The following is a 72,089-nucleotide window of genomic DNA, read 5'->3' on the forward strand; positions in this document are numbered from 1 at the left end:
AGACTTTTGGTTTTCCTAGGATGAATGGTTGTTTCATGCCTATAAATTCATCTTCATTTTAATGAGAAAGGATCCAGATTTTGATAAATGAAAAAATGAGAGTCTTCTCTTGAGTTCTATACGAACTTTTATCGAACTAATCAAGACGAGTCTTGTGGCGTTCAAACTGAGTTATCAATCGGTCTTTCGCATCCGATCGTGGCGTCATTCAATCCCCGACTTATCACACGATCTTTCACCATTGTTTGTGGCGTCTTCATTATTCCAAGGTTCGCGTCTCTATAGGCGTTGGGTCGCGGAGTCACCAAAGTTGTTGAGAAAATGATCCTTCCGCTGGAAATCGTGTTCCTCGTAACGAGCATAGCGTCATTTGGTACCAGAGCGCAGAACTCTCCCGGGTTTTTATGAGTGATTGTTATTAGTTTTATTAAAAGAATATGGATTTTGATAAGGTTTTGAATGAAATGAAGGATATGGTTTCAAAAGAAACGAGAAAGCCTGTGAAGAGATTAGATCAAGTTGAAGAAAAATTACAACCAAGAAGTCTGATTCAAAAGTAAAGGAGGTCAGAGTGGATTTTTTTTATGGAAAACATCTACGCCATGTTGGAACAACCGACTGAACAAGAGGACAAGGAAGAACTTGTTCAGCGTGTTGAAGTTGTAAAAGAAATGAAAAAGCCCACGGAGAAAGATTATGTGACTACGCTGAACGAAGATCCTATTAAAGTAAACTTAGAAGTTCCAGACTCTGAAGGTAATGATTTTGAAGAGAACAGGAGCCTGGAGGATGAAGTAATTTCCTCTCAATCAAAGGAGTTCAAGATATCCCCAATCGCTGCAAACAACATGCAAGATTTGAGGACAAATCTTTTCCAAGAGAGAGAGTATGATATGATAAGGGCAGCGTCTAAACCAAGACATGTCAATCAGCCAATTCCAAATACAAGAGTTCAAGACTTCAATGAAGACTTTCATGGTTTAAGCCAAGATGAATGGAAAAAGTATAAATCTTGGCATGGGCTGATCTACGCTTCCAGAAGCAAAATGGTTAATTCATCATCCAAGAAATTGAAGAGATGGTTACGAAGCCAAAAACGTTTTATTCTTCATCAGATTATAAATGGGCATGACTTTTGGGATTCTTATGAAGTTTTACCTTAAATTGGTATCTTTTAGTTGGCTGAAACAAATTGTAATTGTTTATTTTCGTTTTATTAGTAGGCTGAATTCAAAATGTTGTATTTATTGGGTTTAAGAGGTGTCAGTATGTGGTCTGATTACTTAGGGGGTTATAATTTCGTTTTTCATTGTGTTTATGGGTTTAAATGAAGCTTTTGGTTTTCCTAGGATCAAGGGTTGTTTCATGCCCATAAATTCATCTTCATTTTAATGAGAAAGGATCCAGATTTTGATAAATAAAAAAATGAGAGTCTTCTCTTGAGTTTTATACGAACTTTTATCGAACTAATCAAGACGAGTCTTGTGGCGTTCAAACTGAGTTATCAATCGGTCTTTCGCATCCGATCGTGGCGTCATTCAATCCCCGACTTATCACACGATCTTTCACCATTGTTTGTGGCGTCTTCATTATTCCAAGGTTCGCGTCTCTATAGGCGTTGGGTCGCGGAGTCACCAAAGTTGTTGAGAAAATGATCCTTCCGCTGGAAATCGTGTTCCTCGTAACGAGCATAGCGTCATTTGGTACCAGAGCGCAGAACTCTCCCAGGTTTTTATGAGTGATTGTTATTAGTTTTATTCAAAGAAAATGGATTTTGATAAGGTTTTGAGTGAAATGAAGGATATGGTTTCAAAAGAAACGAGAAAGCCTGTGAAGAGATTAGATCAAGTTGAAGAAAAATTACAACCAAGAAGTCTGATTCAAAAGTAAAGGAGGTCAGAGTGGATTTTTTTGATGGAAAACATCTACGCCATGTTGGAACAACCGACTGAACAAGAAGACAAGGAAGAACTTGTTCAGCGTGTTGAAGTTGTTAAAGAAATGAAAAAGCCCACGGAGAAGGATTATGTGACTACGCTGAACGAAGATCCTATTAAAGTAAACTTAGAAGTTCCAGACTCTGAAGGTAATGATTTTGAAGAGAACATGAGCCTGGAGGATGAAGTAATTTCCTCTCAATCAAAGGAGTTCAAGATATCCCCAATCGCTGCAAACACCATGCAAGATTTGAGGACAAATCTTTTCCAAGAGAGAGAGTATGATATGATAAGGGCAGCGTCTAAACCAAGACATGTCAACCAGCCAATTCCAAATACAAGAGTTCAAGACTTCAATGAAGACTTTCATGGTTTAAGCCAAGATGAATGGAAAAAGTATAAATCTTGACATGGGCTGATCTACTCTTCCAGAAGCAAAATGGTTAATTCATCATCCAAGAAATTGAAGAGATGGTTAAGAAGCCAAAAACGTTTTATCTTCATCAGATTATAAATGGGCATGACTTTTGGGATTCTTATGAAGTTTTACCTTAAATTGGTATCTTTTAGTTGGCTGAAACAAATTGTAATTGTTTATTCTCGTTTTATTAGTAGGCTGAATTCAAAATGTTGTATTTATTGGGTTTAAGAGGTGTCATTATGTGGTCTGATTACTTAGTGATACGAACCTCGGCCGACTAAGCTCCGAGACCCGATACCCCAATAGCACAGCGACGGATCGTCTACGTTTTAGGAACGAAGGTGGATCGAATGACGCCACGGACGGATGCGAATGGCCGTCTGATGAGTCGGGCTCGAACTCCTACACGCACCGCTTTGTAAGAGACTCGAATAGTTCTAAACGAACCAAAGAGATAATGAAATCCTCACAGGAAGTGTTTAACTCGAAATTCAAATTGTGTGTCTTTCCATTCAGCCTAAAGGCTTAATTTATAGAGTTTACATAGGTCAAATTCGTAGCTCCATGGGCCCCATAACCTAATCAGCCCATTTAGCCTTATTTAAGCAATAATAAACATAAAAACAAAGGACCAGCCCAATACAAACCATACGGGCTTTTAAATAACATGTCTTGGCCCAAATATCATAAACTGAAAATAGAAAAATAGTAATAGTCCGACTAATTCAATTCAGCCCAAATAACGTTCTTCATTGGTGTTTCTTGGCTTCCTTGAATTCTCTCCTTTGCGAGCTCGTCCCCTTCCTCATCTTGGAGCTTGATGATCAGATTGTTAAGCTCCTCCTTGAATCTCCTCGCTCGAGCTCTCGTCACGGGTCCTTCCGGCACTTGGTATTTTGCTTGCGGCTCCTTTTGGGGCATGTCCTCATCACTTAGGGGGTTATAATTTCGTTTTTCATTGTGTTTATGGGTTTAAATGAGGCTTTTCGTTTTCCTAGGATGAAGGGTTGTTTCATGCCTATAAATTCATCTTCATTTTAATGAGAAACGATCCAGATTTTGATAAATAAAAAAAATGAGAGTCTTCTCTTGAGTTCTGTACGAACTTTTATCGAACTAATCAAGACGAGTCTTGTGGCGTTCAAACTAAGTTATCAATCGGTCTTTCGCATCCGATCGTGGCGTCATTCAATCCCCGACTTATCACACGATCTTTCACCATTGTTTGTGGCGTCTTCATTATTCCAAGGTTCGCGTCTCTATAGGCGTTGGGTCGCGGAGTCACCAAAGTTGTTGAGAAAATGATCCTTCCGCTGGAAATCGTGTTCCTCGTAACGAGCATAGCGTCATTTGGTACCAGAGCGCAGAACTCTCCCAGGTTTTTATGAGTGATTGTTATTAGTTTTATTAAAAGAAAATGGATTTTGATAAGGTTTTGAGTGAAATGAAGGATATGGTTTCAAAAGAAACGAGAAAGCCTGTGAAGAGATTAGATCAAGTTGAAGAAAAATTACAACCAAGAAGTCTGATTCAAAATTAAAGGAGGTCAGAGTGGATTTTTTTTATGGAAAACTCTACGCCATGTTGGAACAACCGACGGAACAAGAAGACAAGGAAGAACTTGTTCAGCGTGTTAAAGTTGTTAAAGAAATGAAAAAGCCCACGAAGAAGGATTATGTGACTACGCTGAACGAAGATCCTATTAAAGTAAACTTAGAAGTTCCAGACTCTGAAGGTAATGATTTTGAAGAGAACAGGAGCCTGGAGGATGAAGTAATTTCCTCTCAATCAAAGGAGTTCAAGATATCTCCAATCGCTGCAAACAACATGCAAGATTTGAGAAGAAATCTTTTCCAAGAGAGAGAGTACGATATGATAAGGGCAGCGTCTAAACCAAGACACGTCAACCAGCCGATTCCAAATACAAGAGCTCAAGACTTCAATGAAGACTTTCATGGTTTAAGCCAAGATGAATGGAAAAAGTATAAATCTTGGCATGGTCTGGTCTACGCTTCCAGAAGCAAAATGGTTAATTCATCATCCAAGAAATTGAAGAGATGGTTAAGAAGCCAAAAACATTTTATTCTTCATCAGATTATAAATGGGCATGACTTTTGGGATTCTTATGAAGTTTTACCCTAAATTGGTATCTTTTAGTTGGTTGAAACAAATGGTAATTGTTTATTTTCGTTTTGTTAGTAGGCTGAATTCAAAATGTTGTATTTATTGGGTTTAAGAGTTGTCATTATGTGGTCAGATTACTTAGGGGGTTATAATTTCGCATTTAATTATGTTTATGAGTTTAAATGAGGCTTTTGGTTTTTCTAGCATGAAGGGTTGTTTCATGCCTATAAATTCATCTTCATTTTAATGAGAAAGGATCCAGATTTTGATAAATAAAAAAATGAGAGTCTTCTCTTGAGTTCTATACGAACTTTTATCGAACTAATCAAGACGAGTCTTGTGGCGTTCAAACTGACTTATCAATCGGTCTTTCGCATCCGATCGTGGCGTCATTCAATCCCCGACTTATCAAACGATCTTTCACCATTGTTTGTGGCGTCTTCATTATTCCAAGGTTCGCGTCTCTATAGGCGTTGGGTCGCGGAGTCACCAAACTTGTGGAGAAAATGATCCTTCCGCTGGAAATCGTGTTCCTCGTAACGAGCATCGCGTCATTTGGTACCAGAGCGCAGAACTCTCCCCGGTTTTGATGAGTGATTGTTATTAGTTTTATTAAAAGAAAATGGATTTTGATAAGGTTTTGAGTGAAATGAAGGATATGGTTTCAAAAGAAACGAGAAAGCTTGTGAAAAGATTAGATCAAGTTGAAGAAAAATTACAACCAAGAAGTCTGATTCAAAAGTAAAGGAGGTCAGAGTGGATTTTTTTTATGGAAAACATCTACGCCATATTGGAACAACCGACTAAACAAGAAGACAAGGAAGAACTTGTTCAGCGTGTTAAAGTTGTTAAAGAAATGAAAAAGCCCATGAAGAAGGATTATGTGACTACGCTGAACGAAGATCCTATTAAAGTAAACTTAGAAGTTCCAGACTCTGAATGTAATGATTTTGAAAAGAACAGGAGCCTGGAGGATGAAGTAATTTCCTCTCAATCAAATGAGTTCAAGATATCTCCAATCACTGCAAACAACATGCAAGATTTGAGGACAAATCTTTTCCAAGAGAGAGAGTAGGATATGATAAGGGCAGCGTCTAAACCAAGACACGTCAACCAGCCGATTCCAAATACAAGAGTTCAAGACTTCAATGAAGACTTTCATGGTTTAAGCCAAGATGAATGGAAAAAGTATAAATCTTGGCATGGTCTGGTCTACGCTTCCAGAAGCAAAATGGTTAATTCATCATCCAAGAAATTGAAGAGATGGTTAAGAAGCCAAAAACATTTTATTCTTCATCAGATTATAAAGGGGCATGACTTTTGGGATTCTTATGAAGTTTTACCCTAAATTGGTATCTTTTAGTTGGCTGAAACAAATGGTAATTGTTTATTTTCGTTTTGTTAGTAGGCTGAATTCAAAATGTTGTATTTATTGGGTTTAAGAGTTGTCATTATGTGGTCAGATTACTTAGGGGGTTATAATTTCGCTTTTAATTGTGTTTATGAGTTTAAATGAGGCTTTTGGTTTTTCTAGCATGAAGGGTTGTTTCATGCCTATAAATTCATCTTCATTTTAATGAGAAACGATCCAGATTTTGATAAAAAAAAAAATGAGAGTCTTCTCTTGAGTTCTATACGAACTTTTATCGAACTAATCAAGACGAGTCTTGTGGCGTTTAAACTGACTTATCAATCCGTCTTTCGCACCCGATCATGGCGTCATTCAATCCCCGACTTATCAAACGATCTTTCACCATTATTTGTGGCGTCTTCATTATTCCAAGGTTCGCGTCTCTATAGGCGTTAGGTCGCGGAGTCCCCAAACTTGTGGAGAAAACGATCCTTCCGCTGGAAATCGTGTTCCTCGTAACGAGCATCGCGTCATTTTGTACCAGAGCGCAGAACTCTCCCCGGTTTTGATGAGTGATTGTTATTATTTTATTAAAAGAAAATGGATTTTAATAAGGTTTTGAGTGAAATAAAGGATATGGTTTCAAAAAGAAACGAGAAAGCTTGTGATGAGATTAGATCAAGTTGAAGAAAAATTACAACCAAGAAGTCTGATTCAAAATTAAAGTAGGTCAGAGTGGATTTTTTTGATGGAAAACTCTACGCCATGTTGGAACAACCGACTGAACAAGAAGACAAGGAAGAACTTGTTCAGCGTGTTAAAGTTGTTAAAGAAATGAAAAAGCCCACGAAGAAGGATTATGTGACTACGCTGAACGAAGATCCTATTAAAGTAAACTTAGAAGTTCCAGACTCTGAAGGTAATGATTTTGAAGAGAACAGGAGCCTGGAGGATGAAGTAATTTCCTCTCAATCAAAGGAGTTCAAGATATCCCCAATCGCTGCAAACAACATGTATGATTAGAGGACAAATCTTTTCCAAGCGAGAGAGTATGATATGATAAGGGCAGCGTCTAAACCAAGACATGTCACCCAGCCGATTCCAAATACAAGAGTTCAAGACTTCAATGAAGACTTTCATGGTTTAATCCAAGATGAATGGAAAAAGGATAAATCTTGGCATGGGCTGATCTACGCTTCCAGAAGCAAAATGGTTAATTCATCATCCAAGAAATTGAAGAGATGATTAAGAAGCGAAAAACGTTTTATTCTTCATCAGATTATAAATCGGCATGACTTTTGGGATTCTTATGAAGTTTTACCTTAAATTGGTATCTTTTAGTTGGCTGAAACAAATGGTAATTGTTTATTTTCGTTTTGTTAGTAGGCTGAATTCAAAATGTTGTATTTATTGGGTTTAAGAGGTGTCATTATGTGGTCTGATTACTTAGGGGGTTATAATTTCGTTTTTCATTGTGTTTATGAGTTTAAATGAGTCTTTTGGTTTTCCTAGCATGAAGGGTTGTTTCATGCCTATAAATTCATCTTCATTTTAATGAGAAAGGATCCAGATTTTGATAAAAAAAAATGAGAGTCTTCTCTTGAGTTCTCTACGAACTTTTATCCAACTAATCAAGACGAGTCTTGTGGAGTTCAAACTGACTTATCAATCGGTCTTTCGCATCCGATCGTGGCGTCATTCAATCCCCGACTTATCAAACGATCTTTTACCATTGTTTGTGGCGTCTTCATTATTCCAAGGTTCGCGTCTCTATAGGCGTTGGGTCGTGGAGTCCCCAAACTTGTGGAAAAAACGATCCTTCCGCTGGAAATCGTGTTCCTCGTAACGAGCATCGCGTCATTTGGTACCAGAGCGCAGAACTCTCCCCGGTTTTGATGAGTGATTGTTATTAGTTTTATTAAAAGAAAATGGATTTTGATAAGGTTTTGAGTGAAATGAAGGATATGGTTTCAAAAGAAATGAGAAAGCTTGTGAAGAGATTAGATCAAGTTGAAGAAAAATTACAACCAAGAAGTCTGATTCAAAAGTAAAGGAGGTCAGAGTGGATTTTTTTGATGGAAAACATCTACGCCATGTTGGAACAACCGACTGAACAAGAAGACAAGGAAGAACTTGTTCAGCGTGTTAAAGTTGTTAAAGAAATGAAAAAGCCCATGAAGAAGGATTATGTGACTACGCTGAACGAAGATCCTATTAAAGTAAACTTAGAAGTTCCAGACTCTGAAGGTAATGATTTTGAAGAGAACATGAGCGTGGAGGATGAAGTAATTTCCTCTCAATGAAAGGAGTTCAAGATATCCCCAATCGCTGCAAACACCATGCAAGATTTGAGGACAAATCTTTTCCAAGAGAGAGAGTATGATATGATAAGGGCAGCGTCCAAACCAAGACATGTCAACGAGCCGATTCCAAATACAAGAGTTCAAGACTTCAATGAAGACTTTCATGGTTTAAGCCAAGGAAAGAAGAGAGACGTGCTGCGAGGGGAGACGAACGTTGCAACTTTCCAAAAGCTTCTCAACGTTCAAGCTTCTAAAAAGGTTAGTAAATTATAATGCTCATAATAGTTTTATTTACGTGTACTTGCTCTTTGTCTAGGTTAGTAAAATTGTTTTACTTGTCAAAAGAAAACTTTTAAAATTCCGCCGCTTTCCCGAAGCGTTACACTTTTTTTTAAACCCAATATCAATTCCAACAAATGGTATCAGAGCTATTGTCAAAGATATGCATGTACATGTAATTAAAATTATGAGCTTGAAAATCGTTTTCGAAAGTTTACTAATTTTCTGACAAGTTAGAATTGTTTTCTTGGATTTTTTTTTTAATTTATTGCTCTTGCCTTTAAATTAGAAATCATGTTGATCTTCTATGAGTTTGGGATGTCATTAAAACACATTAGAATCAGTTCTAAAAGTTTTTAATTTTTTATATTAAAAAACATGTTTTTAAGTTTGACTAGTTTTCTTGTCTTACTAGTTTCTTTTATTTGCTTGAATCGTTTTATGCTTGTTGTTATTTCTTTTATATCATGTTATTACCATGTTATTAAAACACAAATAAAAGCATTAACAACTTCCTAAAACGTTCTGTTACACTCGATTCTTTTTACGAGATTCAGAGAAAAAAAAAAGATTCTTTTTACGAGATCGAACTTTAATTATTTCTGTTATTTTCGAGCTGGAGTAAAACCCGCAATAAAAGTGGCATAACTCTCTACTCAGAATTCTAAATTTAACTATTTTTGAATCAATTTAAAGGTTTTTCTATCCTCTTTCCAATGCCACCAGTTTTGGGTCAAAAGGACATCGGAGCCGCCAGTTATGGCGATTTTACTCCGAGCTGCGCGGCTGTTCCGAAAGTCCAGTTTTTTTAAAAATCCGTATTTTCAGCCCCACTACCATGAGTAATAGAACTCTAATGAGAAAATTTTCTTGAGCAAGATGTTTTTTATAAGATTATAAACATAATGTGAAAGATTGAAATGTTTTGATTTTTGAAAGATTAATTGAAATTGAATTTTTACAAAACTAGTTTGAATTTTGAAAAACCGTTTTCGTTTTCAAACTTGAAAATATTTTGTCATCCAAATCAAATAAGTTTTCAAAATGTTTTCAAAACTATATCTATATCACACATGTTCAAAATCTATATGCTCTTGAAAATTTGAGTGGGAGGTCTCTTCGTAGACAAGCCAAAAAATAAAAAGATGTGTAATCTCAAACTTTCAAGTGTTCGAGTGAGTTGAAGTTCACACTTCCGTTATGCATTTTCCCCGAATAGAAAATATGAAAAGATCCGAGTATGTACCTTGTGCCTTTATGCACTAACACTACTCTGAACATGAACCTCTAGAATTATTTTCTTGTTGTCCGCTCTATCGCTCTATAACTAGGAAATCCGTTTCCGAACTTATAAGAGTCAATGTACCAACTCCAAAAACTAAGTGGGAGGGTTATACTCATGGTTTGTAACCCACAATCCCCAACACTAATGAAAGAAGTAATTAACGTGAGACTAAGAGTCACTCTTGTGGCCCTCTCTTAAATGAGAGTACTCTATGGCGTTTTTACTTCGATTATTGCTCAATGAGATACGTCCGAGAGTGAGACGATGAAGACAAGGCCTCCTCTTGGGGGATTGTTTTTTCAAAGTTGATCTTTTGGACTAAGTGGTTGGTTGCACACTTAGACTCAATCCCTAGTAATCCTCCCTTTAGGCTCTGCGAAAAGATGTGAGTGATCAAACCAATTTAAAAGGTGGCTAGTCAAAATTGGTGTATTGACATCTTGACTAAGCATTAATGATGTGTCATTTACTTATAAATGGAGATTTTTTTGCGGCCTTCTCTTGAGGGAGTAAATTATCGTTTGGTTTATAACACCTTTGGATTTGATCAAATGTTTAAAAACTTAAATTCTAAACTAAAGACTAATCATAAACTTGTTTCAACTCTTATAGGCAAAATGTCTCTCAACCATTCTTTCCTCGAATAAACTCGAAGGCGACATTTACGTCGACTGGAAACGTAACCTCGACATAGTCCTAACTGCCGACAAGCACAAATGGGTTCTCAGCACCCCCTGTCCTCAAACGAATGAAGATTCGACGCAAGAGGAAAAAGACGCCCTGGCGGTCTGGCTTCGATTCGATGAGATTGCGAGGTGCTATATTTTGGCATCTATGAACATTGTCTCGCAACAACATCATCGTGATATCGATACTGCCGCCGATATGCTCTACAATCTCCATGAGATGTTTGGAGAGCAAGGACGTCAAGCTAGGCAACAAGCGGTCCGACAATTTATGAACTGTCGTATGAAGGCTGGAACTCTCGTTAGAGATCATATGATGCTGATCATTAGCTATCTAAACGAAATGGAGATTCTTGGATCTGAAATTAATGGGGAGACTAAAATAGATATGATCTTGGAGACTCTCCAACGAATCTTTCGATACCTTCAAGCTGAACTACTCCATGAACAAGCTAGAGTACACTGTTACCGAGCTTATGAAGGAGCTTCACACCGCTGAGGGGCTCACTAAGAAAAAGAGGGCTCAAGGATAGGTACATGCTACTGCCTCCACCTCTAGATCTAAGAAGAGACCTCGCAAGACCGAGAAGAAGAACCAACCGAAGCTTCAAAAGAAGAAGAAGGCGCCAAAGGCTCCAAAGTTGGACAAGTCTAACGACAAGTGCCACCACTGCAACGAGCCTGGTCACTGACATAGGAATTGTCCTGCCTACCTCAAGACTAAGGAAAAAGGTATTGTACTTATAACCAAAGCTTTTTTAGTAGCTGATAATGTATCATCGTGGATTATTGACTCCGCTGCTACTAACCATATTTGTTGCTCCTTAACTGGTTTTAGGAAAAGCAAAATCTTAGAGATGGCGACTTCTGCTTCATGTGGCGTGATGGGAGCGTGGTTGATATGATCCTTACCAACAAATGTGATAAGACCCAATAACAATGATTGGAAAAAGACCCCAAGATCTGCAAAGGACTAGAATGTTGAGACTTGACCCAATATCTAGAGAGATAAGAACCAAGCCTACAATATATATGACGCCACACCAAGATACTCAAGATGATCACTTAAGAATCAAGATGATAAGTCAAGTTGCTGAACGCCACAAGAAAACTTGATAAGTTCAAAAAGTCTTTTCAAGAACAAGAAAGACACAAACTCACATATATTTCATTCAAAGGGGAATTGTCCCTGATTACATTCTCCTAAACACTTATTTATAGCCTTGGAGAGGCTTTACAATCAGCCAAAAACGTTTTGCTCCAACAGCTCTAAAAACAACATTTAAGACACTAGTAATAAAAGCTGAAATCTGAATGCAAATAACTCTCAGCCCTTATAACATTGAAACTGAAAGTTTTTTGACATAAAAACACACAAAACAACACACTAAATGGGTATAAACACCCCAAATTCGTCCAACTATTCTGAGTGGTTACAAAAGTAACTCCCAAAAGAGTGAACAGCCTTATTTATTGTTAGAAATGTGGATCCAATGCCTAAAAACGACCTAGACATTCTGATTACTCTTGTAGAACCTTAATCATTGTAATTAGGCTCTCTTGCTTTAGATTTGCCTCAACTTTGGGCCCAAATGAACTAACTTGTTGAATCAGCCCATTTAGAGCCTCTATGAATTGTTTGGCCTTAAACCTTGTGAGAGGCCCACTAGGCAAACTTAATGGACCACTTGAAAGTTTTCTTTTAGTCATCTCAGGTCTACTTGTATCCATTTGAGCTCCTTGATCACTTGCATCCACTTTAGCTCCTCGATTCTCATCATTCTCCCCCTCTTGAAAGCGATATGTCCTCAAATCATCACCTACATCAAAATATGATAGATCAGAAACATTAAAGCTTGCACTAACACCATACTCACCAGGTAAGTCAAGCTTGTAGGCATTGTCATTGATGCGCTCCAGAACCTGGAATGGTCCGTCACCCCTTGGAAATAATTTGGAACGCCTTTGCTCAAGGAATCGCTCCTTTCTCATGTGCAACCAAACCCAATCCCCTGGCTCAAAAATCACTTTCTTGCGGCTCTTGTTGGCATTCTTTGCGTATTGCTCAGTCCGTCGCTCTATGTTTTGCCTTGTCTTCTCATGAATCTGTTTCACAAGATCTGCCTTCTTTTTCCCATCCAAGTTAACTTGCTCACCAATAGGTAAAGGAATCAAATCCAAAGGTGTTATTGGATTAAAACCATAAACAATTTCAAAAGGAGAGAACTTAGTTGCAGAGTGAACACTACGATTATATGCAAATTCAACATGTGGCAAACAATCTTCCCAAGCTTTCAGGTTCTTTTGAATGATAGCACGCAACAAAGTGGATAATGATCTATTTACCACTTCAGTTTGCCCATCGGTTTGTGGATGACAAGTAGTAGAAAACAATAGTTTTGTTCCCAGCTTTCCCCACAACGTTTTCCAAAAATAGCTCAAGAATTTCGCATCTCTATCTGAAACAATTGTGCGAGGCATGCCATGCAACCTAACAATCTCTTTGAAAAACAGGTCAGCAATGTTTGATGCGTTATCAGTTTTGTGACATGCAATAAAATGTGCCATTTTAGAAAATCGATCAACGACCACAAAAACAGAATCTCTCCCCCTCTTAGTCCTTGGTAATCCCAAAACGAAGTCCATTGAAATATCAACCCAAGGTGCACTAGGAATCGGAAGTGGTGTATACAAACCATGTGGTTGTTGTTTAGACTTGGCATGTTTACAAGTTATGCATCGCTCACAAATCTTTTCAACATCTCGTTTCATATGGGGCCAATAGAAATGTTCATGCCACACACCCAATGTCTTAGCTACCCCAAAATGACCCATCAAACCACCAGAATGTACTTCTCTAACAAGTAGTTCACGTAATGAAGAATGAGGAATGCATAATTTATTTTCACGAAATAGAAAACCATCATGAATAAAAAATTTGCCATTCGCCCCATTAGAACAACATTCAAAAGCTGCCCCAAAATCAGAATCAGAAGCATACAATTCCTTAATGTACTCAAATCCAAGCAACTTAGAATCTAGAGTAGAGAGTAGAACGTACCTGCGAGATAATGCATCTGCCACAACATTCTCCTTACCCTGCTTATATTTGATCACATATGGAAATGTTTCAATGAACTCCACCCATTTCGCATGTCGTCTATTCAATTTGTGTTGGCCCTTCAAATGCTTCAACGACTCATGATCCGTATGTATCACAAATTCTTTAGGCCAAAGATAGTGCTGCCAATTTTCCAAAGTCCTCACCAATGCATATAATTCCTTATCATAAGTAGGATAGTTCAGGGCTGCCCCACTCAACTTTTCACTAAAATACGCAATTGGTCTTCCTTCTTGCATCAAAACTCCACCAATTCCTAAACCTGAAGCATCACACTCAATTTCAAACGTTTTAGTGAAGTTAGGCAAAATAAGCAAAGGAGCATTAGTTAATTTTTTCTTGATCAGTCTGAATGCCTTTTCTTGCTCAGCTCCCCATTTAAATGGGATGTTCTTCTTGATGACTTCGGTTAGCGGCGCTGCAAGGCTACTAAAGTCTCGAACAAATCGTCGATAAAAACTAGCCAAACCATGAAAACTTCTTACCTGACTTACCGAAGTAGGCGTTGGCCAATCGTGAATTGCCTTCACCTTTTCCTCATCAACTTCAATCCCTTTAGCACTTACAACAAAACCAAGAAACACAAGCTTATCCGTGCAAAATGTACATTTCTTAAGATTTCCAAATAAGCTTTCTTTCCTCAAAACTTCTAAAACCAATTTTAGATGTGCAACATGATCCTCAAGGTTTTTGCTATAAATCAGAATATCATCAAAGTAGACAACAACAAAATGTCCAAGGAAAGCACGTAAAACATGGTTCATAAGTCTCATGAATGTACTCGGGGCATTGGTTAACCCAAAAGGCATAACTAACCATTCATGCAATCCATATTTTGTCTTAAATGCAGTTTTCCACTCATCTCCTTCTTTCATTCTAATCTGATGATATCCACTCTTAAGATCAATTTTAGAAAACACACACGATCCATGCAATTCATCCAGCATATCATCTAAACGAGGAATAGGATGTCGATACTTTACCGTGATGTTGTTGATGGCTCGACAATCAACACACATTCTCCATGTCCCATCCTTCTTCGGCACTAGAATCACTGGAACAGCACACGGACTCATGCTTTCTCTCACATGTCCCTTCTCCATTAGCTCACTGACTTGCCGCTCAAGTTCCTTAGTCTCCTCCGGATTACTTCTATAGGCTGGTCGATTTGGAATTGTGGAGCCAGGAACAAAGTCGATTTGATGTTCGATCCCTCGAATAGGAGGTAAACCAGGAGGTACCTCTTCCGGAAACACATCTACAAATTCCTGCAAAAGAGAGAAAACGTTGCTCGGCAAAGATCCGGCAAGATCATCAGTACATAAAAAGGCCTCCTTGTACATGAGTACTATAAGGGGCTGATGGGTGAATAATGCCCTCTTGATCTCACTTTTTTTTGCCATGAGACTAACTTTTTCACTCATGTTTCTCTCTTTCTTTTCAAATTCCTTTTTTTCATCTTTTTCTCTTTCCTTTTCTTTTTCTCTTTCTTTTTCTTTTTCTTTTTCTCTTTTTGTTTGTAATTTCAATTGATCAGCAAGAACTTGATTGGGACTTAATGGTACAAGTGTAACAGGTTGCTCTTTAAGAGTAAAAGAGTATCGATTGGTGAAACCATCATGTGAGACCCTCCTATCAAATTGCCATGGCCTCCCCAAAAGCATGTGACAAGCTTCCATCGGTACCACATCACAAAGCACCTGATCTTCATACTTGCCAATCGAAAATGCCACAAGAACTTGTTTTGTCACCTTGATGTTTCCACTATCATTAAGCCATTGAAGACGGTAGGGTCGTGGATGCTTCAAGGTAGGCAGCGCCAATTTCTCGACAAGTTCATTGCTCGCGACATTCGTGCAACTTCCTCCATCAATAATCACACTACACACTTTCCGGTTCACGAAGCATCGAGTATGAAACAAATTCTCGCGCTGATTATTTTCTTCTTTCTTCACTTGTGCACTAAGAGCTCTCCTCGCCACTAATAGTTCTCCATCGACTGGGTATTGACCATCGCTGCAATCCTCAAGCGGTGGCATGTCCTCATCTACTTCATCTTCCTCATCCTCCGACTCAAGCTGACCTTGTGCGTTTATCACCATAACCCTCTTGTTTGGGCACTCGCTGGCTATATGTCCTGAACCTCTACATTTGAAACACTTTATATCACGTGTTTTAGTAGAATTAGCCTCTTTGTTACCTTGTGTAGCCCCTGGTTGTTGTTTGACGTTTTTCGAAGTGTCAAATTTAGGCTTGTTTGCTTGAAATTCATCTCGTCTAGAGGCTGCCCTCCACGAATTTGTTGACGACATACTTGGTCCTCTCCTAGCCATGTTCCTTCGCTTTAGTTGCTGCTCCGCTTTGACGGCTTGGTGCACCATATCGGTCAACTCCACGTGATGTTGCATCTCCACGACATCCGCTATCTCACGATTTAGTCCATGCAAGAATCTGGCCATCGTTGCTTCTCTGTCCTCCACCACGTTTGCTCTTATCATTGCCACCTCCATCTCCTTAAAATACTCATCTACACTCTTTATTCCTTGAGTTAGACACTGCAATTTGTTGTACAACTCCCGATGGTAATAACTTGGAATGAATCGCCTCCTCATGATGGCTTTCATCTCCTCCCATGTCTCCACCGTGCGCTCTCCATTCCTCCTCCTTTCTTTCAACAACTGATCCCACCATATTATGGCATAATCGGTGAACTCAATCGCGGCGAGCTTCACCTTCTTCATCTCCGAGTAGTTATGACACTCGAACACCATCTCTATCTTTTGCTCCCACTCCAAATAGACTTCTGGTTCATTTCTCCCTTGAAAAGATGGAATTGTCACCTTTATACTCCCCAAATCGTCATCCCTTCCAGGCCTTCCCATCCTAGCTTCTCTATTCCCATTACCACGCCCAAACCTGCCCCGGTTATGTTGACGCCCTTCTCCACCATCTTCACCAGCCTCGTCTTCAACACCTTCCGATACATCACCCTCTTCTTCAGCTCTTTGTGCTCGTCTATTGGGAACATTTGGTGCATGATTTGCTGCCATCCCTTCTATTCCATCAATCCTCGTGTTTAGTTGCTCAAACTTCTCCGTCATCAACGCCACGAATGCCTCCATTTGAAGATTTCGATTAAGTGGTGGTTGTACGTATCTCCCACGATCAGATTCGTCTCCTGACATTTAAATATATATATTTTAATTAAAAAAAACGTATCCGTTAGAGGACCTCACAAACACTCGCTCACGTGTTTCTCTCAATAATGTATCCGCTCAACACTCGTGTTTAGAATAAAATGGCTTTTACCCTCAAATAATCTCACACTCTTGCCTTTTTCCACTCTAGTGTTTTCTTTTGTTCTTAATCAGACTAAGTAAACAACAAGTGTTTCGAGTAGCAATTCAATGTGTGAAACAACTCAACAAACCACGAGACTCAAAAGCAAAGGATAAGATATGAGATAAACAACCCAAACTACGTAAACTAAAATGCTCAATTACCAATTCTAGAATCAGACCATAAAACAAAACAAACAAAAATACTACAACGATAGACTGAATTCTTTCTTCATTTGGCTTTTCTTTTCTCTTTTTTTTTGTCTTTTTTTTTTCCTTCTTTTTTTGCCTTTTTTTTAATATAATAATAAGAATACAAAAACAAAGAAAACTGAAGCTGGTAAAAAAATGGAGAAAACCTACTTTTTTGTGTTTTTTTGTACTTTAAATAAAACAAAACGAAATTAAAAACAAGGATAGACAAACTTTTCCTTAGAACCCAAGCTCTGATACCAAATGATATGATCCTTACCAACAAATGTGATAAGACCCAATAACAATGATTGGAAAAAGACCCCAAGATCTGCAAAGGACTAGAATGTTGAGACTTGACCCAATATCTAGAGAGATAAGAACCAAGCCTACAATATATATGACGCCACACCAAGATACTCAAGATGATCACTTAAGAATCAAGATGATAAGTCAAGTTGCTGAACGCCACAAGAAAACTTGATAAGTTCAAAAAGTCTTTTCAAGAACAAGAAAGACACAAACTCACATATATTTCATTCAAAGGGGAATTGTCCCTGATTACATTCTCCTAAACACTTATTTATAGCCTTGGAGAGGCTTTACAATCAGCCAAAAACGTTTTGCTCCAACAGCTCTAAAAACAACATTTAAGACACTAGTAATAAAAGCTGAAATCTGAATGCAAATAACTCTCAGCCCTTATAACATTGAAACTGAAAGTTTTTTGACATAAAAACACACAAAACAACACACTAAATGGGTATAAACACCCCAAATTCGTCCAACTATTCTGAGTGGTTACAAAAGTAACTCCCAAAAGAGTGAACAGCCTTATTTATTGTTAGAAATGTGGATCCAATGCCTAAAAACGACCTAGACATTCTGATTACTCTTGTAGAACCTTAATCATTGTAATTAGGCTCTCTTGCTTTAGATTTGCCTCAACTTTGGGCCCAAATGAACTAACTTGTTGAATCAGCCCATTTAGAGCCTCTTTGAATTGTTTGGCCTTAAACCTTGTGAGAGGCCCACTAGGCAAACTTAATGGACCACTTGAAAGTTTTCTTTTAGTCATCTCAGGTCCACTTGTATCCATTTGAGCTCCTTGATCACTTGCATCCACTTTAGCTCCTCGATTCTCATCAGTGGTGTCTACGTAGGTTGTGGGATTCGTGACGCTGTCTTTTGAAGATCGCACTTTAAATTTGAATAATGTTTATTATGTTCTTTCCTTTGGGAAAAACCTAATATCTGTTCCTCAATTTTTCGAGCAAGATTATTATTTAAAGTTTATAAAGAATGGAATTCGTATTTCTTTTTCAAATTCTTTTGTCACTGATGCAATGTATGAAGAATGGTCTTTTTTACATCTATCCCACTCAACCTTCTCTTTTAGACACCGAAATAGATAACGATCTAATTAGGGAGCCAGAGAGGATCAAACTTTCTGATTCCTCCGATCTAACAAAATCAACATACCTATGGCACTTAAGACTTGGTCATATCAGTCTAGATAGGATTAAGAGACTTGTGAGAGACGGTCCACTCCAAGCCTCTGCAATAGGTTCACTACCTGCTTGTGAATTCTGTATAGAAGGAAAAATGACTAAGCGAACTTTCTCCGATAAGGGATAAAGAGCCACTGAGTTGCTGGAACTAGTACATTGTGATGTATGTGATCCGCTCAGTGAACAAGCACGTGGTGGAGACGAATACTTCGTTACCTTCACAGATGATTACTCAAGATATGGTTTTGTCTATTTGCTCAAACACAAATCCGAGACCTTTAACGTATTTAAGGTCAGGGCTTTAGTGGAAAAGAAAACTGTAAAACTGATCAAAACCCTTCGATCTGATCGAGGTGGTGAGTATATGTCTGGAAAATTCGATGACTTTCTTAAAGAAGAAGGTATCGCTTCTCAGCTTACTGCACCTGGCACACCTCAACAAAACGGAGTGTCAGACAGAAGAAACCGAACTCTTATGGAGATGGTTAGATCAATGATGAGTTACTCATCACTCCCTCTTTCCTTTTGGGGATATGCCCTCGAAACAGCCGCTTACATTCTGAACCAAGTTCCATCCAAAACGGTTCTTGGTACTCCTTATGAACGATGGACTGGCCGTAAAGTAAATCTTGGCCGCATCAAAATTTGGGGTTGCTCTGCACACGTGCTAAGACAAAAGACTAGCAAGTTGGCTAGTAGGTCAGAATTGCGTCTGTTCGTTGGATATCCAAAGGAAACCAAAGGTTTTACTTTCTATAGTCCCGAGCACGATAAGACTTTCGTTAGCATGAATGCTCAGATCCTTGAGGAGGACTTTATGAAAGATGCAAAACCTAGAAACAAAATTGTGCTTGAAGAAAAGTTGGGTGAGGAAGCTTCTACCTCATCTGTAAGAACTGTTCTTACCCCAACTGAAACACAACCTAACTCATCAGAATCTCGTCAAGTAGTACTTTGACGTAGTGGGAGGGCTACTCAAAAGACTGACAGGTACATGTCCTATGGAGACTCTCTCGTAGTCGTGTCTGACATGGATGACCCTGTTTCCTATAGCCAAGCAATGGCTTGTTCTGAATCAAACCTTTGGCTTGACGCCATGAATGTTGAAATGCACTCGATGTATGTCAACAAAGTCTGGAAACTTGTAGACCTTCCTGAAGGGATTAAACCCGTAGGGTGTAAGTGGATATACAAGAAGAAAAGGGGTCCGGATGGGAACGTCGAGATGTTCAAAGCACGACTTGTGGCTAAGGGTTATACCCAACAAGAAGGGATTGACTATGAAGAAACGTTCTCGCCAGTCGCAATGCTTAAATCCTTCCGCATACTTCTATCCATAGCTGCAACTCTCGACTATGAGATATGGCAAATGGATGTCAAGACGGCCTTCCTGAATGGCAATCTTGATGAGCGTATTTACATGTCTCAACCAGACGGTTTCGTCAAGAAGTTCAAGAGACCAAGGTTTGTGAGTTGCTTAAGTCCATTTATGGATTAAAGCAAGCATCTAGGTCATGGAATATTAGATTCGATGAAACTGTGAAGATCTTTGGCTTTGAGCAGTCAATAGATGAGCCCATGACCCTTTATTGTGATGATAGTGGGGATGTTGCTAACTCAAAGGAACCTTGAAGCCATAAGCGCTTTACACATATTGAGAGGAAATACCATTTGATTCGAAAGATCGTGCAGTGCGGAGAGTTGGAAATGAAGAAGATCTCAACGGTGGACAACCTGGCAGATCCATTCACCAAGGCCTAGCGAACAAGGTCTTCGACCAACATCGAGAGGGATTAGGCATGAAGGACTACACACATCTGCTTTGAGTCAAGTGGGAGCTTGTTGTCAATGGTGCCCACAAGAAGAGTTGTAGTCTTTATTTTGTACATTTGATGTAATAAAGCCTCACGAAGACTCTTGCTTGTAATTGCTTATTCATTAATAAAAAGTTGAAACGTTCATTCCTTCTTCCTTGTCTGTTTGAAGCTTTATGAGAAAACATTAGTCTTTACTTCATAAACAAACTTAACAACTTACGAAGAGACAAATGTAGATTTGCATGAACAAAGTCTTCGTAGTTTACTTAAAACGATCTATTCGCAATCTAAGGGTCAAAGGACTATTGACCTCAGTACGATTGTTAGGAGAATCTATGATGTCTGGTTATGGGGCATTGAGAGTTGGAGACTCTATAGTTCTTCTAGGTATCTTCCGAAGGTATTGAATTGACCAGTGCACTTCTAGAGACAATATAAGAACAAACCATTTAACCTCTTATGTCTCGAAGTCACTACGTATGAATTGCATCGTGCTTACCTTAATCATGAAATGAGACATGCCATTTCACAGCTTACGTATTCTAATTTGAGAAAGTCAGAGTTCGGACTCACTATGTGATTCTGAACATGACCTATTGGCGAAGTACTAAGTTGTGAAGCTGTCATGAGTAACTTTGTGAAGTTCTCATAGATATGGAATTCATGTACAAGATTGCTGAAATGCAATGTATATTACATCATGCGTTGTTCCTTGGAATGTGAATAAATGAACCGGCCAGTGTCCAAATTGAGTCTTGACTCTTTTGGATGAAACAATGTCACTTGTTAGCTCCTCGTCAATACATTGTTTCTAACTTAATCACAAGCGAAAAAGGAGTTGAGGAAATAACAGCTCGAAGGGTAAAATGGTAATTTTGTAAATCCCGACTAGCTGATGATATTCATGAAGGGTAAACATAGATAATATTCAGTGGATCCACTCATTATAATTAGGTTGAATTCTTGAGTAGAAAATAAATTCATTTGAACCGAGAGATTTTCAATGTGAACTTTTGAGTCCAAGTATTTAGCTCAAGCTTTGTTCATTTGGATCCATGAGGTCACTATCACAAATCATATCGAGTAGGAATAGTTAAACTAGAAGCTAAGTCAAAACAAGAACGAGACAAGTTTTACGAAAATTGTCGATAGGGTAATTTTGTCTTTTTGGACATGGCGTGAAATGAATGTCAATAATTTTTTTGACATAGTCATATGATGACACAAATCACTCAGCCATGATGTATTCATTCGGCCTTGTGAATTAATTTCATTTCATAGAATTTTACTTGGAAATTCTTAATGGTCTTTTCTTATGTTGTCATGAACAAGTAAAGAAAAATCTAGAAAGGCTTTCTAGAAGCCTTTATGCCGTCCAACCCAAGGAAATGCGAGGCTAAATTTCGTGCAGCCCATAGTGTGAAAGAGAGTTTATTTTGTGCATTAATGTATGAAGATACTTGCCAAAAGAAAAAGAGGAAACAAATTTCCTCTACGAGGAAAGGACATGGGCGGCCAAGGAAAGCAAAATAGGAAACAAATTTGCTTCTAGAAGCCTAGGCTTACACGCCCAAAATGAGAAAGGGAAATAAGGATTTGGCTCATAAATACGTGATATTTTATAGAAGAGAAAACTACCTTATTGAAGGGAAAGCCTCTCCTGGGCCTTATTCTTCTTATTTCATTCATCCCAAGTTTTAGAGATTGAGAGCTTCTCTCTCTACCTTGGCCGCCCATCCTCTCTCTCTCTCTCTAAGTTCTTTTCGTTTTTGTTTTGGCACCTAGGTCCTCATTTGACCTAGCGTTTTTAGCTCTTCGACTTTGAGACTTGTTCTCGAGCTGACGTGTTTAAAAGTACCCACTCACAAATTCCTTTTCTCTCGAGTGATTCTTGTGATTGAAACTGTCGGGATTGCTCGTGTTGCCGAGGAAAGAAGAGAGACGTGCTGCTAGGGGAGACGAACTTTGCAACTTTCCAAAAGCTTCTCAACGTTCAAGCTTCTAAAAAGGTTAGTAAATTTATAATGCTCATATTAGTTTTATTTACGTGTACTTGTTCTTTGTCTAGGTTAGTAAAAGTGTTTTACTTGTCAAAAGAAATTTTTTATAATTACGCCGCTTACCCGAAGCATTAAACTTTTTCATAAACCCTAGATCAATTACAATAGATCAGTAATCGCCATAAGTTCTTGTGGCATCAATCGTGTAACTTCCCCATATATTTGCTTGCACTTGAAAATTTTGGGCTCCGACGGGGGGCTGGTCATTGTCTCCCGCTTCTGAGATAGTTGAAATCCTACAAAACAATACAGTCGTGAAGTAATAAAGAGAAGGCCTCACAACTCTCGGTCACGTGTTTCTCTCAAGTATGATGATCACTCAATTTCGCTCGTGTTTACACTCGGCAGTAACCCTCTGATAAAATCACACTCTCTTGCCTCTTTCCACTCGAATCTTCTTTTATTTCTTTCAAAACTAAAGAACGGTGATGAAAAAGGTGAACTAGTGACGTCCAAACGCAACCAAGAAATAAAAAACACAAACAATTGCGACACAACGCACCATACCAAAAAGATAGACACCACACTTTTTTTTATCTTTTTTTTTTTTAAATCGACTCTTTTCTTTTTAATCCTTTTTTTTTCTGGAAAAAGAACTTCAATAAAGAGGAACTAAGAAAAGGAACTAAGAAGATGGAAATAATCAACGAAAACTAGGAAATTCGGATGAAACTCTCAGAAACTTTTAGTCAACTCAAAATTGATAGCAAACTGTCTTTTTTCGGAATAGCACAAAAAGATCTTCGATTCGATATATTAAACACCTAAATTCGATATCAGAATAAAAAGTTATGAATGTTTCAGTTATGACCTTAAATTTTAATAAATAAAAAAGAATACATAAAACCTTGATGAACTCGACCGGCTCTGATACCAAATGATACGAACCATGCCAACAATGTGACGGTGACGAGAAACCAATGTTGGTGCCTTTGCAAACCAGGATCTCAAGTTTGATGACTCTGCGACCCAACGCTTAGAGAGACGCGAACCTTGGAATAATGAGGACGCCACAAACGAATGTGTAAGTTCGCTTGATAAGTCGGGGATGAACGCCACAAGGAATACCTTGATAAGTTCAAACATTTCTGCAAGAAACAAAGAATTCTCTCACTTTTTTATTTATTTATAAAAAACGTAGTCTCCTTTCTCATTCATGAAAGCTCCTTAAATAAGTAAAATACAAAGCAAATTCGGAGTTCCTGGTTGCCCTAACTTAAATAGGCCTAGAAGATATTATTTATGCCTCATAACATTATAATTAAAAGGCTAACTTAATACTTAACACATATGGGCTTCATTTAAGATAAATAAAGCCATAAGCACTTTAAAATGACTCCAACTTAACGCATTGTTTTTTTGCTACGAAAATAACAAATAAATAACTCAAACAATAATAACTAAAATGAGTCTTCTTCAATAACAACTTGAATGACGTGAATAAATACTCCTCTTTTTCGATTCCCATTTTCCTAGCTCTCGTCTTTTTATTTTTCCATTACTCTTTGCTTAAGCCATGAAACTCTTCTTTGAAGTCTTCAACTCTTAAATTCGGATTTGGCTCATTGAAACGCCTTTGTTTCTTTGCATGTGGGATCACATCATTCTCTCTCTCTTGAAGAAGATTTGTCCTCAAATCTTGGACGTAGTTGAAATCACCGATGGTTGGAAACCTGTCGAACTCCTATGCATTATGACTCGACTTTGTCTTCGTTTTCTCTTGGAAGTCCATACGTATCAATTGTTGGCTGGGTTTTTTTAGGTGAAGTTTCCTCAATCAGTGTACTAACCAAGTAATCTTTTATCGGTAGCACTTCCTCTTCTACAACAACTTTCTCATCAACGACCACTTTCAACTGAGCTTGTTCATTCTTCTGTTGTTCAGCCTTGCCAAAATATTTTTCCATCGTTGTATCCCATGCTTTGTCAAAGGCATCTAGTCCTTTTGTTTGTTGAAGTCGTTGATGTTCCAGAAGCTCTTCATTCAAAGTTGTGATTGGTCGATTTCTTGTCGGAGGAGGAATCTCTTTCTTCCTTGGGAACATTGACTTCCACGAGACTTCGCTTGAACTTTGGTGACGCAAAACATTCCACCTTTTGATGAGAACATGCCCCAAAAGGAGCCGCAAGTAAAATACCGAGTGCCGGAAGGACCCGTGACGAGGGGTCGAGCGAGGAGATTCAAGGACGAGCTTAAGAATCTGATCATCAAGGCTCCAGGATGACGAAGGGGACAAGCTCGCAAAGGAGAGAATTCAAGGAAGCCAAGAAACACCAATGAAGAATATTATTTGGGCTGAATTGAATTAGTCGGACTATTCCTACTTTTCTATTTCCGTTTGTGTTATTTGGGCCAAGACATGTTATTTCAAACGCCCATATGTGTTTGTATTGGGCTGGTCCTTTGTTTTATGCTTATTAGTACTTAAATAAGGATAAATGAGCTTACTAGGTTATGGGGCCCATGGAGCTACGAATTTAACCTTTGTAAACTCTATAAATTAAGCCTTTAGGCTGAATGGAAGAGACACAATTGGATTTCGAGTTAAACACTTTTCTGTGAGGATTTCCATTCTCTCTTTGGTTCGTTTAGAACTATTCGAGTCTCTTACAAAGCGGTGCGTGTAGGAGTTCGAGACCGACTCATCATACGGCCATTCGCATCCGTCCGTGCCGTCATTCGATCCACCTTCGTTCCTAAATTGTAGACGATCCGTCGCTGTGCCATTGTTGTATCGGGTCTCGGAGCTTAGTCGGCTGAGGTTCGTATCAAGTGGTATCAGAGCTAGTCTCTACTTTTAGGTCTGCTTATCCTTTGTTTCGTTTACTTCGTTTTTTCCTCCGTTCATCTTTGTGTTGTGTTCATTCCGTACGTACGTAATTATTGTGTTGAGTCTGTGTTTGTTATCTTCGTGTTAGGTGTGTGTCATTTGTGGGTTAGGTCTGTGTTCTTGAGCGTCAAAAAAAAAAAAAAAAAAAAAAAGAGATCCGAACAAAAAAAAAATCCGTGGTGATCATAATTTTCGTTTTAATTGTCAAAGTCTATTTTCAGAAGTCAATTCTTATTCAGTTTCCAGATTTTTAGCATTTGATTTCTGAAATCTCCTTATTTCCTGGTTTCTTGAATTCGGTCTTTCATTTAATTCCGAATTTCATTTAGTTTCCTTTATTCCCTGAATCATTTTCCATTTACCCATTCATTCGTTTCCTGTTTTTGTGTGTTCACAATCAATTTCAGCATTTTTACATTAATTATGAATTAGCTTTTATCTCCCGGATATAAAAAAAAAAAAGAAAAAAGAAAGAGGATCCAAATTTTGACCTCAAGAAATTTTATTTTGCTGATAGATTCCTTGTGTGTTTAGGAGCGTTTTAAGGTACCCTACATCCTATCGAATTTTTTTGTTATTTTTTTCGCCCATTTGTCAAATTTTGGGCTGATTGTCGCACCTTGGGAGAATTGTTTTTGGGACTCATTTAAGACCCTGGTCATAACTTTCCGTGGTGTCGTTTTTCTTGTTCGTGTCGTTCGTGTCGTGTTGGTGTATCGTTTTCGAATTTCCTTTCATCACCTTCCTGGTCTCTGAGTAGTTCGGTACGAGCCTATAGAGAGTTTGAGTGAGTGGTAAAAGGCAAAGAGAATAACTATCGCCATTATCAAACACGAGTGCAGAGTGATACTTTGAGTGTAAACACGTGAGGGAGTGATTTTTGTGAGGTTTCTCTTTTGTTACTAACAATATCTTTCAGCAACCATGTCCAACAACGGCGACGAAAGTGAAGGAATTCCAGACCGGAGGCTGATGACGTAAGCCATGATAGGAGAGATGCGGAGGATGATGAGGGAAGAGTTGGAACCACTACGAGAACGTGTCGAGAGAGTAGAGGAAGGCCAACAAGCTCCCAACAGAGGAAGACGAAGACAGCCTAGGGAGGACACAGAAGATGAGATGGATAATGATTTGGAAGAGGAGGATTATAGAAGAGGAGGACGAAACGAAAGAATGTTCAAAAGAAGGCAATGAAGAAGGGCCAGAGAAGACGGAGGAATTGGTGGCATCAAGCAGAAGATTCCAATATTCCAAGGAAAAAGTGACCCGTACGCCTACTTTGAATGGGAGACGAAAGCCTAGTTTGTGTTCAATTGCTACAACTACACCGAACGCAAGAAGGTAATACTTGCTGCCGCTGAATTCACTGATTATGCTATTGTTTGGTGGGATCAGCTGGTGACGAGTAGGCAACGGGCTGGAGAGGAGCCGATAGAGACTTGGGATGAGATAAGGGCCATCATGAGGAAGAGATTCGTGCCTCGCCACTATTACCGAGAGCTCTATCAGAAGCTTCAGCGCCTACGGCAAGGCACTCGCAGTGTTGAGGAGTACTACCGGGAAATGGAGGTTGCCATGATCCGAGCAAACATAGAGGAAGATCGCGATTCTACCATGGCCAGATTTATCAACAGCCTGAACCCTGACAGAGCGGACAAAGTGGAGTTGCAGCATTATGTCGAGATGGAGGATTTGGTTCACTTGGCCGTCAAGATTGAGAAGCTGCTCAAGATGAGGGGTAGCTTGCGGGGAAGTCGATTCCCAGAACAACCTGCAGGGAATAAGACCTTGAACCGAGACGAGAAGAGCAGTTTCAAATCACGAGGAGACGTAGCCAAGCCAAGCATGTCCACGGCCCCAACCACATCTAGTTCTGGTCCCAGTGCTCAAAAGAAACCGGAGACGACATTTCAGAGAAATCGTGATATCAAGTGCTTCAAGTGCCAGGGAGTTGGTCACTTCGCAAATCAATGCCCGAATAAGAGGAGCATGGCGATTCTTTCGACCGGAGAGATGGTTACCGACGATGAAGAGGAAGATCAAGAGTGTACCGGAGAAGAGTCAGACGAGGAAATTGAGGCACCAGCAGAGCTCGTGTTGGTCTCTCGACGAACTATGAACGCACATGTTGTACGAGATGATGAGGAGCAACGTGAAAACATCTTTCACACCAGGTGCCATATTGGTGAGAAGGTGTTCAGTGTTATCCTCGATGGAGAAAGTTGTACGAACATAGCCAGCGTTGCTGTAGTGAAGAAGCTTGGACTTCCAACGACAAATCACCCTCGTCCTTACAAGCTTCAGTGGTTTAACGATGGTGAAGAGGTACGTGTCTACAAAAAAGTCCTTATCAGTTTTTGGATTGGTAGCTATAAGGACTCGGTGCTCTGTGATGTGGCACCAATGGACGCGGGGCATATACTTTTGGGGCGGCAGTGGCAATTCGATAGGAGGGTGACTCATGACGGCTACACCAACAAGTACTCCCTCAGGCACAAGAATCGTACCATCACCCTCGCACCCCTTACTCCAAACCAAGTTCAAGAAGATCAAATGAAGATGCAACAAGAGAGGGAAAAGTTTCAGGCACTAGAGAAGGGAAAGGAACCAAGAGATGAGGTAAAAACAGAGAGAAAAAAAAAGAGAGAGTCCCAGAGAGAAAATCCGAGAGAGAAGTGGGGAGTGATAGAAAAGATGGGGTCATGAAAAACAAAATCGGTGAGAGAAAACAAGACAACTTCTTTGCGGGAAAGAGTGATGTGAGGAAAGCCTTCTTTGTCAAACAGCCGATGATTTTACTTGTGTACAATGAGGCTGCCTTATTCACTAACCAACATGGCGAGATCCTACCTACTGCCATTGTTTCTCTTTTGCAGGAGTTCAAGGACGTTGTTGTTCGAGACATGCCAACAGGACTACCACCGATTCGAGGGATTGAGCACCAGATTGACCTTATACCCGGGGCCTCGCTTCCAAACAGACCGGCCTACCGAACCAACCCTGAGGAGACGAAGGAGTTGCAACGGTAAGTCGAGGAACTTTTGTCAAAGGGGTACATTAGAGAGAGCATGAGCCCTTGCGCCGTACCAGTTCTATTGGTTCCAAAGAAGGATGGGTCCCAGAGGATGTGCGTGGATTGCCGAGCCATCAACAACATCACGGTCAGGTATCGATTTCCCATTCCTAGATTGGATGATATGCTAGACGAATTTAATGGTGCGTGTGTTTTCTCTAAGATTGACTTAAAGAGTGGGTACCACCAAATTAGAATGAAAGAGGGCGATGAATGGAAAACCGCTTTTAAAACTAAACTTGGGTTGTATGAATGGTTAGCGATGCCTTTTGGTTTGACTAATGCACCTAGCACATTTATGCGACTTATGAATCATGTGTTGCGTTCGTTCATTGGTAAATTTGTGGTGGTATACTTTGTGGATATTTTTATTTATAGCAAGACCCCGGATGATCATGTCTTACACTTGCGTGAGGTTTTTATTATACTCAAACGTGAACAGTTATTTGCTAACCTTGACAAGTGCACCTTTTTACACCGATCACGTTGTTTTCTTGGGTTTTGTTGTAAGTTCTAAAGGAGTGCAGGTAGATGAGGAAAAGGTGAAGGCTATTCAAGAGTGGCCGACACCGAAAAATGCAGCACAAGTGCGGAGTTTTCATGGCTTAGCGAGCTTTTATAGGCGCTTTGTCAGAGATTTTAGCACGATCGCTGCCCCGCTCACGGAGGTGATGAAGAAACATGTGGGGTTCGCATGGGGGCAAGCAGAAGAGGAGGCGTTCACCGCAATCAAAGGAAAATTAGTCAACCCTCCTTGTCTCGCATTACCTAACTTCGATAAACCATTCGAGGTTGAGTGTGATGCGTCCGGCGTGGGAATCGGAGCAGTTCTCATGCAAGATCGACGGCCAATTGCGTATTTTAGCGAAAAATTGATTGGGGCCACCCTTAATTACCCCACTTACGACAAGGAGTTGTACGCATTGATTCAAGCTTTAGAGACTTGGAAGCACTACCTTTTGCCAAGAGAGTTCGTGGTCCACACCGACCATGAGTTACTCAAGTACTTGAAGGGACAACAAAAGCTCAACAAACGGCATACGCAATGGATGGAGTTCATCTAGCCGTTTCCATATGTCATCAAGTACAAATAAGGTAAGGAGAATGTGGTAGCCGATGTCCTTTCTCGAAGGTATGTTTTACTTTCCACTTTAGATGCTAAACTGCTTGGTTTTGAACATATCAAGGAGTTGTATCCAGAAGACCGAGAGTTTAGTAAGATATTTACGAAGTGTGAGAAGATGGCGTCGGGAGATTACTTTAGGCATGATGGATTTTTGTTCAGGCTTGGTAGACTTTGTGTGCCAAGTTGTTCTCTTCGGGAGTTGTTAGTTAGGGAAGCTCATGGTGGGGGCCTTATGGGACATTTTGGGATAGCAAAAACTCTAGGAGTGATCCAAGAGCACTTTTATTGGCCTCGCGTGAAGCGTGATGTTGAGAGGATCTGTGGTAATTGTGTCACATGTAGGAAAGCTAAGTCGAAAGTTGAATCACACGGTATGTATACGCCTTTGCCTATTCCTAGCTCACCTTGGGTAGATATATCTATGGATTTTGTGTTAGACTTGCCTAGGACTAAGCGAGGTCGTGATTCTGATTTTGTATTGGTTGATAGGTTTTCAAAGATGGCACATTTTATCCTTTGTCACAAAACCGATGATGCTTCTAATGTTGCTGATTTGTTCTTTCGAGAGATTGTTAGGTTGCATGGCATGCCTAGGACGATTGTCTCGGATAGGGATACCAAGTTCTTAAGTTACTTTTGGAAGACCTTATGGGCTAAGTTGGGTACTAGGTTGTTGTTTTCAACTACTTGTCACCCCCAAACTGATGGTCAGACCGAAGTAGTTAATAGAACCTTGTCGATTTTGTTGAGGGCAATAATTAAGAAGAATATCAAAACTTGGGAAGATTGTTTACCACATGTTGAGTTTGCTTATAACCGCGCTATTCATTCATCTACTAAGTTCTTACCCTTTGAGGTTGTCTACGGTTTTAACCCACTAACGCCATTGGATTTATATCTTATTCCTATGTCTGAGCATGTGAATTTAGATGGTGAACCGAAAGCAAAGCTTGTTAAGCAGCTTCACAAGAGGGCACGACTCAACATTGAGCGAAGAACGGAGCAGTATGCGCAGCAAGCCAACAAGGGCCGCAAGAGAGTGATTTTCGAACCCGGCGATTGGGTCTGGCTACATATGCGCAAGGAGCATTTTACGGAGCAACGCAAGTCCAAACTACAGCCGTGTGGCGATGGACCATTCCAAGTTATTCACAAGATCAACGATAATGCCTACAAATTGGATCTTCCAGGTGAGTATAATGTTAGTGCTACATTCAATGTGACTGACTTATCTCCTTTTGATGCAGATCATGATTTGAGGGCAAAATCCTTTTTAAGACGAGGGGAATTATGAGGACATGCCCCAAAAGGAGCCGCAAGCAAAATACCGAGTGCCGGAAGGACCTGTGACGAGGGCTCGAGCGAGGAGATTCAAGGAGGAGCTTAACAATCTGATCATCAAGGTCCATGATAAAGAAGGGGACAAGCTCGCAAAGGAGAGAATTCAAGGAAGCCAAGAAACACCAATGAAGAATATTATTTGGGTTGAATTGAATTAGTCGGACTATTCCTACTTTTCTATTTCATTTTGTGTTATTTGGACCAAGACATGTTATTTAAAACGCCCATATGTGCTTGTATTGGGCTGGTCCTTTGTTTTATGTTTATTAGTACTTAAATAAGGCTAAATGGGCTTACTAGGTTATGGGGTCCATGGAGCTACGAATTTGACCTTTGTAAACTCTATAAATTAAGCCTTTAGGCTGAATGGAAGACACACAATTCTGATTTCGAGTTAAACACTTTTCTGTGAAGATTTTTATTCTCTCTTTGGTTCGTTTAGAACTATTCGAGTCTCTTACAAAGCGGTGTGTGTAGGAGTTCGAGACCGACTCATCAGACGGTCATTCGCATCCGTCTGTGGCGTCATTCGATCCACCTTCGTTCCTAAATTGTAGACGATCCGTCGGCCGAGGTTCGTATCACCTTTGTTGTCGTTTCTCCACTTTCAGCGCCACGTGAAGAAGCTCCTCCAATGTCTCGTAGTGATGAAGCTCAATCGTGTCGGAAATCTCGCGGTTGAGGCCTCTCAAAAAACTTGACTTAGTAGCTTCTCAATCTTCGTCGACGTTGGCCCGAATCAGCGTCATCTCAAGCTCTTTGTAGTAACATCGACACTCTTTCTTCCTTGTCACAGAATTTGTAACTTGTTGAGTAACTTTCGACGGTAGTGACTTGCCACAAATCGTCTTTGCATTACTCTCTTCATCTCTCCCCAACTGTCAATGGTAGCAACTCCCCCGTACTCCCTACTAATGCATAGCTTTTCCCCCCATACAACAGCATATTATGTAAACTCAATGGCAGCGAGTTTTACCTTTTTCGTTCAGAATATTCATGACAATCAAACACTCTTTCCATCTTAAACTCCCAATCTAGGTACTCATCGGGGTCGCTTCGTCCTCGAAATTCAGAAATTTTCATCTTGATGTTGCTTATGTTGTCACAACCGCAGTCAAATCGGTTTTTCTCGAGGGAGATTCTGTCAAGATCATCCCCCAACTCATCTTCTCCAAACACCTCATCATCTTCATTTTCAGCCCTCCTTGGTTGGTTTCGTCTCGGAGGATTTGGTGGAAATATGGGTGGTGCGGCTCGGGGCTGCCTTTGGCATGCGTCGCGCTCCATTCGATCTAGGCGATCAGTAACCGAATTAAGTTCTTGTCGCATCAATTGCGTAAATTTCCCATAGATTGCTTGCACTTAAAAATTTTGGGCTACGACGGGGGGCTGATCATTGTCTCCTGCTTCTGACATAGTTACAATCCTGCAAAACAATACACTCGTGAAGTAATAAAGTGAAGGCCTCACAAACTCTCGCTCACATGTTTCTCTCAAGTATGATGATCACTCAATTTCGCTCGTGTTTACACTCAATGTAATTGGCTTTTACCCTCTGATAAACTCTCACTCTCTTGCCTCTTTCCACTCGAATCTTCTTTTATTTCTTTTAAAACTAAAGAACGGTGATGAAAATGGTTCATAAGGAATACCTTGATAAGTTCATAAGTTTCTTCAAGAAACAAAGAGAATTCTCTCACTTTTTTTTTTTTATAAAAAACGTAGTCTCATTTCTCATACATGAAACCTCCTTATATAAGGAAAATATAAAGCTAATTCGGAGTTCCTTGTTGCCCTAACTTAAGTGGGCCTAGAAGATATTATTTAGCCCTAATAACATTAAAATTAAAAGGCTAACTTAATACCTAACATTCTTAAATGGTGTATCTTGGCCTCCTTGGATTCCTTCTTTCTCCAGCTTATCTCCAACTTCATCTTGGAGCTTCATGATCAGGTTGTTCAGCTCTTCCTTGAATTTCTTGTCGCGAGCTCTTGTCATAGGTCCTAATGGCATGTGATACTTAGCTTGCGACTCCTTACTGGTCATGTTCTCATCATTCCCTTCATCTTCGTCAAAAGGAGACAAGTCAGTGACATTAAATGTTGCACTTTCATTATACTCACCTGGGAGGTCTAGCTTGTAAGAATTGTCATTGATCCTCTTTACAACTTGGAATGGACCATCACCACAAGGTAGCAGCTTTGATTTTCGGTGTTCTGGAAAACGCTCTTTGCGCATATGCAACCAAACCCAATCGCCGGGTTCAAAGATGACTTTTGTGCAGCCTTTATAAGCATGTCGTGCATATTGTTCTATTCTTCTCTCAATGTTGAGTCTTGTTCTCTCATGGATCTTCTTAACGAGTTCCGCTTTCTTTTCTCCATCTAAGTTTAAATGCTCAGTCATAGGAATTGGAGATAAATCGAATGGGGTTAATGGTTTAAAACCATAGACGATTTCAAATGGTGAGAACTTAGTTGATGAATGAACAACATGGTTATAAGCAAACTCAACATGAGGTAAACAATCTTCCCACATTTTAATGTTCTTCTTTATTATTTCTCTCAACAAAGTAGACAAGGTTCGATTCACTACTTCTGTTTGACCATCAGTTTGGGGGTGACAAGTAGTAGAAAATAATAATCTAGTACCCAATTTACCCCCACAAGGTCTTCCAAAAGTAACTCAAGAATTTTGTATCCCTATCTGAGACAATCGTCCTTGGCATACCATGTAACCTAACAATCTCTCGAAAGAACAAATCAGCAACATTAAAAGCATCATCAGTTTTGTGACAAGGAATAAAATGGGCCATTTATGAAAACCTGTCAACCACAACATAAATGGAATCACGACCTCTCTTTGTCCTAGCCAAACCCAACACAAAATCCATGGAGATATCAACCGAAGCTGAGCTAGGTATAGGTAACGGTGTGTATAAACCATGTGATTGAACCTTAGATTTTGCTTGCCTACATGTGACACATTGACCACAAACTCGTTCTACATCAAACTTCCATCCTAGGCCAATAAAAGTGCTCTTGGATTACTTCTTAAGTCTTAGCTATGCCAAAATGACCCATCAAACCCCCACCATAAGCTTCCCTCACTAATAACTCTCGAAGAGAAGAACTACGCACACATTATTTATTAAGCTTCAACAAAAACCCTTTATGCCTAAAGCAATCTCCTGAAGTCAACTTATCACACTTCTCGAGAAAGGGCATCAGCTACCACATTCTCCTTACCTTTTTGTACTTGATGACATATGGAAATGGCTCAATGAACTCCATCCATTGCGAAAGTCATTTGTTGAGTTTTTGTTGTCCTTTTAAGTACTTCAACGAATCATAGTCAGTATGGACCACGAACTCTCTTAGCAAAAGGTAGTATTGCCAAGTCTCCAAGGCTCAAATCAGCGCGCACATCTCTTTGTCACAACTGGGGTAGTTGAGAGTCGCCCCACTCAACTTCTCACTAAAGTATGTAATTGGTCGCCAATTTTGCATGAGTAGTGCTCCAATTCCTACGTCGGATGCATCACACTCAACCTCGAATGGTTTATCGAAGTTAGGTAACACAAGACAAGGAGGGTTGATTAGTGTTCCTTTGAAATTGTTGATCGCCGCCTCTTGTGCTTGCCCCCATGTGAATGCCACATGCTTCTTCATTACCTTCGTGAGCAGAGCAGCGATCGTGCTGAAGTCTCTTACAAAGCACCGAAAGAAGCTTACGAGACCATGAAAACTCCGTACTTGTGATGCGTTTACCTTTTCTTCATCAACTTGCACTCCTTCAGAACTTACAACAAAACCCAAGAATACAAATTGATCGGTGCAAAATGAGCACTTTTCAAGGTTAGCGAATAATTGTTCTTGTCTCAGTACAACAAATACCTCATGCAAATGCAATGCATGATCATCTAAGGTTTTGCTATAAATTAGTATGTCATCAAAGTATACCACCACAAATTTACCAATGAATGAACGCAACACATGATTCATAAGTCGCATAAATGTGCTAGGTGCATTAGTTAAGCCTAAAGGCATCACTAACCATTCATCCAGCCCAAGTTTAGTTTTAAAAGCAGTTTTTCATTCATCCTCTTCTTTCATCCTAATATGGTGGTATCCACTTTTTAAATCAATCTTTGAGAAAACACATGCACCATGCAACTCATCTAACATGTCATCCAACCTAGGAATAGGAAAACGATACTTTACCGTGATATTGTTGATGGCTCGACAATCAGTGCACATTCTTTGTGATCCATCCTTGTTCAGAACCAATAAGACCGGAACCGCACAAGGGCTCATGTTCTCTCTAATGTATCCTTTTGATAAGAGATCTCCAACTTGTCTTTGCAACTCATTTTTCTCCTCTGGATTTGTTCGATAAGCTGGTCGATTGGGAAGAGATGCGCCGGGTATGAGTTCAATCTAATGTTCAATGCCTCGAATCGGTGGTAGTCTTGTTGGCATTTCTTTCACCACAATATTCTTGAATTCCTACAAAACTGAGACAATGGCAGCAGGTAGGATCTTGCCGCTTGGGTTAGTGAATAATGCAGCCTCCTTATACAAAATTAAAATCATTAGCTGGTTGGCATAAAAAGCTTTCCTCACTGCACTCGCCCCCACAAAGAAAAAAGCATAAAGCTTGACGCGGGCTGATCTGCACCTTTAGAGTCAAAATGATTACCTTATCAATGGGTGAGGATATTTTGAAGATACCAAGAATCCAGAAGATGAAGTAATTTCATTTGAATCAAAGAAGGTCAACATTTTCTCCCCCATCTCTGAATACGACCATGGTTCGCGTCTCTCTAGGCGTTGGGTCGCGGAAACATAGAACTTGAGATCCTGGTTTGCTAAGGCACCAATATTGGTTCCGGGTTGTTGGTTCGTATCACTTTCTCGCTCTTGGAGAAGATTTGTCCTCAAATCTTGCACGTTGCTGAATTCAGAGATGGAGGAGAAAATCTTGACCTTCTTCGATTCAAACGAAATTACTTCATCTTCCAGATTCTTGGTATTCTCAAAATCAGGAGCTCGCAAGTATGGAACTTCTAATTTCATGGGAATAGACTCCTCAATCAGCGTAGTCACCAACTCCTCTTCCACAAGACTTTCCTTTTCTTCAACAACTTCGGCATGTTAAGAATGTTCTTCCTTATCTTGTGATTGAGTCGGTTGTTCAAACATGGTGAAGATATTTTCCATCAAAACAATCCACTCTGACCTCCTTTTCTTTTGAATCAGACTTCTTGGTTGTAATTTTTCTTCAATTTTCTCTCATCTCTTCATGAGCATTGTCATTTCTTTTGAAACTATATCCTTTATTTCACTCTAAAGCTTATCCAAATCCATTTTCTTTTAATTATAAATATCACCAATTAGTCATAAAAACCTGGGAGAAATGTGCGCTCTGATTCCAAATGACGCGATACGCATTGCGAGGAACATGATTACTAGCGGAAGGATCGTTTTCTCCACAAGTTTGGTGACTCCGCAAACCAACGCCTAAAGAGACGCGAACCCTGGAATAATTTAGACACCACAAACGATGGTGAAAGCTCGTTCGATAAGACGGAGATTGAATGACGCCACGATCAGATGCGAAAGACCGATTGATAAGTCAGTTTGAACGCTACAAGACTCGTCTAAGTTCGATAAAAGTTCATATATAACTCAAGAGAAGACTCTCATTTTTCTATCAAAATCTGGGTCATTTTCTCATTAAAATGAAGAGGAATTTATAGGCATGAAACAACCCTTCATGCTAGGAAAACCAAAAGTCACACATTAAAACCCATTAACAATTATTAAACCATGATTAAGAACCCATAAGTAATCAGACCACGTTATTACACATTAAAACCCACTAACAACCATTAAACATAATCAGAATTAAAAACCATTTGAACCCAGTAAAATTATAAAAACACACAACAATAGTAACCTTTCAGTTTCAGGCCATTAAAAGTCACTAAGTGGAGCTGAAAAAATGATAGTAAATACAATAGTTCCTCCCTTTTGGAATCTGATCAAGGCAATAAGTTTTTGCTTAAAACCAAGGAACTAAATGTCGTTTTCGTTGCCGTTTCGAGACTCCTGATTTATGGAAAATCGTCATGCCGATGGAAAATCGAACGGACAAAATGTGGAAAAGGGCAAGTGAAATGCCGTTTTCCATGGAAAACCGACGTGCCGATGGAAAACCGAACGGAAAAAATGTGGTAAAATATATTTAAAATATATACATATATATTTTTCAATTTTTAAAATTAAAAATATATGATATGCAAGTTATAATATTTGTTTATGTATATGTACTAATTAAATATATCATTAATTCGATTAATTTAATAATTTAAGTTAATATATCTTAATAATAAAATTAATTTTTAATGTTTTGACTATTTTTTAATCAGTTGATTTATCCATTTCATTGTGAATGGCTATTTGATATAATTTTTACTGATAAATTGCAATACATTTTAAAATACTTTAGTATGCAATTAGTTGTATTATTTATCCATTTCATTGTGTCAGGCTTTGTATTATTACTTTAGTATACAATTGGTTGACTACAATCTCTCAGCCACGTGAGAGAGAGAAGATTGTATACAATTGCCAATTGGTTGAAGACTGAGTTGTACTGAGTACTGACGCATGGAAGATAATTTTTTTATATCCACCAACATATTACGCAAGATTGTATACATCTCTCTCTCTCTCTTCTTCTTCTTCTTCTTCTTCTTCCGTAACTTCTTCTTCTTCTTCTGTAACTTAGTCGCCGAAATTCGTCGACATTCGTGGAATATATGTGATATGATCCTTACCAACAAATGTGATAAGACCCAATAACAATGATTGGAAAAAGACCCCAAGATCTGCAAAGGACTAGAATGTTGAGACTTGACCCAATATCTAGAGAGATAAGAACCAAGCCTACAATATATATATGACGCCACACCAAGATACTCAAGATGATCACTTAAGAATCAAGATGATAAGTCAAGTTGCTGAACGCCACAAGAAAACTTGATAAGTTCAAAAAGTCTTTTCAAGAACAAGAAAGACACAAACTCACATATATTTCATTCAAAGGGGAATTGTCCGTGATTACATTCTCCTAAACACTTATTTATAGCCTTGGAGAGGCTTTACAATCAGCCAAAAACGTTTTGCTCCAACAGCTCTAAAAACAACATTTAAGACACTAGTAATAAAAGCTGAAATCTAAATGCAAATAACTCTCAGCCCTTATAACATTAAAACTGAAAGTTTTTGACATAAAAACACACAAAACAACACACTAAATGGGTATAAACACCCCAAATTCGTCCAACTATTCTGAGTGGTTACAAAAGTAACTCCCAAAAGAGTGAACAGCCTTATTTATTGTTAGAAATGTGGATCCAATGCCTAAAAACGACCTAGGCATTCTGATTACTCTTGTAGAACCTTAATCATTGTAATTAGGCTCTCTTGCTTTAGATTTGCCTCAACTTTGGGCCCAAATGAGCTAACTTGTTGAATCAGCCCATTTAGAGCCTCTTTGAATTGTTTGGCCTTAAACCTTGTGAGAGGCCCACTAGGCAAACTTAATGGATCACTTGAAAGTTTTCTTTTAGTCATCTCAGGTCCACTTGTATCCATTTGAACTCCTTGATCACTTGCATCCACTTTAGCTCCTCGATTCGCATCATTCTCCCCCTCTTGACAGCGATTTGTCCTCAAATCATCACCTACATCAAAATATGATAGATCAGAAACATTAAAGCTTGCACTAACACCATACTCACCAGGTAAGTCAAGCTTGTAGGCATTGTCATTGATGCGCTCCAAAACCTGGAATGGTCCGTCACCCCTTGGAAGTAATTTGGAACGCCTTTGCTCAGGGAATCGCTCCTTTCTCATGTGCAACCAAACCCAGTCCCCTGGCTCAAAAATCACTTTCTTGCGGCTCTTGTTGGCATTCTTTGCGTATTGCTCAGTCCGTCGCTCTATGTTTTGCCTTGTCTTCTCATGAATCTGTTTCACAAGATCTGCCTTCTTTTTCCCATCCAAGTTAACTTGCTCACCAATAGGTAAAGGAATCAAATCCAAAGGTGTTATTGGATTAAAACCATAAACAATTTCAAAAGGAGAGAACTTAGTTGCAGAGTGAACACTACGATTATATGCAAATTCAACATGTGGCAAACAATCTTCCCAAGCTTTCAGGTTCTTTTGAATGATAGAACGTGATGAGGACATCACCACGAACATGCATTCGCATTCAATCAAGGATACACCGGAGGGCCCAATGACGCGAGCCCGAACCAAGAGATTCAAAGAGCAAGTGACCAGCCTACTTCACAAATTTGGAGCCCAAAATATTGCCATAGAAGAGCCCAGAATCGTCAACATGATCTCAGCCCAAACTCAAGGCAATAATCCGAAATAGAGTCAAGCCCAAAGGGATAAACGAATTTTATGTGTGTGTGAGTATTAGTTCTCTGAAATTTTAAGCCCTAAACGAAGAACTTATCAAGGCAATTCCTTGTGGCGTTCTTGTTCATCCAATCTTATCAATAGTTCGAATCATAAACTATTGTGGCGATTTTCATTCCATACAACCTCTACGACCCCTTATCTGAATTCGACCAAAATCTATACCAAACCATAAATCCACAAACAACACCCGAAATTGCAAATTCAAGACCAAACTGATCAAGTTTTTCGACTCTCGAGACGACTCCACGTTCGTTCCGCTTTGATCCGAGGCTCCATTCATTCTCTCGAAGGGATTCTCCATCAGAACGCAACAAAGTGGATAATGATCTATTTACCACTTCAGTTTGCCCATCGGTTTGTGGATGACAAGTAGTAGAAAACAATAGTTTTGTTCCCAGCTTTCCCCACAACGTTTTCCAAAAATAGCTCAAGAATCTCGCATCTCTATCAGAAACAATTGTGCGAGGCATGCCATGCAACCTAACAATCTCTTTGAAAAACAGGTCAGCAATGTTTGAGGCGTTATCAGTTTTGTGACATGCAATAAAATGTGCCATTTTAGAAAATCGATCAACGACCACAAAAACAGAATCTCTCCCCCTCTTAGTCCTTGGTAATCCCAAAACGAAGTCCATTGAAATATCAACCCAAGGTGCACTAGGAATCGGAAGTGGTGTATACAAACCATGTGGTTGTTGTTTAGACTTGGCCTGTTTACAAGTTATGCATCGCTCACAAATCTTTTCAACATCTCGTTTCATATGGGGCCAATAGAAATGTTCATGCAACATACCCAATGTCTTAGCTACCCCAAAATGACCCATCAAACCACCAGAATGTGCTTCTCTAACAAGTAGTTCACGTAATGAAGAATGAGGAATGCATAATTTATTTTCACGAAATAGAAAACCATCATGAATAAAAAATTTGCCATTCGCCCCATTAGAACAACATTCAAAGGCTGCCCCAAAATCAGAATCAGAAGCATACAATTCCTTAATGTACTCAAATCCAAGCAACTTAGAATCTAGAGTAGAGAGTAGAACGTACCTGCGAGATAATGCATCTGCCACAACATTCTCCTTACCTTGCTTATATTTGATCACATACGGAAATGTTTCAATGAACTCCACCCATTTTGCATGTCGTCTATTCAATTTGTGTTGGCCCTTCAAATGCTTCAACGACTCATGATCCGTATGTATCACAAATTCTTTAGGCCAAAGATAGTGCTGCCAATTTTCCAAAGTCCTCACCAATGCATATAATTCCTTATCATAAGTAGGATAGTTCAGGGCTGCCCCACTCAACTTTTCACTAAAATACGCAATTGGTCTTCCTTCTTGCATCAAAACTCCACCAATTCCTAAACCTGAAGCATCACACTCAATTTCAAACGTTTTAGTGAAGTTAGGCAAAATAAGCAAAGGAGCATTAGTTAATTTTTTCTTGATCAGTCTGAATGCCTTTTCTTGCTCAACTCCCCATTTAAATGGGATGTTCTTCTTGATGACTTCGGTTAGCGGCGCTGCAAGGCTACTAAAGTCTCGAACAAATCGTCGATAAAAACTAGCCAAACCATGAAAACTTCTTACCTGACTTACCGAAGTAGGCGTTGGCCAATCGTGAATTGCCTTCACCTTTTCCTCATCAACTTCAATCCCTTTAGCACTTACAACAAAACCAAGAAACACAAGCTTATCCGTGCAAAATGTACATTTCTTAAGATTTCCAAATAAGCTTTCTTTCCTCAAAACTTCTAAAACCAATTTTAGATGTGCAACATGATCCTCAAGGTTTTTACTATAAATCAGAATATCATCAAAGTAGACAACAACAAAATGTCCAAGGAAAGTACGTAAAACATGGTTCATAAGTCTCATGAATGTACTCGGGGCATTGGTTAACCCAAAAGGCATAACTAACCATTCATACAATCCATCTTTTGTCTTAAATGCAGTTTTCCACTCATCTCCTTCTTTCATTCTAATCTGATGATATCCACTCTTAAGATCAATTTTAGAAAACACACACGATCCATGCAATTCATCCAGCATATCATCTAAACGAGGAATAGGATGTCGATACTTTACCGTGATGTTGTTGATGGCTCGACAATCAACACACATTCTCCATGTCCCATCCTTCTTCGGCACTAGAATCACCGGAACAGCACACGGACTCATGCTTTCTCTCACATGTCCCTTCTCCATTAGCTCACTGACTTGCCGCTCAAGTTCCTTAGTCTCCTCCGGATTACTTCTATAGGCTGGTCGATTTGGAATTGTGGAGCCAGGAACAAAGTCGATTTGATGTTCGATCCCTCGAATAGGAGGTAAACCAGGAGGTACCTCTTCCGGAAACACATCTACAAATTCCTGCAAAAGAGAGAAAACGTTGCTCGGCAAAGATCCGCCAAGATCATCAGTACATAAAAAGGCCTCCTTGTACATGAGTACTATAAGGGGCTGATGGGTGAATAATGCCCTCTTGATCTCACTTTTTTTTGCCATGAGACTAACTTTTTCACTCATGTTTCTCTCTTTCTTTTCAAATTCCTTTTTTTCATCTTTTTCTCTTTCCTTTTCTTTTTCTCTTTCTTTTTCTTTTTCTTTTTCTCTTTTTGTTTGTAATTTCAATTGATCAGCAAGAACTTGATTGGGACTTAATGGTACAAGTGTAACAGGTTGCTCTTTAAGAGTAAAAGAGTATCGATTGGTGAAACCATCATGTGAGACCCTCCTATCAAATTGCCATGGCCTCCCCAAAAGCATGTGACAAGCTTCCATCGGTACCACATCACAAAGCACCTGATCTTCATACTTGCCAATCAAAAATGCCACAAGAACTTGTTTTGTCACCTTGATGTTTCCACTATCATTAAGCCATTGAAGACGGTAGGGTCGTGGATGCTTCAAGGTAGGCAGCGCCAATTTCTCGACAAGTTCATTGCTCGCGACATTCGTGCAACTTCCTCCATCAATAATCACACTACACACTTTCCGGTTCACGAAGCATCGAGTATGAAACAAATTCTCGCGCTGATTATTTTCTTCTTTCTTCACTTGTGCACTAAGAGCTCTCCTCGCCACTAATAGTTCTCCATCGACTGGGTATTGACCATCGCTGCAATCCTCAAGTGGTGGCATGTCCTCATCTACTTCATCTTCCTCATCCTCCGACTCAAGCTGACCTTGTGCGTTTATCACCATAACCCTCTTGTTTGGGCACTCTCTGGCTATATGTCCTGAACCTCTACATTTGAAACACTTTATATCACGTGTTTTAGTAGAATTAGCCTCTTTGTTACCTTGTGTAGCCCCTGGTTGTTGTACGACGTTTTTCGAAGTGTCAAATTTAGGCTTGTTTGCTTGAAATTCATCTCGTCTAGAGGCTGCCCTCCACGAATTTGTTGACGACATACTTGGTCCTCTCCTAGCCATGTTCCTTCGCTTTAGTTGCTGCTCCGCTTTGACGGCTTGGTGCACCATATCGGTCAACTCCACGTGATGTTGCATCTCCACGACATCCGCTATCTCACGATTTAGTCCATGCAAGAATCTGGACATCGTTGCTTCTCTGTCCTCCACCACGTTTGCCCTTATCATTGCCACCTCCATCTCCTTGAAATACTCATCTACACTCTTTATTCCTTGAGTTAGACGCTGCAATTTGTTGTACAACTCCCGATGGTAATAACTTGGAATGAATCGCCGCCTCATGATGGCTTTCATCTCCTCCCATGTCTCCACCGTGCGCTCTCTATTTCTCCTCCTTTCTTTCAACAACTGATCCCACCATATTATGGCATAATCAGTGAACTCAATCGCTGCGAGCTTCACCTTCTTCATCTCCGAGTAGTTATGACACTCGAACACCATCTCTATCTTTTGCTCCCACTCCAAATAGACTTTAGGTTCATTTCTCCCCTGAAAAGATGGTATGGTCACCTTTATACTCCCCAAATCATCATCCCTTCCAGGCCTTCCCCTCCTAGCTTCTCTATTCCCATTACCACGCCCAAACCTGCCCCGGTTATGTTGACGCTCTTCTCCACCATCTTCAGCAACCTCGTCTTCAACACCTTCCGATACATCACCCTCTTCTTCAGCTCTTTGTGCTCGTCTATTGGGAACATTTGGTGCATGATTTGCTGCCATCCCTTCTATTCCATCAATCCTCGCATTTAGTTGAAACAACTCAACAAATCACGAGACTCAAAAGCAAAGGATAAGATATGAGATAAACAACCCACACTACGTAAACTAAAATGCTCAATTACCAATTCTAGAATCAGACCATAAAACAAAACAAACAAAAATACTACAACGATAGACTGAATTCTTTCTTCATTTGGCTTTTTTCTTTTTTTTGCTTTTTTTTTTTTGCTTTTTTTTTTTTTTTGCTTTTTTTTTTGCTTTTTTTTTTTCTTCCTTTTTTTTCCTTTTTTTTTTTAAATTATAATGATAAGAAAACAAAGAAAACTGAAAGTTGTGCGAAAAAAATGGGGAAAACCTACTTTTTGTGCTTTTTTGTGTTTTTTTTGTGTTTTTTTTTTTTACTTGAAATGACACAAACGAATATTAAAATAAATGATAGACAAACTTTTCCTTAGAACCCAAGCTCTGATACCAAATGATATGATCCTTACCAACAAATGTGATAAGACCCAATAACAATGATTGGAAAAAGACCCCAAGATCTGCAAAGGACTAGAATGTTGAGACTTGACCCAATATCTAGAGAGATAAGAACCAAGCCTACAATATATATATGACGCCACACCAAGATACTCAAGATGATCACTTAAGAATCAAGATGATAAGTCAAGTTGCTGAACGCCACAAGAAAACTTGATAAGTTCAAAAAGTCTTTTCAAGAACAAGAAAGACACAAACTCACATATATTTCATTCAAAGGGGAATTGTCCGTGATTACATTCTCCTAAACACTTATTTATAGCCTTGGAGAGGCTTTACAATCAGCCAAAAACGTTTTGCTCCAACAGCTCTAAAAACAACATTTAAGACACTAGTAATAAAAGCTGAAATCTAAATGCAAATAACTCTCAGCCCTTATAACATTGAAACTGAAAGTTTTTGACATAAAAACACACAAAACAACACACTAAATGGGTATAAACACCCCAAATTCGTCCAACTATTCTGAGTGGTTACAAAAGTAACTCCCAAAAGAGTGAACAGCCTTATTTATTGTTAGAAATGTGGATCCAATGCCTAAAAACGACCTAGGCATTCTGATTACTCTTGTAGAACCTTAATCATTGTAATTAGGCTCTCTTGCTTTAGATTTGCCTCAACTTTGGGCCCAAATGAGCTAACTTGTTGAATCAGCCCATTTAGAGCCTCTTTGAATTGTTTGGCCTTAAACCTTGTGAGAGGCCCACTAGGCAAACTTAATGGATCACTTGAAAGTTTTCTTTTAGTCATCTCAGGTCCACTTGTATCCATTTGAACTCCTTGATCACTTGCATCCACTTTAGCTCCTCGATTCTCATCAATATGCAAGTTTTATACTACAAGTTCAACGAAATCAACCGGTCGTTTACAATGGAAACGGCATGCCGTTTCCCCGATTTTCCAACGACATAAAACGGGGAAACGACACAAAAGCTTGCCGCCGGCCGTTAAACCACCGAAATGGAATTTTCAGGCGAATTCCCTGGAAATTCGGCGACATTTTATTAACTGCTTAAAACTATCCTCTCCCATTGATAAGGTAATCATTTTGACTCCAAAGGTGTAGATCAGCCCATGACAAGCTTTATAATGTTATATCTGTTGGGTATTAAGTTAGCCTTTTTAATTTTAATGTTATTAGGCCTAAATAATGTCTTCTAGGCCCATTAAGTTAAGGCCACCAAGAACTCCGAATTAACTTTGTATTTTTCTTATTTAAGGAGTTTTCATGAATGATAAAGGCAGACTAATTTTTTTTTTTTTAAAGTGAGAGAATTCTAATCGTTTCTTGAGAAATATTTGAACTTATCAAGGTATTCCTTGTGGCCTTCATCCCCAACTTATCAAGCAAACTCAGACATTCGTTTATGGGGTCGTCATTATTCCCTGGTTTGCGTCTCTCTAGGCGTTGGGTCGTGGAGTCATCGAACTTTAGATCCTGGTTTGCTAAGGCACCAATATTGGTTCCGGGTTGTTGGTTCGTATCACTTTCTCGCTCTTGGAGAAGATTTGTCCTCAAATCTTGCACTTTGCTGAATTCAGAGATGGAGGAGAAAATCTTGACCTTCTTCGATTCAAACGAAATTACTTCATCTTCCAGATTCTTGGTATCCGCAAAATCAGGAGCTTGCAAGTATGGATCTTCTCATTTCATGGGAATAGACTCCTCAATCAGCGTAGTCACCAACTCCTCTTCCACAAGACTTTCATTTTCTTCAACAACTTCGGCATCTTGTGATTGAGTCGGTTGTTCAAACATGGTGAAGATATTTTCCATGAAAACAATCCACTCTGACCTCCTTTTCTTTTGAATCAGACTTCTTGGTTGTAATTTTTCTTCAATTTTCTCTCATCTCTTCATAAGCATTGTCGTTTCTTTTGAAACTATGTCCTTTATTTCACTCAAAAGCTTATCCAAATCCATTTTCTTTTAATTATAAATATCACCAATTAGTCATAAAAACCTGGGAGAAATGTGCGCTCTGATTCCAAATGACGCGATACTCGTTGAGAGGAACACAATTACTAGCGGAAGGATCGTTTTCTCCACAAGTTTGGTGACTCCGCGAACCAACGCCTAAAGAGACGTGAACCTTAGAATAATTAGGACACCACAAACGATGGTGAAAGCTCGTTTGATAAGACGGAGATTGAATGACGCCACGATCAGATGCGAAAGACAGATTGATAAGTCAGTTTAAACGCCACAAGACTCGTCTTAATAAGTGCGATAAAGTTCATATAGATCTCAAGACAAGACTCTCATTTTTCTATCAAAATCTGGGTCCTTTTCTCATTAAAATAAAGAGGAATTTATAGGCATGAAACAACCCTTCATGCTAGGAAAATCAAAAGTAACACATTAAAACCCATTAACAATTATTAAACCATGATTAAGAACCCATAAGTAATCAGACCACATTATTACAGATTAAAACCCACTAACAACCATTAAACATAATCAAAATTAAAAACCATTTGAATCCTGAATAATTAAAACACACAACAATAGTAACCTTTCAGTTTTAGGCCATTAAAAGTCACTAAATGGAGCTGAAATAATGATGGTAACACAATAGTTCCTCCCTTTTTGAATCTGATCAAGGCAATAAAGTTTTTGCTTCAAAATATCCTTTTCCATTGATAAGGTAATCATTTTGACTCCAAAGCTGTAGATTAGCATATGGCAAGCTTTATACTTTTTTCCATTCGTCTTGGCTTAAACCATGAAATTAGTCGTTGAAATTTCAGCCCTTGAATTTGGAATTAAAGCTTTAAAGGACCTTTGTTTCCTTACTCGGAGGATCATATCATACTCTCTGATGTGATCCCATGTGCGAAGAAACAAAGGCGCTTCAACGAGCCAATTCCGAATTCAATAGTTCAAGACTTCAAAGAAGAGTTTCATGGCTTAAGAGAAAATGAATGGAAGAAATACAAAGATGAGAGAAAGGAGAATGGGAATCGAAGAAGACGAGAGTAGCGAGCAAGAGCTAATTCTGATTATTTAGACTAGTGTTGAAGAAAACCCATTTTGAGTTTGATTTCATAGTTATTTGCTATTTTCGTTGTTTAAAACAATGGGTTAGTTTAGAGTCTTTATAATGAGTTTTTTTGTTACTTAGTGGGAGCATTCAGCACTTGTGGTAACTGTACGACCTGGACAGACCTTGCCTGTAGATGTGTCGTTTAAGGACCGTTACGACACACTAGCCAGGGTCACAAATGATGGTCACAATGACGCTTGATCTTAATCCTGAAGTGATCATGGACTTCTAGGTCGTGTTACGGGGTTCTTTGATTCACGTTAAACGCCAATGAAAGTTGAATAAATGGATGTTTTGGGAACTCAAGACATGATTGTAGAAGAAAGTGGTTTACAGATACGGAATCCTACCTTCCTGAAAGAATGTTTATGTTCTCTCACCTAAGGGTTGATTCCAGAACCGATTGATTGTGCACACTTCCAAAGTTGGCTTACGTTCGATTGAATCTCTCGCTGTGGAAGCAACGATGTTTAGGGCTTATATGTAACGAGAAAGGTATAACGGAACAAATTGACTTCTCGATACTGGCAGAACCTGGAGGGTCATGATCACGTATTAACTAAATCCGTGGACACTCGTTACGATGAGTAAATATAATTCTAGTATTAAAGGAGAGTTCAGTCTTAGCTTACACGGTAGAGTATTTATAGTAAAGCTGTTTATTTATTGCTAGATCAAGTAAATAAACTTATTATTTATTGTTGGACAAGTAAATAAGTGTTTAACGGGCTTAAATCTATTGGGCCTTGAAAAAGCAAAAAAACCGCCTACCCCCCTACGGTGTTGGACGTTTTTTCCAGTGGTGTGGTAACCAGTATTTTTTCTATCTTTCTGTTCCTAAAATATACGAGAATAAATAGAAGGAAGAATAGGATTCACTTGTTAAGATCCAATGGCTGAGATTTAATCCACTAGTGTGAACACAATAAAAGGAAATAATATCTTTTAGAATATTCTGGAATATTCTATAAAGATATCTTTTCAACTGCTATAAATAGAGGTCTGATGTGAAGCAAAATTAAAACCTAGCCATACAGCTAAAAACGCCCACGCACTCTCCTTTGTGGCTGTGTACTTGATTCTCCTTCCTCCCCTCGGAATTGCTTCAATTCCATTCTTAGAAATAAGAGAGAAAGATCGGAAACACCCCGTTTCCAGATCTAGTGAGATATAACAAAGCCCACTCTTTTGTCTTATCTTCCTCAGAGATTACGTTTCAGAAGACTTTGGTGTCATCACATCGAGTCCTTGAAGGAGGAGTTCCGGATCTGATCATGTGGAGGCTTGTACATTCAAGACGAAGACGGATTGTAATAGCTTTCAGTTCATGAGCCTAAAACTGTAAGTTTTCTTAAACTCGCCTTTTTTATATGATATGGTTGTTTGATGAAGTTTCTTATGATTAATTAATTAAGTAATCTAGATCTTATTTAATAACCATGTTAATAATTAGCTCTTGTTAGCGTAATTATTCTTTTCCGCATTTAATTGGTTATTTAAGGTGCATTAATCACAAACAAGTGGTATCAGAGCTAGTTGAATACTTAATTAATCGAATCATTCTAGTAATTAATTTTAATATGGTTTTTATGAATTTATATTATGATATGATAAGGGCAGCGTCTAAACCAAGACATGTCAACCAGCCAATTCCAAATACCAGAGTTCAAGACTTCAATGAAGACTTTCATGGTTTCAACCAAGATGAATGGAAAAAGTATAAATCTTGGCATAAGCTTATCTACGCTTCCAGAAAAAAAATGGTTAATTCATCATCCAAGAAATTGAAGAGATGGTTAAGAAGCCAAAAACGTTTTATTGTTTATCAGATTATAAATGGGCATGTCTTTTGGGATTCTTATGAAGTTTTACCTTAAATTGGTATCTTTTAGTTGGCTGAAACAAATTGTAATTGTTTATTTTCGTTTTATTAGTAGGCTGAATTCAAAATGTTGTATTTATTGGGTTTAAGAGGTGTCATTATGTGGTCTGATTACTTAAGGGTTTATAATTTCGTTTTTCATTGTCTTTATGGGTTTAAATGAGGCTTTTGGTTTTCCTAGCATGAAGGGTTGTTTCATGCCTATAAATTCATCTTCATTTTAATGAGAAAGGATCCAGATTTTGATAAAAAAAAATGAGAGTCTTCTCTTGAGTTCTATACGAACTTTTATCGAACTAATCAAGACGAGTCTTGTGGCGTTCAAACTGACTTATCAATCGGTCTTTCGCATCCGATCGTGGCGTCATTCAATCCCCGACTTATCAAACGATCTTTCACCATTGTTTGTGGCGTCTTCATTATTCCAAGGTTCGCATCTCTATAGGCGTTGGGTCGCGGAGTCACCAAACTTGTCGAGAAAATGATCCTTCCGCTGGAAATCGTGTTTCTCGTAACGAGCATCGCGTCATTTGGTATCAGAGCGCAGAACTCTCCAAGGTTTTTATGAGTGATTGTTATTAGTTTTATTAAAAGAAAATTGATTTTGATATTGTTTTGAGTGAAATGAAGGATATGGTTTCAAAAGAAACGAGAAAGCTTGTGAAGAGATTAGATCAAGTTGAAGAAAAATTACAACCAAGAAGTTTGACTCAAAAGTAAAGGAGGTCAGAGTGGATTTATTTTATGGAAAACATCTACACCATGTTGGAACAACCGACTGAACAAGAAGACAAGGAAGAACTTGTTCAGCGTGTTGAAGTTGTTAAAGAAATGAAAAAGCCCACGGAGAAGGATTATGTGACTACGCTGAACGAAGATCCTATTAAACTAAACTTAGAACTTCCAGACTCTGTATAACTAAAACAGAGATAAAGAGATGTGCGGAATTGATATTTTCTCATTAGCATCAGACGTGTATTTATACACATTACAAGGAAAGGGAAATAAACAAATAAGGAAACCTAATCCTACTATACAAGGAAACAAATAATCAGCTGTTGACAACTAAGGACAGCTAAGAAAAACGTGTACAGCTAAGGGAATTAATCCCACACACTAATCAGCTCTTACTAACAAGGAGAAAAATAAAGCCCATCTAACAATCAACCTAATGGGCCTTTTAACAATGTTACACGTTAATTAGACTATTCTGGAGAGTATACACGGAATTAACATAATACTTTAACACTCCCCCTCAAGTTGGTGCAAAAATATCTATCATGCCCAACTTGCTTAAAAAGTCTTCAAACTTTGTCTTGTAAAGCCCTTTGGTGAGAACATCTGCTAGCTGCTCTGATGTTGGAACGAATGGCATGCAAATTTCCCCCCTTTCTAGCTTCTCTTTGATAAAGTGACGATCTATCTCCACGTGCTTTGTCCGGTCATGTTGAACCGGATTGTTGGCGATGCTGATGGCAGACTTGTTATCGCAAAACAGCTTCATGGGAGCTGTGAACTTAACCCGGAGCTCTTTTAAGATGCCTCGGATCCAAATGATCTCACAAATACCTTGCGCCATAGCTCGGAACTCTGCCTCTGCACTACTTCGAGACACAACAGCTTGCTTCTTACTTCTCCACGTCACAAGATTACCCCAAACAAAGGTACAATAGGCTGAGGTTGATCGCCGTTCATCTGAACACCCGGCATAGTCAGCATCTGTGAACACTTCAATCTGCCTCCCATCATCCTTCTTGAATAAAACTCCTTTTCCCGGACTTCCTTTGAGGTAGTGTAGAATGCGATACACAGCCTCTAAATGATTCTTGGATGGATTGTGCATGTGTTGACTTACAAGGCTCACTGCAAATGCAATGTCTGGCTGTGTGTGAGCCAAGTAAATCAATTTCCCAACCAGCCTTTGATACCTTTTCTTGTCTACCGGATCCTCATCATCATTTGTCGTTGTGAGCTTATGATTTGGATCAATTGGAGTAGAGGTAGGTCTGCAGCCGAGTAGACATGTTTCCTTGAGTAGATCGAGCACGTACTTTCGTTGTGAGATTGCAATCCCCTTTGAGGACCTGGCCACTTCCATACCTAGAAAGTATTTGAGACTTCCTAGGTCTTTCACTTCAAATTGCTGAGCTAGGAATCTTGTCAACTTGCTGAGTTCAGCCTCATCATCACCTGTCATCACAATGTCATCCACATAAACAATCAATATGGCGAGTTTACCATTTAGAGAATGTTTGTAGAACATGGTATGATCACTGTGGGCTTGCGTGTATTGCTGATCCTTCATCGCCTTAGAAAATCTGCCAAACCAAGCTCGTGGAGATTGCTTGAGTCCATACAGTGCCTTCTTAAGAAAGCGCACTTTCCCATTGGCCGTGTAATCAAATCTCGGAGGTGGCTGCATAAAGACTTCTTCCTCTAGTTCTCCGTTGAGGAAGGCATTCTTGACGTCAAATTGTCGTAGTGGCCAGTCAAGATTCACGGCAAGAGAGAGTAGGACTCTGACGGTGTTTAACTTGGCAACCGGAGCAAAGGTCTCCTCGTAATCCAGCCCATAGGTTTGAGTGAACCCACGAGCAACCAGCCTTGCTTTGTACCTGTCAATTTCTCCCTCGGCATTATACTTGATAGTAAATATCCATTTGCAATCAACTGTTCTTTTTCCTGCAGGCAACACAGTCAGTTCCCAAGTCTCATTCTTTTTTAAAGCTCTCATTTCCTCTAAAACAGCCTCTTTCCACTTAGGAATACTTAGAGCTTCGTAAATAGAACTAGGTATCTCATCAATCAACAAATTTGTGGTAAAGGCTCTAAAGGCAGGAGACACATTTTTATATAAGACATAATTAGACAAGGGGTACATGGGAAACTTCTCGGCCTGTCTAGTGGTGCAATTTCTGGTTCCTTTTCTAAGGGCAATTGGCTCATCTAGAATTTCAAGTGTACCTATACTCTCGGCTGACTCATCAAGAATGGGTGAATTTGAGATGAAAGGAGAAGAATTACCTTGATCCGTGTTTGGTTCTGATGATGGCAGTGCTGGAGTTTCAACTTCACTTTCTGATTGCACTCTTGAGTTAACACGGAAATCAGATATTTGTTCCTCATTTGAATCAGTTCCATTTTCATTATATGATGACATTTCATTTTGACCATTTGGAGCATTTGGGACATTTTGTACACGGCTAGAAATATTAGGCAGATCCAAAATAGGCAGAGAATGATTTAAATCCCAAAACACTCTTCAATATTATTCTCCCCCTGAAGAGGGATTTTGTAAAAAAAAAGGTTGGTTTTCAAAAAATGTGACATCCATACTTACAAAGAATTTACCCGAGCTAGGGTCATAACATTTAAAACCTTTTTGAGTTGGTGAAAAACCAAGAAAAATGCATTTAATTGCTCTAGGATCCAATTTTCCTCTAGCATGATCATGAACGTGTACAAAGGCAGTACACCCAAAGATTTTAGGATTTAGATGTGTGAAACATTTGTTCTGCGGAAAAAAAATTTTAAGTGTAGAAATGGGAGTTTTATAGCTAAGGATTTTACTTGGCATTCTATTAATTAGATATGTAGCAGTTAACAAAGCTTCTACCCAAAAACGTTTTGGAACATTCATAGAAAACATTATAGCTCGAGTAACTTCAAGTAGATGTCTGTAGGAATTACTGATTTGATTTATTTCCGAGTATTATTAGGATTTAGATACATGGAAATCATCTTGTATATCTGCTGTAATTAGGTAGAGATAAAATAGGAATTAGTTTTTATTCTGGTTTATCCTTTCCTAGAATAGAGGATCTGATTGAATTTAGTTTGTGTATAAATAGGCTATTCAGCCGTGTGGAATAATATACAAAATTTCATCTTCCTAAAACCTACATGGTATCAGAGCCTCTCTCTAAAACTACCCACCCGATGGAAAACACACCAACCAGCCAAAATTCCTCATCTTCAATCACTCAAAGAAACACCATGGAAACATCCTAGTCATCCGTTCATTCTCCTATGCTCATCACAGGGCATAGATTGAATGGAAGGAATTTTCTGGAATGGTCTCAATCGGTGAAACTTGCGATTGATGGAAAGGGAAAATTAGGATACCTAACTGGCGAAGTGAAGACGCTGAAGGCAGGAGAAGATGGCTACAACACTTGGAGATCCGAAAACTCGCTGGTAATGGCGTGGCTGCTCAATGCGATGGATGCTTCCATTGCAAAGCCTCACCTATTCATGAAGACGGTGAATGAAATTTGGGTGTCAATCCGGGAGACGTACTCCGATCTGGGCAATTCATCGCAGATCTTCGAATTGAAGACAAAGCTGTTGAAGTCTAGACAAGGAGAAAGGGAAGTAACGACCTATTATAATGAGATGGTGTCTTTGTGGCAGGAATTAGATCAATGCCACGATGATAGGTGGGAAAGTGCGACTGATTATGCTCGACAGCAAAAGCGCGAAGAGAATGATCGCGTATACATGTTCCTGGCTGGTGTTAACAAGGACCTCGACGAGGTGAAGGGAAGGATTCTCGGAAGACGTCAGCTGCCGTCTATGAGAGAAGTCTTCTCCGAGATTAGACTCGAAGAAAACAGGAGGAAGGTCATGAGTAACACAACCGGGGATTCTGCGAGCCACATCGAGTCATCTGCTCTATTCTCACGCGGGAATGGAAACGAAGGAGAGAAGAAGAAGCCGTGGTGCGATCATTGCAAAAAGCTATGGCACACGAGAGAGACTTGCTGGAAACTTCACGGAAAACCGGCCGGAGACAAAAAGAAGAAGGAGAAGGCCTTCCAAATCAGTGCCGAGAATTCTCAGGAAGACCAAGTCAACTCAGAACAGCTTAACCTCACGACGGATCAGATCGAGCAGCTCCTGAAACTACTAAACCTATCCAAAAATTCCAGCCTCGATACTCCCTCATGTTCTTTCGCACAAAATGGTAAACCAGTATCTTCTATTCCTTCTTCCTACTCATGTTCAAAAAACACAGACACTTGGATTATTGATTCAGGTGCGAGTGATCATATGACAGGAAATCCAAATAGCTTTTCAACCTATAAACCGTGTGCTGGCAATAGGAAAGTTAGAATCGCTAATGGAACCCTTTCAGTCATAGCAGGTCTAGGGAATATCAATGTTTCAACCTCTCTACCATTATCTAAAGTGCTACATGTCCCAAATTTATCTTGTAATCTGTTCTCTATTAGCAAGATAACAAAAGCCCTAAACTGTCGTGCAATCTTTTACCCATCTTATTGCATATTTCAGGAACTGGACTCGGGGAAGACAATTAGCAATGCTAGAGAATGTGACGGACTCTATATCCTAGACCCAGAACCGGACTCAAATAAGGGAAGTCAAGAGAGTTCTTGCCTGAATATTGTCTCAAGTCCGAATAATAATGAGATTTATTTTTTGCATTTTCGCTTAGGACATCCTAGCTTTCATTATCTTAAAAAATTGTTTCCTGAATTGTTTATTAATAAAGATCTTTCCAGCTTTCATTGTGAAATATGTGCATTAGCAAAGCATCATAAAAACACATATCCACCTAGGGAATATAAATCATCTAAACCATTTTCACTAATTCATAGTGATATATGGGGAGCTTCTAGAGTACCAACATGTAATGGAAAAAGATGGTTTATTACCCTAATTGATGATCATATACGAGTAACTAGGGTTTTCCTACTTAAAGAAAAATCAGAGGTAGAAAATGTTTTCAAAAATTTCAATAGTATGGTTCAAACTCAGTTTAATACTCGGATACAAATGGTTAGGAGTGATAATGGACGAGAATACTTTGCGAAAAATTTAAATAAATTCTTTGAAGAAAAAGGGATAATTCACCAAAGTTCTTGTGTTGACACACCACCACAAAATGGCATAGCGGAAAGGAAAAGTAGACATATCTTAGAGGTCACTCGTGCATTAATGTTTTCAGCAAAAATCCCTAATTATCTTTGGGCAGACAGTGTTCTTCATGCTACATATTTAATCAATTGCATGCCTTCAAAAGTTTTGTCCTTTCAAACACCTATGAGTTTTTTCCAAAGAGAATTTCCAAAAACAAGAGTTTTTAATTCTATCCCATTAAAGATCTTTGGGTGCACGGTGTTTATCAAACATCCTGACCGAAATGCAAGTAAACTCGATCCTAAAGGAAAAAAAAAATGTGTTTTGTGGGGATAGCCCCAACTCAAAGAGAATATAAGTGTTTTGATCCGTCTACATGGAAAACCATAATCACAATGGATACAACCTTTTTTGAAAATACACCATTTTTTACAACTCATCTTCAGGGGGAGTTTGAAGGTGAAGATTCCGAGAGCTACAGGTTAGATAATTCTGGAATAGATATTCAGGAAATAGAAAACTCTGAAAGTATTGATGTTAAAAAAATAAGTGATATTGAGTCGATGAATTTTTTTAAAGAAAACGAACCAAGTATCACCGAAAATAAATCTCAAGAGGACATGTACAATAATCGGGCAAGCAGTCTGTTTGAAAAAACATATGTGAGAAAGGATCTAGCTCAAGATATAGAAGCTGTCACATCTCCGGCAAGTCAAGAATCTGAACCGGAGAAAGAACTTGAGTTAAGTGAGCCCAACCTTGATCTTGATTTACCTATTGCCTTAAGAAAAGAGAGACGTGCCTGCACAAAAACCCCTTTGTATCCTACCTCTTCATATGTCTCATATTCTAACCTATCCTCTGCTTTTTCTACCTTCACCACAAACATATCCGATATTGTCATTCCTAGTAGTATTCAGGAAGCTTTGGCTCAACCGGAGTGGAAGAAGGCTGTTTTTGAGGAGATAGAAGCTCTTGAGAAGAATCGGACCTGGTCTGTGGAGAAACTACCTAGAGGGAAGCCTATAGTCGGCTGTAAATGGGTGTTCACGCCCAAGTTCAAGGCTGATGGAACTCTTGAACGTCTCAAAGCGCGATTGGTGGCAAAAGGGTTTACTCAAACATACGGAATAGACTATACAGAAACGTTCTCACCAGTCGCCAAGCTAAATACGGTGAGAATTCTGTTATATATTGCAGCAAATCGTGACTGGCCATTGAGACAGTTTGATGTGAAGAACGCATTCCTCAACGGGAAGCTTGAGGAAGAAGTCTACATGAGCCCACCACCCGGATTTGAAGACAGCTTCAACTCCAACGTTTGCAGATTGGAAAAGGCGCTATACGGGCTCAAACAATCACCACGTGCGTGGTTCGACCGATTCACTCAGTTTGTGAAAGGGCAAGGATACACTCAAGCGCAGGCAGATCATACAATGTTCACAAGATACTCGGAGGAAAAAGGGATTTCAGTGCTGATTGTATACGTGGACGACATAATTCTCACAGGAGATGACTACGGAGAATTGGAACGCTTGAAGGGAAAGCTTGCGAAGGAGTTTGAGGTAAAGGATTGGGGAGAAATGAAATACTTCCTAGGTATGGAAGTGGCTAGATCGAAGAAGGGCATCGTTGTCTCTCAAAGAAAATATATCCTAGACCTCTTGAAGGATACAGGAATGAGTGGGTGTCGGCCGGCTGAAACCCCAATAGATCCGAACCAAAAGCTCGGAAGTATAGAAGATGGAGTTTCGGTGAATGTTCAACGATATCAAAGACTAGTGGGAACGTTGATTTACTTGTCTCACACAAGGCCCGATATAGCCTTTGCTGTGAGTTTAGTAAGTCAATTAATGAATAGTCCTTGTGAAGAGCATCTCGAAGCCACAAACCGGATTCTAAGGTATCTAAAGAGCTGTCCAGGAAAGGGGCTGCTGTTTAAGAAGAACAAAACAAGAGCTGTGGAGACATTTACTGACGCGGATTGGGCTGAACCGGGAGATCGGAGGTCTACTTCAGGTTATTGATGAGAACCTCGCTGACTTTGCGATGAACGAAGCTCAAATCGTTGCGGAATTACGTGGGATGTCTCAATAAGTCTTTGCTTCAATTTGGATGAAGGTTTGCGGGTTTGTTGTTGTACGGAATTTTTGGTGGTTTTTGGATAGGTTAAAAGGAAGGGTTGGTTTTGGTGTTTTGGGTGGAGTACTGATAATCGCCACAATAGTTTGTAATTTGAACTATTGATAAGATTGAAAGGGAAATGAAAGACGCCACAATAGTCTATGGAATGAAACTATTGATAAGTCTAGAACTCGAAGAACGCCACAAGTTATTTGTCTTGATAAGTTCAACGATTTAGAACCTAAGAAATTAGAGAGTATTTTCTCACAAAATGTTTTCAGAAATGTTGGTTCATAATCTTCATTCAGATTGAGTAGCCTATAAATACAACTTCAAATGATGGTTACAAGTATACCAAAAGACAAGAAAACCAAAGGACAAACAAACCCAAAAGTCACACAATTAAATTGCTAAAACATTAAATGCACCGAGATATTTCGAAGCAGAATAAACTGGGTCTGAGATTCGATTTTTAACAAACTGTATACGTGGTATTAAAGATCTCGTCTTTCCCTTCGATTTGATATGCTGTACGCGTAAATTCGATAACCGAGTCAAAAGATACGGCCCTCTGAAGTTGGACCGACATATTTGGACGCAGAATTCGGCCCGCATCAGTTATTGTACCTACGTGTGGGGAAATCTAGTCACTTGGAGGAGTAAAAAACAGAACGTGGTGTCGAGAAGTAGTGCAGAGGCAGAATTTCGATCAATGGCGAATGGTATTTGCGAACTCATATGGATAAAGCGGGTCCTTGAAGATCTCCGCGAAACAGCCGAACTACCTCTACGACTATTCTGCGACAACAAGGCCGCCATAAGCATTGCGCAAAATCCAGTTCAACACGATCGCACAAAGGAGCAAACAACAGACATCTTGACGAAAGGGTTATTTAGGCCAACATTCGATTTTTTTGTAAACAAGTTGGGCATGTTTGATATTTATGCACCAACTTGAGGGGGAGTGTAGGAATTACTGATTTAATTTATTTCCGAGTATTATTAGGATTTAGAGACTCGGAAATCATCCTGTATATCTGCTGTAATTAGGTAGAGATAAAATAGGAATTAGTTTTTATTCTGATTTATCCTTTCCTAGAATAGAGGATCTGATTGAATTTAGTTTGTGTATAAATAGGCTATTCAGCCGTGTGGAATAATATACAAAATTTCATCTTCCTAAAACCTACAATGTCTATTTTTCCTTTCGGCAACTCCATTTTGTTGAGGTGTATAAACACAAGAACTCTGATGGATTATGCCGTTTTCATTTAAAAACTCACCAAGGATTTTGTTAAAATATTCTCTACCATTATCAGTTCTCAAAATCTGAATACGGCTATCAGATTGAGTTTCAACCATTTTGTAAAAAAATTTGAAAGTGTTTTCAGCCTCAGATTTATCCTCCTAAAGGTATATCCACGTGTTTCTAGTGTGATCATCAATAAAGGTAATGAACCAGCGAGTGTTGGTTAAAGATTTTACACGAGATGGCCCCCAAATATCACTATGAATTAAAGCAAAAGGTTTAGAAGGTGTATATTTCAAAGTAGGAAAATGAGACCTTTTATGTTTTGCCAATTGACAGATTTCACATTGCAAAAAATCAATATTCTTATTATGAAACATAGAGGGAAACAAATGCTTTAAATAACCAAAACTTGGATGTCCCAAACGAAAATGCCACAACATAATGTCATCAGATACGGAAAATAAACTAGAACAAAGAGGTTTCTGAATTTGTTTACTCAAGGTGGTCTCGGATGTGAAGTAGTAGAGCCCTCCATTTTCTTCAGCACTGCCAATCATCTTCCCCGAACTTAGATCCTGAAAATCACAACCAGAAGGAATAAAAGTGAGTTTGCATTGTGAATCAGTTGTCAATTTATGAACGGATAAGAGGTTATAGGCAAGTTTAGGAACATGGAGAACATTAGAAAGAGTAATGGATGGTGATAAAATAATTGAACCTTTCCTGATGAGGACATCACCACGAACATGCATTCGCATTCAATCAAGGATACACCGGAGGGCCCAATGACGCGAGCCCGAACCAAGAGATTCAAAGAGCAAGTGACCAGCCTACTTCACAAGTTTGGAGCCCAAAATATTGCCATAGAAGAGCCCAGAATCGTCAACATGATCTCAGCCCAAACTCAAGGCAATAATCCGAAATAGAGTCAAGCCCAAAGGGATAAACGAATTTTATGTGTGTGTGAGACTGTTGGTTTTCTTGCAACCGTTTGTGAGTTTATGGTCTGAGAGTTATTTCGTTTTTTGTGTTAATTCGAGATTTATGGCGTCTCTTTGGTTTTTGTAACCATAATCTCGAATTGAGTATTTGTATCAATTGTGTGGAAGAAGAAGACAGACCATCTTTGATTATCAAACAATTGTGTGAGTATTAGTTCCCTGAAATTTTAAGCCCTAAACGAAGAACTTATCAAGGCAATTCCTTGTGGCGTTCTTGTTCATCCAATCTTATCAATAGTTCGAATCATAAACTATTGTGGCGATTTTCATTCCATACAACCTCTACGACCCTTATCTGAATTCGACCAAAATCTATACAAACCATAAATCCACAAACAACATCCGAAATTGCAAATTCAAGACCAAACTGATCAAGTATTTCGACTCTCGAGACGACTCCACGTTCGTTCCGCTTTGATCCGAGGCTCCTTTCATTCTGTCGAAGGGATTCTCCATCATTTGGTATCAGAGCTTAGGCTCTCAATTAGTCAATTTTTTTTTTACCCTTTCTTAAAAAAAACGCAAAAAAAAAAAAAAAAAATCTCCAGAAAGTTTTCCTCCAGAAAGTTACTCTCCAGAAAGTTTTCCTCCAGAAAGGTATTCTCTCCAGAAAGTTTTGTCCCTCCAGAAAACTCTATCTCTCCAGAAAACTTTTAATTTTTTTTTTCTCTTGTGTGTTTAATTTATCTCTTTTCATTTCCTTCAAAATACTTTCTTCCAGATTATATATCCCAGAATACTTCTTCTCCTCAATCTTTTAGCATATACCATTCCAGTTCTTATCCAAAAAAAAAAAAAAAAAAATTCCAGAAGAAATTTTATTGTATTTTTGGCATCCTGGTGTGATTCTGAGCGTTTTGAGCTCCCTCTCATGAAAGTGATTTTTTTTTTACCATTTTGTACGGATTTTACTGTTCACCGTCGAAAATTTTACCTTTTTTTTCAAGCTTTTTCCTTCAGCCACCACCACCTTGATCGTTTTTCTGTTTGAGTTTTAAAATTTTAAGAGGACTTACGAGCGGAAAAAGGCAGAGTGTTACATTATAGCAAAAGCCATATTTGAGTGTCCAAACACGAGTGAATTTAGAAATTACGAGCGAAACACGTAAGGGAGTGATTTTGTGAGGACCATTAACCTTATATATCGTATATATATACTACTGTTCATTTACGCAGATTCATGACAACTCCTCGACGAGATAGTGCTTCATCCTCACAACCACCTTTGACGATGGACGACCTTGTCCAAACCATGCAGCGGTTCCTCGATCCGATTCTTGCCCGCTTAGACAACATCGAACAACATCAAACTGCCGAATTTGTGCACACCGAGCAACGGCAAGCACCTGACTTCGAGAACCCGTTCTATCACCAAGGAGGCCAAAGACGTGGTTTTCCATCACGCCGCGGACAAACACGCGGACGAGGCCTTCCATCAGCGCATCGTGGAACTTGGACGAACGACGACGACGAACAAGTTGTTTCCGATGTTTTGGATTTTGATCACCCTCGAGGACGAGCTCATGCACACCACCGTCACCATCATGATGATTTCCGCGGCATCAAAATGCGTGTTCCTTCCTTCAACGGCAAGAACGACCCCGACGCTTACTTTGATTGGGAGCGGAAGATTGAACTCATTTTCGATTGTCACCAATATTCGGATTTGAGGAAGGTGAAGCTAGCCGCCACGGAATTCAGTGACTATGCCTTGATATGGTGGGAGCAGATTTCCACTAGTAGACGACGTGCCGGCGAACAGCCCATTGCCACATGGGACGAGATGAAAACAGTCATGCGCAAGCGGTTCATTCCGACCCATTATTACCGCGACATGTTCAACCGCCTTCAGCGTCTTCGACAAGGTTCACGCTCAGTTGAAGAGTACTTTCAAGACCTGGAAATGACTCTCATGCGCACCGGATATGACGAAGAACGGGAGGCAACCATGGCCCGTTTCTTGTCCGGTCTCAACCGAGATATCGCACGCCAAGTCGAAATCAAACAGTTTATCGACATGGAGGATTTGGTGCATATGGCAATAGTGGTCGAGAAACAGCTCAAAACAGACTCCACAAGATACAACCGCTTCTCCGACAAAACACCATGGCAATCCACCTTCCCCAAAACCGACGAAAACAAATACTCTCCTCCGAAGCCACAATCGGCCTTACCAACCGTCCCTCACCAACGACCACCTCCCGACCCCGTGAACAAAGGCAAGCTTCCCGCTTCGACCCCTCAACGTAACCGCGACCTCACCTACTTCAAGTGTCGAGGTAAAGGCCATATTGCTTCCGAATGTCCAAACAAGCGCTCCATGATTCTCCTACCCGACGGCGATGTAATCACGGACGATGAGGTAGCAACCCAAACCGGTGTTGATTATGGCGAATCGACCTACGACGACTATGAGGTTGAAGTTGAAGATGAACAACTCACCTTGGTCACCCGGCGAGTGCTTAGTGTGTCCGCCAAAGACGATGATGAGCACGCGCAGCGAGAATCCATCTTCCACACTCGCTGCCATATCCATGACAAAGTGTGCAGCCTCATTATTGATAGCGGCAGCTGCACCAACGTCGCAAGCACCATCCTTGTCCACAAGCTGTCCTTGCCAACCTCCAAGCATCCTCACCCGTACAAGCTCCATTGGTTGAACGATAGTGGCGAAGTACGCGTCACCGACCAGGTCCTTGTCCCTTTCAAAATTGGCAAATACGAGGACGAAGTTTTATGCGACGTTGCACCAATGGAAGTGTGTCACCTCCTCCTTGGCCGCCCTTGGCAATTCGACCGACGTACTGTTCATGACGGTCTTTCCAACAAATACAAATTCGTGCACAAAAACCATCAGATTGTTCTTTCCCCACTTTCTCCATCCCAAGTCCTCAAAGATCAAGCTCACCTCCACCAAAATGCCAACCACATTAAACACATTAGCCATTCTCCCAAACAGACCACGAGTACCAAAGAAAAAGCCAATCAAACTCTGGTCAAAACCCATGAGAGAAAACAAAATTTTTTAGTGAGTGCAAGCAAGGTTAAAAAGGCAATTTTTAATGAAAAACCGATTCTGATGTTCTTGCACAAAGGACATCTTTTACACGCTGGCCAACTTGACAAAAGTTTGCCTAGTCTTGTTGTGGAATTGTTACAGGATTTTGCGGACGTGTTTCCCGATGATGTTCCATCCGGTTTGCCACCAATCCGCGGCATCGAACATCAAATTGACTTAGTCCCCGGCGCTGCCCTTCCAAATCATCCAGCGTACCGTGTTAATCCAACCGAGACAAAGGAGCTCCAGCGACAAATTGATGACCTCATGGCCAAAGGATACATCCGCGAGAGCTTGAGTCCATGCGCGGTGCCCGTTCTCCTCGTCCCAAAAAAAGATGGCAGTTGGCGCATGTGTGTAGATTGTCGCGCCATCAACTTCATCACGGTAAAGTATCGATTTCCTATTCCTAGATTAGATGATATGCTTGATGAATTGCATGGTGCGTGTGTTTTTACAAAAATTGACTTGCGAAGTGGTTATCACCAAATAAGAATGAAAGAGGGTGATGAATGGAAAACAGCTTTCAAAACAAAACAAGGTTTATACGAGTGGTTAGTCATGCCGTTTGGTTTAACAAATGCTCCGAGTACTTTCATGCGCTTAATGAACCATGTACTTCGTTCTTTCATTGGGAAATTTGTGGTTGTTTATTTCGATGATATCTTGATTTATAGTATGACTTTTGATGACCACATGATTCATTTGAACATGGTTTTTGAAGTGTTGCGCAAAGAACAATTATATGCTAACTTGTCCAAATGCTCTTTTTGCACGGACGAAGTTGTGTTTCTTGGTTTCGTAGTCAGCGCTAAAGGAATCTCCGTGGATAGCGCGAAAGTCAAGGAAATTCAAGAGTGGCCAACACCAACGACCGTGCAACAAGTTAGAAGCTTCCACGGCCTTGCGGGATTTTACCGTCGCTTTGTTCCCAATTTCAGCACCATCGCAGCCCCTTTGACCGAGTTAATAAAAAAAGATGTGGGATTCCAATGGGGATACGAGCAAGAGGGAGCATTCCAAACTTTGAAAGAGCGCCTCATCAATCCTCCTCTTTTGGCGCTGCCCAATTTTGACCAGCCCTTCGAAATTCAATGCGACGCTTCAGGCATTGGTATTGGCGCTGTCCTTATGCAACAAGGACGTCCCTTGGCGTATTTCAGCGAGAAATTGAAAGGCGCATCGCTGAATTACCCGACCTACGACAAAGAGCTCTACGCACTCATCCGCGCTTTGGAAACATGGCAACACTATCTCCTTTCCAAAGAGTTCATCATTCACACCGACCACGAGTCCTTAAAGTACCTCAAAGGACAACACAAGTTGAATAAACGACATGCGACGTGGGTAGAGTTCATCGAACCTTTTCCTTACGTCATTCGGTACAAATTAGGTAAAGAGAATGTGGTAGCCGACGCCCTTTCTCGGAGGTATGTTTTACTTTCATCTTTGAGTGCACACTTGTTGGGTTTTGAAATAATAAAAGAGTTGTACAAAGATGATTCGGATTTTGGTGAAATTCATGCAAACTGTTCACAAAAAGCTTTTGGAAAATTTTATTTGCATGATGGATTTTTGTTTTACAAAAACAAGCTATGTTTGCCTAGTGGTTCTATGCGTGAATTACTTGTTCGTGAGGCACATAGTGGTGGTTTGATGGGTCATTTTGGTGTTGCTAAAACGCTGACTATTTTGCAATCAAATTTTTAGTGGCCGAACATGCGAAAAGATGTTGAACGAATTTGTGGAAATTGCATTGTTTGTAAAAAGGCTAAATCAAAAAGTCAGCCCCATGGTATGTACACTCCTCTTCCCGTTTCTACTTCTCCTTGGATTGATTTATCTATGGACTTTGTTTTAGGTTTGCCTCGATCTAGCAAGGGAAATGATTCCATTTTTGTTGTCGTTGATCGGTTCTCCAAGATGGCGCATTTCAGCCCTTGCAAGAAGACCAGCGATGCTTCCAACATCGCCAACTTGTTCTTCCGCGACATCGTACGACTCCACGGTATACCTAAAACCATTGTTTCCGATCGTGATGCGAAATTCTTGAGTTATTTTTGGAAGACATTGTGGACAAAATTAGGTACGAAATTACTTTTCTCTACCACTTGTCACCCCCAAACTGATGGGCAAACGGAAGTTGTGAATAGAACATTGTCTACTTTGTTGCGTGCCATAATCAAAACTAATCTTAAGTCTTGGGAAGAATGTTTGCGTCATGTTGAATTTGCATACAATCACAGCAAGCATTCAGCCACTACATTTTCACCTTTCGAAATTGTGTATGGTTTCAATCCTATTACGCCTTTGGATTTGTTTCCTTTGCCTAGTTCTCAACAGGTTAATCTCGATGGAGCACGGAAGGCTGATTTTGTACAATCTCTCCACGAAAAAGTTCGGGCCAACATTGAGCGACGCAACGATCAATATACAAAGCAAGCAAACAAAGGGCGCACAAAAGTTTTGTTTCAGCCCGGAGATTGGGTTTGGATTCACATGCGCAAGGAACGTTTTCCGGAACAACGCAAGTCCAAGTTACTCCCCCGCGGCGACGGTCCATTCCAAGTGGTGTCGAAAATCAACGACAATGCATACAAACTTGATCTCCAAGGTAAGTATAATGTGAGTGCTACTTTTAATGTTGCTGATTTGTCTCCTTTTCATGCAGATTTGGATTTGAGGGCAAATCCTTTCCAACCCGGGGGCAATGATGAGGACATCACCACGAACATGCATTCGCATTCAATCAAGGATACACCGGAGGGCCCAATGACGCGAGCCCGAACCAAGAGATTCAAAGAGCAAGTGACCAGCCTACTTCACAAGTTTGGAGCCCAAAATATTGCCATAGAAGAGCCCAGAATCGTCAACATGATCTCAGCCCAAACTCAAGGCAATAATCCGAAATAGAGTCAAGCCCAAAGGGATAAACGAATTTTATGTGTGTGTGAGACTGTTGGTTTTCTTGCAACCGTTTGTGAGTTTATGGTCTGAGAGTTATTTCGCTTTTTGTGTTAATTCGAGATTTATGGCGTCTCTTTGGTTTTTGTAACCATAATCTCGAATTGAGTATTTGTATCAATTGTGTGGAAGAAGAAGACAGACCATCTTTGATTATCAAACAATTGTGTGAGTATTAGTTCTCTGAAATTTTAAGCCCTAAACGAAGAACTTATCAAGGCAATTCCTTGCGGCGTTCTTGTTCATCCAATCTTATCAATAGTTCGAATCATAAACTATTGTGGCAATTTTCATTCCATACAACCTCTACGACCCTTATCTGAATTCGACCAAAATCTATACAAACCATAAATCCACAAACAACATCCGAAATTGCAAATTCAAGACCAAACTGATCAAGTATTTCGACTCTCGAGACGACTCCACGTTCGTTCCGCTTTGATCCGAGGCTCCTTTCATTCTCTCGAAGGGATTCTCCATCATTTCCCAGCGATGGCTGAAAGAGATCCATCTGCAATTTTCACTTTTTCATGACCAGAACAAGGATAATATGTATGTAAAAGATATGATGAGTCAGTCATGTGGTTTGTAGCACCAGAATCTAAAATCCAAGGATTGGAGTTTTCTAAGGTTGTTTTAAGGGCTGCTACATGAATACCTTTTTTAGCTAAGGTTGATGTTGATTGATGAGAGGACCACATTTTAAGCATTTGCTCTAAATCTCCTTTAGTGAAACAAGACTGATCTTGAGTTGATGAAGAGGCTCTAGGGCTGCTTGGCTGAGACTTGGTGCCGTGGACTGAGAGGCTTGAAAGGCACCCTTGTTATTGTTGTTGAAGGGCTGTGGAAGATCATTAGGTTTGCCGTGAAGCTTCCAGCACTTTGCTTTGATGTGCCCTATGTTTTTGCAGTACTCACAAGTTGGAGCATTGTTGTTGTAGCGGCCAGAGGAAGTTCTTGGGTTCCGGTTGTTGTTGTTGTTATTGTTGTTGTTGTAATTAGGCTTGGAAGACACCATTGCACTCGTTTCTGAATGTGTTGGTGCAGCCTCATTCTTTCCGGATCCCAGCATGACTTGGCGACGAGTTTCCTCTCTCCGGACTTCCGAAAAAACCTCCCGGGTGCTTGGGAGAGGGTCTCGGCCAAGAATCCTTCCTCTGACTTCATCAAGATCTGCATTCAAGCCAACCAAAAACTTAAAAACTCTTCCTTTCTCCACGAGCTTCTGGTACAAGGCGCTGTCCTTTGGGCAGCTCCACTCGTGGTTGCAATAAAGGTCTTCCTCTTGCCAAAGTATCTTCAGGTCGGTGTAGTACTTTGTCACTGACTTCTCGCCTTGTCTAGCCTTGTTCAATTGAGTTTCTATCTCAAAGAGTGTGCCAGCGTTGCCAAGATCAGAGTACGTCTCTCTAACCGCCGTCCAGATGTCACTTGCTGTAGGAAGAAAAAGATACGTCCTCCCTAGACCTGCATCCATAGAATTAATGAGCCATGACATAATCATCGAATTTTCAGCCTCCCAAACGCCATGTTTGGCTGCATCTTCCTTCACGTCTGGTTTGGTTGTGATTCCAAACAAATAGCCAAATTTGCCTATCCCTTGAACCAAGAGTTTGACTGATTGAGACCACTCCATGAAATTACTCCCATTCAATTTATGGGAAGTGATGGAATGAGAAGAATTGTCAGCGGAGATAATAGGATTAATCCCAAGTTGAGAAGAAGAAGAATTTCCAGTAAAACTGGTATTATTGGACTCGGCCATGGTGTATGATCACGAGTACCTATATGTGTTTTAGGGTTTTGTGTAGCTCTGATACCATCTAAGTAAAACAGAGATAAAGAGATGTGCGGAATTTATATTTTCTCATTAGCATCAGACGTGTATTTATACACATTACAAGGAAAGGGAAATAAACAAATAAGGAAACCTAATCCTACTATACAAGGAAACAAATAATCAGCTGTTGACAACTAAGGACAGCTAAGAAAAACGTGTACAGCTAAGGGAATTAATCCCACACACTAATCAGCTCTAACTAAAAAGGAGAAAAATAAAGCCCATCTAACAATCAACCTAATGGGCCTTTTAACAATGTTACACGTTAATTAGACTATTCTGGAGAGTATACACAGAATTAACATAATACTTTAACACTTGTCACCCCCAAACTGATGGTCAGACCGAAGTAGTTAATAGGACCTTGTCGATTTTATTGAGGGCAATAATTAAGAAGAATATCAAAACTTGGGAAGATTTTTTTACCACATGTTGAGTTTGCTTATAACCTCTCTATTCATTCATCTACTAAGTTCTCACCCTTTGAGGTTGTCTATGGTTTTAACCCACTAACGCCATTGGATTTATCTCTTATTCCTATGTCTGAGCATGTGAATTTAGATGGTGAACAGAAAGCAAAGCTTGTTAAGCAGCTTCACAATCTGATCATCAAGCTCCAGGATGAAGAAGGGGACAAGCTCGCAAAGGAGAGAATTCAAGGAAGCCAAGAAACACCAATGAAGAATATTATTTGGGCTGAATTGAATTAGTCGGACTATTCCTACTTTTCTATTTCTGTTTGTGTTATTTGGGTCAAGACATGTTATTTAAAACGCCCATATGTGTTTGTATTGGGCTGGTCCTTTGTTTTATGCTTATTAGTACTTAAATAAGGCTAAATGGGCTTACTAGGTTATGGGGCCCATGGAACTACGAATTTGACCTTTGTAAACTCTATAAATTAAGCCTTTAGGCTGAATGGAAGACACACGATTGGATTTCAAGTTAAACACTTTTCTGTGAGGATTTTCATTCTCTCTTTGGTTCGTTTAGAACTATTCGAGTCTCTTACAAAGCGCTGCGTGTAGGAGTTCGAGACCGACTCATCAGACGGCCATTCGCATCTGTCCGTGGCGTCATTCGATCCACCTTCGTTCCTAAATTGTAGACGATCCGTCGCTGTGCTATTGGAGTATCGGGTCTCGGAGCTTAGTCGGCCGAGGTTCGTATCACCTTTGTTGCTGTTTCTCCACTTTCAGCGCCACGTGAAGAAGCTCCTCCAATGTCTCGTAGTGATGAAGCTCAATCGTGTCGGAAATCTCGCGGTTGCGTAAATTTCCCATAGATTGCTTGCACTTAAAAATTTTGGGCTCCGACAGGGGGCTGATAATTGTCTCCCGCTTCTGACATAGTTGAAATCCTGCAAAACAATACACTCGTGAAGTAATAAAGTGAAGGCCTCACAAACTCTCGCTCACATGTTTCTCTCAAGTATGATGATCACTCAATTTCGCTCGTGTTTACACTCAATGTAATTGGCTTTTACCCGCTGATAAACTCACACTCTCTTGCCTCTTTCCACTCGAATCTTCTTTTATTTCTTTTAAAACTAAAGAACGGCCATGAAAATGGTTCATAAGGAATACCTTGATAAGTTCATAAGTTTCTTCAAGAAACAAAGAGAATTCTCTCACTTTTTTTGTTTTTTTTATCAAAAACGTAGTCTCATTTCTCATTCATGAAACCTCCTTATATAAGGAAAATACAAAGCTAATTCGGAGTTCCTTGTTGCCCTAACTTAAGTGGGCCTAGAAGATATTATTTAGCCCTAATAACATTAAAATTAAAAGGCTAACTTAATACCAAACACATATGTGCTTCATTTAACATAAATAAAGTCCAAAAGCACTTTAAAAAGACTCCACCATTGTTTTTTGCTACGCAAATAACAAATAAATAACTCAAACAATAATAACTAAAATGAGTCTTCTTCAATAACAACTTGAATGACGTGAATAAGCTATCCTCTTCTTCGATTCCCATTTTTCTTGCTCTCGTCTTTGTATTTCTTTCATTCCTCTTCGCTTAAGCCATGAAACTCTTCTTTGATGTCTTCAACTCTTGAATTCGGAATTGGCTCCTTAAAACGCTTTTGTTTCTTTGCATGTGGGATCACATCAGGAACTAGGGTGGAATGAAAGACGCCATGAACGGCTGCGAAAGACCGTCTGATGAGTCTGATCGAAATCTCACAAGCACTGCTTTGTAAGGATTCGAGTAGTTCTTAGACGAACCAAAGAGAGAGAGAGATTAAATTCTCACAAGTTTTTAAAAGTTGTAATATGAATTGCCCTTTCATTCAGCTTGAAAGATTATTTAAAGATGTTTACAACCCTAAATTCGTCCTACTAGGCCTTTTAAAATGTAACAGGCCCATAAGACTTGTTTTAAGCTAAATAACTATCAAGATAAAAGGCCCAACCCAATACCAACACAAACAGGTTCTAAACAACAAGTTTATGGCCTAAAAAATAAAATAAAACATAGTCTAAATACTTAAGAATTGAAATGGTGTCTTAATCAAGGCTGGCCCGAATAACATTCTTAAATGGTGTATCTTTGCCTCCTTGGATTCCTTCTTTCTCTAGCTTATCTCCAACTTCATCTTGGAGCTTCATGATCAGGTTGTTCAGCTCTTCCTTGAATTTCTTGTCGCGAGCTCTTGTCATAGGTCCTAATGGCATGTGATACTTAGCTTGCGACTCCTTGCTGGTCATGTTCTCATCATTCCCTTCATCTTCAGAAGGATTTTCCCTCAAATCGTTATCTGTGTCAAAAGGAGACAAGTCAGTGACATTAAATGTTGCACTTACATTATACTCACCTGGGAGGTCTAGCTTGTAAGAATTGTCATTGATCCTCTTTACAACTTGGAATGGACCATCACCACGAGGTAGCAGCTTTGATTTCCGGTGTTCTGGAAAACGCTCTTTGCGCATATGCAACCAAACCCAATCGCCGGGTTCAAAGATGACTTTCGTGCAGCCTTTATTAGCATGTCGTGCATATTGTTCTATTCTTCTCTCAATGTTGAGTCTTGTTGTCTCATGGATCTTCTTGACGAGTTCCGCTTTCTTTTCTCCATCTAAGTTTAAATGCTCAGTCATAGGAATTGGAGATAAATCGAATGGGGTTAATGGATTAAAACCATAGACGATTTCAAATGGTGAGAACTTAGTTGATGAATGAACAACATGGTTATAAGCAAACTCAACATGAGGTAAACAATCTTCCCACATTTTAATGTTCTTCTTTATTTTTGCTCTCAACAAAGTACACAAGGTTCGATTCACTACTTCTGTTTGACCATCAGTTTGGGAGTGACAAGTAGTAGGAAATAATAATCTATACCCAATTTACCCCACAAGGTCTTCCAAAAGTAACTCAAGAATTTTGTATCCCTATCTGAGACAATCGTCCTTGGCATACCATGTAACCTAACAATCTCTCGAAAGAACAAATCAGAAACATTAAAAGCATCATCAGTTTTGTGACAAGGAATAAAATGGGCCATTTTTGAAAACCTGTCAATCACAACATAAATGGAATCACGACCTCTCTTTGTCCTAGCCAAACCCAACACAAAATCCATGGAGATATCAACCGAAGCTGAGCTAGGTATAGGTAACGGTGTGTATAAACCATGTGATTGAACATTAGATTTTGCTTGCCTACATGTGACACATTGACCACAAACTCGTTCTACATCAAACTTCATCATAGGCCAATAAAAGTGCTATTGGATTACTCCTTAAGTCTTAGCTATGCCAAAATGACCCATCAAACCCCCACCATAAGCTTCCCTCACTAATAACTCTCGAAGAGAAGAACTACGCACACATTCTCCTGAAGCAATCTCCTGAAGTCAACTTATCACACTTCTCGAGAAAGGGCATCAGCTACCACATTCTCCTTACCTTTTTGTACTTGATGACATATGGAAATGGCTCAATGAACTCCATCCATTGCGCAAGTCATTTGTTGAGTTTTTGTTGTCCTTTCAAGTACTTCAACGAATCATAGTCAGTATGGACCACGAACTCTCTTAGCAAAAGGTAGTGTTGCCAAGTCTCCAAGGCTCAAATCAGCGCGCACATCTCTTTGTCACAAGTGGGGTAGTTGAGAGTCGCCCCACTCAGCTTCTCACTATTCAAAGAGGCTCTAATTGGGATGATTCAATAAGTTAGCTCATTTGAGCCCAAATTTAAAGCAAATCTAGAGCAAGAGAGCCTAATTACAATTATTAAAGTTCAGAATGCCTTGGTTGTTTTAAAGCATTATATCCACATTTGTTTACAATAAATAAGGCTATTCACTCTTTTGGGAGTTACTTTTGTAACCACTCAGAATAGTTGGACGAATTAGGGGTGTTTATATGCATGAATGTGTTGTTTTGTGTGTTTTTATGTCAAAAACTTTCAGTTCCAAAGTTAATAAGGGCTGAGAGTTATTTGCATTTAATTTTAGTTTTAATTACTAGTGTCTTACATGTTGTTTTTAGAGCTGTTGGAGCAAAACGTTTTTAACCTCTCCAAGGCTATAAATAAGTGTTTTTGGTAAATGTAATCAGCATACAATTCCCTTTGAATGAAATATATTTGAGTTTGTGTCTTTCTTTATCTTGAAAAGACTTTTAGAACTTATCAAGTTTTCTTGTGGCGTTTAGCAACTTGACTTAACATCATGATTCTTAAGTGTTCATCTTGAGTGTCTTGGTGAAGCCTCATATATATTTAGGCTTGGTTCTTATCTCTTTAGACATTAGGTCAAGTCTCAACATTGTAGTCCTTTGCAGAGCTTGGGGTCTTTTCCAACTATTGTTATTAGGTCTTATCACATTTCTTGGTAAGTGATGTGAACCTCGCTGCCTTTGCGATGAACGAAGCTCAAATCGTTGCGGAATTACGTGGGTTGCCTCAATAAGTCTTTGCTTCAATTCGGATGAAGGTTTGCTGTTTTGTTGTTGTAGGGAATTTTTGGTGGTTTTTGGATAGGTTGAAAGGAAAGGTCGGTTTGGTGTGTTGGGTGGAGTGATAA

General features: G+C 39.5%; 3 protein-coding genes and 3 pseudogenes across 3 annotated transcripts in view; 2 read left to right on the forward strand and 4 right to left on the reverse strand.

The window, feature by feature from the left end:
• Positions 1-11,907: 11,907 nt before the first annotated feature.
• Positions 11,908-16,692, reverse strand: LOC149384621 (uncharacterized; annotated as a pseudogene).
• Positions 16,693-26,240: 9,548 nt separating this feature from the next.
• On the forward strand, positions 26,241-30,709 carry LOC149384622 (uncharacterized; annotated as a pseudogene).
• Positions 30,710-38,199: 7,490 nt separating this feature from the next.
• Positions 38,200-43,461, reverse strand: LOC149384623 (uncharacterized; annotated as a pseudogene).
• Positions 43,462-60,421: 16,960 nt separating this feature from the next.
• Positions 60,422-63,958, forward strand: LOC149384624 (uncharacterized). Its single transcript, XM_089625369.1, has 3 exons — positions 60,422-62,870; positions 63,033-63,124; positions 63,551-63,958. The coding sequence occupies exons 1-3, from the start codon at positions 60,422-60,424 to the stop codon at positions 63,956-63,958; spliced, it is 2,949 nt and encodes a 982-aa protein (XP_089481495.1).
• A 1,969-nt stretch (positions 63,959-65,927) lies between these two features.
• On the reverse strand, positions 65,928-66,977 carry LOC149384625 (uncharacterized). Its single transcript, XM_089625370.1, has one exon. It carries the CDS (start codon positions 66,975-66,977, stop codon positions 65,928-65,930), a length of 1,050 nt encoding a protein of 349 aa, XP_089481496.1.
• Positions 66,978-68,221: 1,244 nt separating this feature from the next.
• LOC149384626 (uncharacterized) overlaps positions 68,222-72,089 on the reverse strand; it is a 13,330-nt gene continuing 9,462 nt past the window's right edge. The window contains exons 4-6 of the mRNA XM_089625371.1: positions 69,877-70,137; positions 69,616-69,819; positions 68,222-68,412 (exon numbers count right to left, since the gene is read on the reverse strand). Of these exons, the coding sequence (XP_089481497.1) occupies positions 68,222-68,412; positions 69,616-69,819; positions 69,877-70,137 (656 nt within the window). The remainder of the gene's footprint in view (positions 68,413-69,615; positions 69,820-69,876; positions 70,138-72,089) is intronic.

This window comes from Urtica dioica, chromosome 9, assembly GCF_054948205.1.
Source record: "Urtica dioica subsp. dioica isolate 48M chromosome 9, U.dioica_male_clone48M_v1_H2, whole genome shotgun sequence".
Classification (NCBI taxonomy): Eukaryota; Viridiplantae; Streptophyta; class Magnoliopsida; order Rosales; family Urticaceae; genus Urtica; species Urtica dioica.

Coding starts and splice junctions, on each gene's coding strand:
- LOC149384624 (XM_089625369.1), top strand. CDS start 60,422: ATGGACGACCTTGTCCAAACCATGCAGCGGTTCCTCGATCCGATTCTT. Junction 62,871..63,032: donor CTTAATGAACCATGTACTTC/GTTCTTTCATTG, acceptor GCACGGACGAAG/TTGTGTTTCTTGGTTTCGTA. Junction 63,125..63,550: donor AGTGGCCAACACCAACGACC/GTGCAACAAGTT, acceptor GAGTCCTTAAAG/TACCTCAAAGGACAACACAA.
- LOC149384625 (XM_089625370.1), bottom strand. CDS start 66,977: ATGGCCGAGTCCAATAATACCAGTTTTACTGGAAATTCTTCTTCTTCT.